This window comes from Anarrhichthys ocellatus, unplaced genomic scaffold (assembly GCF_004355925.1).
Source record: "Anarrhichthys ocellatus isolate YVR2014 unplaced genomic scaffold, GSC_Weel_1.0 scaffold52, whole genome shotgun sequence".
NCBI classification, from domain to species: domain Eukaryota; kingdom Metazoa; phylum Chordata; class Actinopteri; order Perciformes; family Anarhichadidae; genus Anarrhichthys; species Anarrhichthys ocellatus.
In genome coordinates this window covers 1,198,818-1,270,906 of record NW_022280082.1, presented here as the reverse complement: position 1 = coordinate 1,270,906, position 72,089 = coordinate 1,198,818, and the positions used below count along the sequence as shown (strand labels likewise).

General features: G+C 39.8%; 4 protein-coding genes across 4 annotated transcripts in view; 3 read left to right on the top strand and 1 right to left on the bottom strand.

Annotated features, from left to right (window-relative positions):
* Nucleotides 1-2,554, top strand: part of ctsbb (cathepsin Bb) — a 12,557-nt gene extending 10,003 nt beyond the window's left edge. The window contains exon 10 of the mRNA XM_031870461.1: nt 1,728-2,554. Within this exon, the coding sequence (XP_031726321.1) occupies nt 1,728-1,758 (31 nt within the window). The 3' untranslated portion in view covers nt 1,759-2,554. The remainder of the gene's footprint in view (nt 1-1,727) is intronic.
* LOC116396073 (phospholipase ABHD3-like) overlaps nt 1-2,554 on the top strand; it is a 5,843-nt gene extending 3,289 nt beyond the window's left edge. The window contains exons 6-9 of the mRNA XM_031870460.1: nt 1-104; nt 195-243; nt 335-500; nt 782-2,554. The exon at nt 1-104 is cut by the window's left edge and continues 70 nt beyond it. Of these exons, the coding sequence (XP_031726320.1) occupies nt 1-104; nt 195-243; nt 335-500; nt 782-987 (525 nt within the window). The 3' untranslated portion in view covers nt 988-2,554. The remainder of the gene's footprint in view (nt 105-194; nt 244-334; nt 501-781) is intronic.
* Nucleotides 2,555-3,613: 1,059 nt separating this feature from the next.
* prkg3 (protein kinase cGMP-dependent 3) lies at nt 3,614-13,042 on the top strand. Its single transcript, XM_031870409.1, has 22 exons — nt 3,614-3,914; nt 5,766-5,855; nt 6,157-6,219; nt 6,326-6,452; nt 6,659-6,825; nt 7,016-7,129; nt 7,327-7,432; nt 7,591-7,654; nt 8,014-8,091; nt 8,225-8,313; nt 8,999-9,064; nt 9,247-9,294; nt 9,413-9,454; nt 9,582-9,693; nt 9,873-10,009; nt 10,155-10,244; nt 10,655-10,796; nt 10,913-11,076; nt 11,397-11,513; nt 11,804-11,866; nt 12,020-12,095; nt 12,386-13,042. Exons 2-22 carry the CDS (start codon nt 5,768-5,770, stop codon nt 12,470-12,472), a joined length of 2,040 nt encoding a protein of 679 aa, XP_031726269.1. The 5' UTR covers nt 3,614-3,914; nt 5,766-5,767; the 3' UTR covers nt 12,473-13,042.
* A 12,348-nt stretch (nt 13,043-25,390) lies between these two features.
* On the bottom strand, nt 25,391-49,874 carry LOC116396030 (potassium channel subfamily K member 2). Its single transcript, XM_031870379.1, has 7 exons — nt 49,348-49,874; nt 47,450-47,763; nt 40,388-40,505; nt 34,664-34,824; nt 31,140-31,335; nt 29,719-29,861; nt 25,391-26,703 (listed from the first exon to the last, which is right to left on the bottom strand). Coding segments are annotated over exons 1-7 (1,290 nt in total). The 5' UTR covers nt 49,349-49,874; the 3' UTR covers nt 25,391-26,346.
* Nucleotides 49,875-72,089: the final 22,215 nt, after the last annotated feature.

Below are 72,089 nucleotides of genomic sequence, written 5' to 3'. Positions count from 1 at the left end.
ATCCCCTGGAATGCACTGAAGTCTGCCGCCTCAATGGAAGAGCCGCTCAATTGGCTGCTGTTCAATAGATACCTCACCGCCAGCCTGTGTAGTTCTGTCACCAGGTCGGATAAGTTGCATTTTCATGAATTCCTGTGGTTAGTTTAAACATTTGTTGTTGACTCTGTTTACAAAAAAAAACATGTTTCTCACAGGCACAGGAAGGTTCTGGAGAAAGTGGTGGACTTCGAACATGTCTTGAAGGTATGGTCCGTTCTTTACTTTTACATCATCGTTTCCTATTTCCTTTTCCAGTGTGTTTGATGGCCTTTCCTTTTCATCCCCTCTCCTCTAGGCGCAGACTATCCGCGAGTTTGACGAACGCTTCACCTCTTTGCTGTTTGGTTATAAATCTTGCACGGACTATTACTTCGATGCCAGCCCGGACAACAAACTCCATAACACAGTGGTTCCCATCTTGTGTCTCAACGCTGCTGATGACCCCTTCTCTCCCCAGCACGGTGAGTAAGCAACAGGAGAAGATGGATGATGTTTCACTTTTGTTTTTTTGTGATCAGTTCTATGAATTGACTGCCGGATGTTATTGTTAAAATGGCTGAAAATGGGATGCGGTGGTGTGTGTGTGTATATGGGTTTGAATTGATGCGTTTCCACCTAAAACCCTGTGAAGCTGCTCTTTAATCCCTTCTCCTGTGCTGTGGTGAATATGTCAGTCTCCATGCTACATGTTTTAGCAAGTCTAGCTCACTAAATCTTTTCCAATGTGTTTCCTGACGCGCAGCCTTACCGTTGACCACGATCCAGAGCCTGCCTAATGTCGCTCTGCTGTTGACGGCCTGCGGTGGACACATCGCCTTCCTGCAGGGTTTGTTCCCCCGGGGTGAAAGCTACATGGAGCGCCTGTTTGGCCAGTTTGTCCAAGCCGCCTTCGAGCACCCCAAGGACATTAGGAAAGCCTGTGGCGTTAAGGACGAGCAAAGGAGCTGATCACCTCTTCACCCCCATCACTCTTGTTTGTACTCTGAACTATAGGATTGCTGCGAGCTGAGGAGAATATAAAGTCACCGGCATCATCGTCACTAAAACGCATTGCTCAGCTTTGCATGTCGTCGTCATACCACAGAAACGTTGGGTCTCCTCGATGTGTGCACAGAGAATGACCGACTGTATTGTACAATCATACGACCTCACTGCAGCGATGCTATCTACCTCCTCATCTTCTCAGGTTGATTGAAAACAAAAAAAAAAGTGCATAACTAAGTCAATGCCTACTATTGCATCAATGCACACTAAAAAAAAAACAACGAAATTTATGTATTGGTTTAAAAGAAGTCAATAGACTGTAAATCGATTTTAATCATGTTTCTCTCTTGCAGCACTACGCGTGTTGAAACCAAAATGCACAATTATCGATAGAAAACGAGTGCTTTAAGTTTAAATACTATTTGAAAATGTAATTTTAAATAGAAATGAACTGAATGTGAAAATAACACAGCTTGACAGATATGCTGTTTGTTTTGCCTCGTTAGACTTGTGTTCCTTCCGGTGTGTAACATTCCTCAAAGGATTATCTCCCCCCCCACATCTTCGCCGTGTTTCTCCATACATACTGTATTTTGAGGTAATCCTGCTAACGGTTCAGTTGTTAAAACTGTTAGTCTCAACCTCAAAACACCCACACAGCAGGTCAACACATATCTGCCATGAAGGAAACTCTCACGGCATTGTAAGATAGCTTCATCATCTGAGTTCTTTTGATTTTAAATCAAAAAAACTGAAGCGTAAACATGTAAAGGTATTGTGTGCTTGTATATGCTCTTCGCGGTGTGCTTGGTTGCCATGTAAATTATGCAGTACATCAGAGGTGAAAAAGCTGACGCTGTAAAAAGTACTTGAGGTATTATGTACCCGCTGTCAATAATTGAATAGCGTTTTTTGAATTTGCACGTGTTGTTCTCTGCCTTTTGTTTCCCCCCCACTGATGCACATTGTTTGGGAATGGGCAATAGATTTTAAATAAATGTATCTAGTTCGTAGTTCGAGGTGGCCATTTGTTTTGAGTTTAGTCACTGAATTTATCCCGCTTGGTGTGTCAACTGAATGTCTTTTCAAATTAGTCGAGACCATGTAGAGGGTTTTTAATATGCGTGTGTGTAACACCAATAGTGCATTGATGAATTAAATGCATAATTTTATAATGACAATACCAAGGGAACGTATGATTTATGTCACTATTACTAGAAGCTGCAGTTAGAGAAATGTGAAGCTTATAGCGGCAAATGTTGGTAATTGTTGGCATATTGAGTTTATTTGCTCATCAGCTCTTTGCAGATGTTAACCACTTTCACTTTAATTGATGTGTATTTTCAATGGACAAATGCTGTTTTTATTTGTTTCCACTTTCCCTTCTGTATGAGCTGTAACCACAATCACAGAGTGTTTGCAATAACAGTTAAGATTGTTAGCCTTCGTCTGAAAGAACTTTGGGCATTATGAACAATCTATTTGGGTTTTTGTGAAATACACTTGAATTAAAGAATGATAGAAATGAAAATTGAATTCTCAGTTTGTGATTCAACATCTGGAAGTGATTGTAAACGGAAGACGTCCGTAAATCTCGGGTCTCATAAGTCGTAGCGACGCCTAATCCAGCCTGGGTTTGTTTTGATCAACACAAATCACCATATTGGTCCTAATGGAAAAAGGTCACGCAACGTACACAGCCAGTCACTGAGTTCCCGGCTGTTCCACAGCCGGAATCCGAGAACCTTTTATCTCTGATCGGCGGGGTCGATGTAGTTTATTAACCAGACAGAGTATCAATAATTAACTGTGAACAATAAAGGCCCACGCCCTCTGTCACAATGCTAACCCTTCAGCCTCATTTAGGTTAATTTAATGATGCTGCGGCCTGGAAAACATCCAGGCGTTTACTCTGTGGAAAAATCTAATAGGCACTTTCTAACTCTGGCAGATATAATCAGAGTTGTCCTGGTTGCCCTCAGCTTTCATGATTACCCTCAACTCCAGCTGTCACGTATGTGAACGTGACTCTCGGGGGAAAGGCACTCACTGTGATCACATTATAAAGTGATTGTCTTTGAAAAACTGGATTTTTTTCCTCGGTTTACAAAAACATGAAAGTAGAAGAATTCACTTCCCCCTTCTGTCATCTTGACTTTCTCATTATTTACTTATTCCTCCACTCGGGTATTTGTCTTCTTTGTCAGCAGGAAATAATATATCACAGCTAAATGTCGCAGAAATCCCAAATCAGCAGTTATGTTTTCAAGTTAAAAAAAAAAAACAGACTACTTTTGAGAGACAATAAGATGCATTGAAATCGGCAAAAACAAATCTGGTTCAAATGTGCATTTTGGCAGCTGTGCATGATTTTTTCACACCCCAAATTTAGCTTTTTCCAGTCCATCCTCCTCCTCCTCCTCCTCTTCTTCTTGCCTGTGTACCTCTACCTGGTGTGGTGGGAGGAGCCTCAGGTTATCATTAATGATTCAACACCAGACCTGCTGAGATTGACAGATAGACAACTAGGAAAAGATTGAGGGTGAGACAGAGAGAGAGAGAGAGAGAGAGAGAGAGAGAGAGAGAGCCGAGGAGAAGAAAAAATACTAGCAGCTGAAGAGCAGACATGGCAATGCAAGCTGAGAAAGTGTGCGGCGCTAGAAGATGAAGTAATGCTAAACAGAGGTTGCAGACTGCATGTTTTTTATCTGCTCAGGTGTGTCTGGGGGTCAAGCAGGTCTCTGATATTGAACACACAGCGAATACTTCTCCACAGCTGGGAGTGGATCTTGTGAGCGGTTCAGGGTGATTATCTGACTCCTATGATCCATGCGGCCTTTATAGGCTGGACAGACATTCATCTACTCTCCTGATCCACACACAGCCTGCAGGTGAGTGTGTCTACATATCACTTGTGACTTTCAGAGTTGGATCTCATGGTGCCAAAACAGGATGGCTCCATGTGTTTAAAGTGCAAACGTTGTACCTTTGCAGGCTTGTAAACAGCAAAATAAACTGTTTTTCATGTCATGGCTTCCCTCAGAGAGGCAATGCAGTTGTTGCCTATTAAGTAAAAGCATGATGATCTGCACGTGCTAGAAAGCCCTAATATCCAGTAAAAGAGTTCATCTTAAACATATGATCTCTCCTGTTTTCTATCACAGAGCCTCTCATGAGTATTCAGCTGTAATTACACTTGGCCATGAATTACTAATCAGACAGTATGGAGTGTACATTTCCAGTATCAGTAAAATGGTGATGGTCGGGCATCATGTTGCTCCTGTGCAGCTGACAAGCAGACAGAAATACCCTCATTTTTTAAAGTTGTCTCTGCTAATTCCCCATTGCCCGTTCTCTCCTGGAATCAGTTGCTGGATGAATCACGGCTTCATACAATCAGTGTTTAACACGTGTCAAACCTGAGAGACTTTCAGAGAAATATCTCAGTGTTTTCTAGCCACTGCATCACCTAAATAAAAGGTTGTTTCCAGTCGTGCCGGGCTGAAATAGTGAGTGCGTGGTTCTCATTATTTACATGTTGACCAGCAGGCTCTGAAGGTTATCATCATAATCAGTTGTCTTTATTTATAGCTGCAGTTCAAGCTTTCAAATAATGTTTGTCCACAGGACTGTCTCTCTCTCTGTCTCTGTGTGTGTGTCAGGTTAATAAAACTCCCCGAGGCTAAATCTGACTTTCTAGTATGTAGTTTCCGTTTTTTGTTGTTGTTGTTGCTGCCATTGTGTTCCCTGTAACATTTTAAAACCATCAAACATTGCCTTTCCTGCTACACAGCGCCATTGACTCCTGGCGCTGCAGCGGCATTGTGTTATGTACTGGACTGGATTATCACAGTGTTGTTGATAGTGAATCATTGGTGTGATGGCAAATATCACATCCAATCTAGGTGACAGCTGCAAAGAACCCTGTGCTCTTATTCAACTCACCTCAAAGAAACATCAAAGAAACATCTTTAAAAGTATAACAGGAGGCATTTTTTATTTTTTTGATGGGCTATTGCTCAGCGACTTTATGATTTCCTTCAACGTCTAATCTCAGTGCTGTCCAATGTTCAGGGTGAGGCAGCGGGTAACTCGGGAGGGGTCACATGACGAGCACGCTGAGGCAAACAGCTCGTCCACCTACTGAATCCAGTGTGTGTGTGTTTAGGATATTGGCCCTGCAACCTTGTGTTTGTATTGATTGTAAAGGTTCATTCATTTGTTTGCGTGCGCACGTATTTGTTACTAGGTTTGCTCTACTCTCAAACTTAAACACTACATTTTAAAGCAGAGGCTGTTAATGCCACATTATTGCCGAAGCAAACAAACAGGGAGAGCGAAGAAATAGCATACAGTCTGAAATAAGTGAGCTAACAATGAAGGTTGTTGTACTATTTAAACAGGTTCTGTCAACAGATCTTTAGCACAAGCTGGCAGGGTGTGACAGCGTTTAGAAAACACCCTGTTGACTGTCCTTCATTAGTCTGCATTATTCAGCGGGACTCTTGCTGTGTGCAGGCAGGGCAGTAGAGTTCAGTGCCTTGGGAAAAAGGCATCAGTAATCAGTATAGTTACATACAGTTGAAATATGATATAAGGTGTTTGTGTGTGTGTGAGTCTGCACGCAGCATCTTTGGTAGGCTTCGTGTCTGTGTCCGGATACCTGCCTACCATTGAGCGTGCTGCAGTTAATCTTCACACCATTGATTCCATGTCATCTTTATTTCTTTGTATTATTTTAGTCATGGAGAAGCAGCTGGAGGAGCTGAAGCAGCAGCTGGAAAAACAATGTATGATCAACCAGGAGCTGCAGAGGCAAAACAAGGACCTGGGTGAGTACAATTCTAACTACATTAAAGAGTATCTTTACATTAGACTACACCCAACATCACATCTCGACTGTTACAGTAACACTGTCTGCAACAACTAAAAAACATCTTGCAGACCACACACACATATCGGCTGATATTAGCTCATCCTATGTTGTACCGGTTTGTATTGGCACCAGAGAGCACTGACATCCATCTTATAAATGTTTATGTTAAGAAAATGAATGAACTTGCACAACAGCAGCATGTTTCTTGTGATGTTTTGTACATTAAAAGTATTGTTTTTCTGCTTTTATTGTCATAGAACAACGACTGCAGGAGAAGGAAAAACTTTTGCAGGAGCTGAACGGTCAATATGATGATCTGGGTAAGAGGCCATAATAGGCAGCAGGGACATGAAGAAGGTGACCTTTGATACAACATTCAGCTGCAGACATTTACAGTTAATGCGTTCCACTGTTTGTCCGTCTCAGAATTTCCCTCTCAGAGCGGTAATGAGATTGAACCGCAGGTCAGAAAGAGCCGTGCGGCTGTCATCGCCTCTGAACCGCTCCCCGAGACTCTGGAGATTACACGCAAGAGGGTCAAGAAACTGGTCAGGTTGGTAATTAGTACTACTGATGGCAGAATATCCCATTTATGTAAGACTGCACAGGGTTTTTTTCCATTTGCAGTGTTGACAAATCGAATAGGATTTCCTCTCCCGCATGCCAAAGACCTAAAAAAATGCATGATGGGTTTGCATGTTGTGTGGGAGCTCCTCGAGGTTTCAATGACACTTAGCTGAAGATGACTTCTCTTATCAGCGAGACAAATCTGATCGTCAAAGCCATCCAGAAGAATGACTTCCTGAGCCGCCTCGACGATGAGCAAACCGCCATGATGGTGGATCTCTTAGCGGTGTCCAGCTTCAAACCGGGAGATGACGTCATTAAAGAGGGCTCAGAAGGAGACAGCATGTACATAGTAGCAGGTGGGGACACGTCCCGGTGTGTGTGGATGTGTGTTATGGTCGTCCTGCTGTGGCTGAGTGTGATGGAGGATTTATAACGAGTTTGATTTGAAAACCCCTTAATAAAAAAACCCCCAACATTGATACGATATATAACATGTGGTAAATGTAGTCAAAACACATTCCTGTTTCTTTTCCTTCCATCTTTTAGCTGGTGAGCTCCTCGTCACTCAGGCAGGCCGAAACCTCCGCAGCCTGACCACTGGCGATGTGTTCGGGGAACTGGCCATCTTGTACAACTGCAAACGGACAGCAACAGTCAAAGGTCAGTCCCTGTGATGGCGCCTCTTGGAAGGACATGCAGATTATTTTATTTTCATACTGTCGGTAGAAATAGCGTATGTGTTTTTTTTTTGTGTGGTAGCATGGGGTTAGTTGTGTTTTTGTCCATAACAGCCTTTTTTAAATATAGGAAAGCCATACTTAACAGTCTAAACTGCTCATCGCTTTCACTTGTTGCAGCAAAGACAGCAGTGCGTCTGTGGAGCATGGAGCGACAGACCTACAGGACGATCATTACCAACAAGTCCAAGAAGAAGCGAGAGGACCTCATGGGCTTCCTGAAGACGTGAGTTTAAGAACGCTGCAGCGAGTAGAAATTGAATATCCGGTTTGATTTGGTGCTTTCCTGTCATGTCACACTGCCATCACGTGACTGCTTTACTTAATGGACCATGTAACAACTATTTATATCTCTGTTGCTTCATTTTCCGTATGCTGTCACAGGTCTCGTACCCTAAAGGACCTGAATGATGTCCAGCTGTCCAAAATAATTGACTCTATGGAGGAGGTGTGTACTTAGATGTCCCACTGTGAACTTTGTGTGTTACAAGTGATTGTTACTCATGTGAAAACAAAGCAGAAATCCAGTTTTGAATCTGTTTTTGAAGATGAAGTTAAATACAACGATATTTTTTGTTCCTGTTTTAATTCCTTTTAGTTCCTTTTTTTAGTTTTTTTGTTGCTGACATATTTTAAATCTCAGCAGCCTGAAAGAGGGCATTTTCAAGACACTTGGTGTAATATTGGTGGCTTTCTTGTCCTGTAAATCACATACTTTATTTTCACCTAAAAGACTTATCTGATAACGTTTTGTATATATGAAAATGACATGTGTTGTTCTTATGCTACTTGTCTTGTCTTCCTTAGGTGAAGTACCAGGACAAAGATGTTATAGTTCGAGAAGGAGCAGAAGCAAACACCTTCTACATCATCCTCAAAGGAGAGGTACGGTGTTGCATTGTGTGGATGCAAACTCATATTTGAATATTTCAGTGTGTTGCACCGGCCCGTTTAGAACTGGATACATATGCACTCATTATCTCTTCCTCCCTCTCACGTGTGTGTTTCGCCCCCTCAGGTCCTGGTGACCAAGAACGTGAACGGGCATCAGAAGCAGATTCGCAGGATGGGGAAAGGGGAGCATTTCGGGGAACAGGCCCTCATACGGTAACCATGGCAACACATGCCTCAGGGCATTTGTTGGAGAGACCTGTGCAACACCCACTGCTCTGTGCACCGTCTTCTGGCTGCTGTCATCTCTGACATTATGGTTGTGCAACCTGACATTTATCTTCGAAACGTGAAAATCTCAGTGCTGTTGATATGCAAATCAGCCAAGTTGTGGTAAAATGATAGAAAATCCAAAACATTTTGCAAACAGTTAAAATCGTCTGCATCAAACTTTTGGCTGGTTGTTGTAGAAAAACAACAACATAAAACCCAAAGATTGTACATTATATGTAATCTACGGTACAATAAGAGACTCATTGGTTTGATTATATACAGGTGATATTGGCTTTTTAATATAGAAAAATCTAATATCATGCAGCTAGTGTGTTTCGCCTCTAATCAGCATTTAATTGTTCTATTGGGAGGTTGTTTGGATGTAGATGTGTGCAGCATAAAGATCAATGAATTCATAAATATGTAACGTGGGAATGTGCTGTGAAAAGCCTATAAATCAAGAAACCACGTGCCATTGTTTATTCATGTCGAAAATCAGTCCCGTTGCTGCAAAAACAAAAACTTAAACACGATGTCATCGATTTCTGACACACACAACATTGTGTATGAGCAGTAATGACGTGCAGTTTCTCTGAGTTCACGTGTGCGATGTTTTTTCCTCCTGCAGGGAAGTCTTGAGAACAGCCACTTGCAGTGCTGACGGCCCAGTTACCTGCTTCTCCATTGACAAGGAGTGAGTCTGGCTCGACATTAAACGTTCCTGTTCGGTCGGGCTGTCGCTCCCGGGCAGAAAGATCCTTGACAGAAATTCCTCCAGTGTATTTGTTCTCTGTCACTGTTGTTTTCACGGCATGAGCTTTTTGTTGTGTACTTTTTTGGATTGATGCAGTTTCACTAACAACGCCTTTCGTTTAGGGTGTTCGAAGAGACAATTCCCATAGAACACCTAGAGCTGTTTGACGAGTACGTACCGCAGAACACTTTTCGTTTCACAACCATGAATCTTTTGAGCCTTGCTGACAATAGTGTGATGTGTAAATGCTTAATAGACTGTCCTGATTCATTTGGTTTTCACTCCCAGCTCCAAAGTGCTCCAGGAGGCACAAGCTCCAGAAAAGTCGAGGTGAGTGGCTGTAGAAGAAGATAAGACTGGGTGGATGCAGGCCGAAAGATGTAACACGATCATTATAAATAACATAAGTCAGTTTCTTGAAATGAAATAGCATTTGTCAACCGTCTGTCTCGATCAGTCCCGGCTCCACTCTGAGGTTTAAGGACATGGTCCCGGTGCTGTACCAGGAGGGTCGCTATCAAGGAGATCCTGTCACGCTTGGAGTCGGAGGGTTTGGCCGTGTTGAGCTGGTGAGTGTTGTTTGTCTCGTATAAGCACTGTTTCAATATTTGCTGGAATGTAAAATGCACTAGTTCACTTATGCAAAACCATATTGGGATTGTTGTCGTTTCTTTGAGTAGCAAACAAATCTTTTAAACCATGTTTATCCCCACTAATAGTGTAGTGATTGTTTTTGCTCCTTTTAAAGATGACCACTGTGAATCATGGGAAGTATTATGCTATGAAGCGGGTCAGCAAGAAGCACATTGTTGCCAAGAGACAGGAGGAGCACATGTTGTTCGAGAAAAAGATCCTTAAAGCCACCCAGTGCGACTTCATCGTCAGGTATCTACGATCACAGACACACAGTCACCATCATTTAATCACGGCATATAGATTCAGTTTAATGTACAGATAACTTGGAGGCGTGAGTTGGTCTTTAATCCTGCTTTAATCCAGTTTCTCTCTCTCTCTCGCTCTCTCTCTGCAGGCTTCATGCTGCCTTTAAAGACACACGGTACATCTACATGGTCATGGAGTTCTGTGTGGGAGGAGAGATCTGGACCAAACTCAAAGAAGTGTGAGAAAACACAGACAACAACTCATTTCCTCATTTAGATGTTTGTACAAGCAGAATATTGGGGTGCGCTGTTGTGCGAGGCGGAATTATTCCTCAGTGTAAACCAACGGCATATTGTGAAAGAAAGAACGTTTTGTTTGAGCATTGCTTAACACAAAACGGTGGGAAACACAAGTTATTGCTATTATTACATCTTGAGATCAACACAGAGAAGTACAGCTGATGCTGTTACCCACAGCAATCTACAGTGACAACAATGACATACACTTCTGCTCTCCAGAGCTGTTTGGCCCAGACAAATGAAAATATCAGTAACAGAAAGTGACGGAAGGTCCTAAATTAGTTTGAAACCATATCAAAGCGAGCAGAGGAGGAAGTTGTTGGAGAGTCTTCCGTGTCTGTGATTTCAGAGGGCGTTTTGACGAGCCCATCGCTGTGTTCTGCACTGCCTGTGTGGTGGAGGCTTACGCCTACCTTCACAAGAAGAACATCATGTACAGAGACCTAAAGCCTGAAAACCTGATGCTGGACATAAAGGGTTATGTCAAACTGGTGAGTACTCATCTGTGTATGTGTGTCCATCTCTGTACTCTTAAAGCTCACCAGTGTTTTCACATGTAGTATGTGTGTGTGTGTGTGTGTGTGTGTTTGTGTGTTTATCTCTGCAGGTGGACTTTGGCTTTTCCAGGGAGTTGGTGCGTGGAGAGAAAACCTATTCATTTGTGGGTACTCCTGAGTACATGGCCCCAGAGATCATCAAAAACCAGGGACATGACTTTGCAGTGGACTTTTGGTCCCTTGGGATCCTGATTTATGAGCTACTGGTGGGAAGGTAATACTTATACACCGACCCCTATATGGAAGAAAGCATTTTTGCATGTCCTGTAAGGTTTATATCTGACCGGCCCTTATTAATAAATGACCTAAGTTCACAATTTTCAAGCAAAAGAATGATTGTATGTCACGAGAGAGTCACACAAATGTTAACCAGTAGATGGCAGTAGAGAAATGTGACTGACTTCTGCACAATGCGTTATCTGCAGTTGCAGGTGCAGGTTTCCCAGCAGCAACTAGATGGTTTTATTTTTTTTTATATCTCAGACCATTGAGAGATTGAAACAACATCACAATTCTCTCTTTTCAACTTGTCAGCCCTCCCTTTTCAAGTTCAGAGCCTCAGAAGATTTATGCCAAAATTTTGGACGGGGTGCTCAAGTACCCACCGTACATGAGTGAGGCAGCCAAGTCCATTATCAGCAAAATGTGCAGGTGAGACGAATATGTTGATTCAAGCTTTATATACTGATAACGCTCTAGCATGATATATTTAAAATGAACTCAATGTATCGCCTGAATAACTTTCTCATGAAATATGTATGTGAACATTTTAGAGGTTAGAGCAGATGATACAGTTACTCCCAGTGCATGAATTATGCAGCATATCTGTATTTGAATACACTCTATCATAATATGCACTTGCATTTTTTTATGGCCGTTTTGAATGCAAATCTCTTAAAAAGCGGAATGAATAAAATGATGTCTTGTGTTTCTGATTGCAGACCTCGGCCGGGTCAGAGGTTAGGAAACACCAAGAATGGAATCAAAGATGTCCGTCATCACAGGTAACGATGGCAACATGTCATATGTTTGGGTGTTTGATAGTAAAATGTGATACCTCATAAACTGTTTATCTTATCTTCTTGTCTTTACTGCTGACTGGCTTTCTCACTCTCATTATGTTTGGCGTGTAATCGTCCTCCTTCTCTTCCCTTCAGGTGGTTCAGCAGCATAAACTGGCACAAGCTGCGTGTGGGTCAGCTCGACGCCCCCACAGTCCGGCTCATACGCAAGGCAAGTCTGACCTGTAGCTGAGTTCTTTTTATCTTATACCTTTTGTTTGGTTTAAGGAAGACAGAAACAAAGAACACAGGCTCACTTTGTGGAGGACATTTTAAAGACGTACTGGCATTTTAAATCCCTTTAAGGTCAGGTTGATTATTCAGGGCCTTTGACTTTGACCTATTTACATAGACAGGCAGGGAGGGACACGCGATTGTTAAATAGTCACGGTTGGACAGGATTGTGTGTATTAAATGTATAGCCACAAGAGTTCAATGAACTGTGACTTTTTCCTCCTTCAGGGCCCCTGCTACATCAACTTTGATCGTTTCCCTCTTGATCAGACCAAGGCGGACGAGGAGTTCTCTGGCTGGGATCGTGACTTCTGAAGTTAAAGGACCTAAATATGGAGCCAAGTCAGAATACCCTCAGTTCAAGCCAAAACATACTAATTTGATTATTAAATTAAGAGTGGAACTGCAGGGCATCACCTTTTTCAAAATGTTTATTGAAGCTTCTCTGTTGTCATAGAGACACATCATCGAAAGTGGCAACGGGCCAAAAATATATGGATGTGTCGAGAGATGAAACAATTCTGTTTCCAAATTCAGTGCCTGATGAAGAAGTGTTATTGACATCATCCGCACAACACTCTTTACTGATTAGAATGAAACACCCGTCCATGTGCTTGCTAGCTGAGAAAAAATGCTCGAGTCATATCGTACAATCAGTACAGCTCTTACCGAGCCTGACAATAAAATTTATACCGATGTCGTATTTGTATTGTACTCAAATGTGTATTGTTCTTTTGGATCTATGTTCGTTTTAGAGATAAAACATGCTTAACTGCTTTTCACAAAGTTGGTAAATGCTTTAATATTGTTCAAGAAGTTTTATTTTTATTAGTGCTGGGCAAGTTAACGCGTTAATTTCGCGTTAACACATTCATTAATTAACGCCGACAATTATTTTATCGCGCGTTAACGCATTTTTAAATTTATTATGATTTTTTATTTATTTATTTATTTTTTTTAATTGAAAGACAAGAGACAATACATATACATAACAACAAGAGGATGACAATAACAGTGGGATAAAAGCCAGCAAACATCCTATAGTCAGTAATTTTAGTGCACCTATATGCTGAAATTCACGGTAAACGCATTTAAACGGCACAGATCTGGAGCGAGCGAAGGACTTTGAAAGTTAGCGGAAAGATTAACGTGAGACAACATCCGGTTTCTTCAGACGAACATCCGGTTTTCAGAATAAGATGCCAACAAAGTATGAATTATATTCACATTAAGTATAAAACATGCTAACTGCATCTCGTGAACCAAATGTTATTGCCCTTTTGTTCATATAGCAGTACTTTTAAAATAAAAGTGCGCAATACACTACTTTTGAATTCATTATTGAACTTTGCCATAACAATGCGATTAATCGCAATTAATCGCAAAAAATCCATGCGATTAATCGCAATTAAATATTTTAATCGTTGCCCAGCACTAATTTTTATTTGTAAACTGGAGTTTTTCCTTTGTTTTTGGATAATCTGTCCCCTTTATGTATGCAGATTATTTTCAGGCACCTTGATTGTATCTTAAAAAGATCATGCAACATTTCTACTTGACTCTTTAGCAAATAAAAGTGCTCTTTTATGCTGGTTGGCTGTGTTTGTTTCATTATACTTCTCCACCATTGTATTACAATCAAATTCCAAATGTGTGAAACGATGCACTTTTTTTTTGTGCCGTTGTGCCCAAATCCCACACATATGGAATAGAATAAACCATGAAGCAATGAGGATAATCATCTGGAATAGGGTGTAAAGTTTACAGGTTTATTCTCATTGATTGCAGCTGATTGTTTGGCTCTGGAGGGGTACAGCTGTCTGTCACGGCAGCAGGAGGAAGGAGTCGTTTTTCTCCTTCCAATCAATACCTGTGAATTTCCTACTGAGACTCTTTCTCCACAACAGAAAAAAAAACTCACATCAAAGCAATCATATCTTCCAAAGGGGACAGATATTTTACCAGATGTTAAAACACCTTCAAGTCTAAAATTGAATGCATTGTGGCTCAGAGGATATTCAGTATAATACAGAATGATCCCTCCGCAGTAGTGAACTGTGGTTTCCTGCTCTCCTGCATGTGTAGGATCAACATGCGTTTCCTGCAGTGCATTTTACAGTAAATAAAAAAACAAAACAGGATTAAAGGATAAAGCTTGTGTTATTCTATATATTTCTTGCTGTCAACAAATCCCATGTATATCGTATCGCATATGAAAATGTGTATAGAAACGCCAAAATATGAACTTCCACAATTGCAAAAATAATATATTTTCTCTCGCTTGAGGTGTTTTTTGCATTTGATGCGCTAAAAGGAATATGGAAACTTCTTTGCCGGATAAATACTGACATTGCGAACACTTAACTCACATGACTTATCAGCTGTTTCTACTTTCGGTGTCTTCTCGGATAGTCCCATAATGTGTGAATGTTTTTCTACGGACATCATGAAACATGGCCAATACTAGCTGACATAGAAGAACAAATTAGACCAATTTAAACAAATTCCTGAAGATCTCTCTCCATTTTCCTCTCGTAGTTGGGTCAGTTAGCTGAGCCTCTACTTCTTTACTCTGTTTTCTGGCGGATTACGGACATGCAACCCTTAACCGCCAACTTCTGAAGAATGTTGTGGCCGGGTTTATTCGCTCCAAATAGTTGATGGACACAAAGCTAATTTGCATTCCTCTTTTTGTGACATTTCAAAAGTTTTCTAAAAATTAGCTTGAAGAATAAAATGACACGTGTTAATCCTTTTCTAAATACTTTCAGAGTTCTCTGATCAATTTGCCAAATCTGTTTTCATTGCACTTTATCACATTTTGCTTTTATTGTTACACCAACTTTCCCCCTTTAGTTTAAAAGTTTAAAAACTTCTTTGCATATTTTGAGGTGTGTTGTACTTTTTTTATGGTGTTTTATTTTATTTTTTATGTGCAAATTAAAAATAGTAAAACGAGTGAATGGAAACCCACTTGTGTCCTCACAGTTCTGAAACCAAACACCTGCCCTTGGTGACATTAATCAAAATGTATTGCAGTGTGTGTATGTTTCAGTGTGTTGTATCATATCTCACATTACCTGTTATCATTTTTTATCTTCTTTTCTATTTTTACATATAATGTGTGTAAAAGCCTGCTGGTCATTAAACCAACCAACAGTGATCGTGTTGACTAGACAGGATATCAAATGAAACCTTTTCAGAGAACAACAGTTCAATCAAGGGTTGGATGGTGTCTTCTGCTGACTGCCTTGACATCTTCAGGTTTATCTCACTCTCTTATTTCTGCTGAGCCCAGTGTGAGAGGATTGACTTACCCGAGGTTTAGTTTAGACCACCAGGGGAAGCAGATCATATGTGTCACAGTGGGGCGGTTTTCTTTTCCTATTTGTTTTGTCACTAGATGTTCTTTAAGGGTTGCGTTTTCTCTGCTGAGCGGTCTTGAGTTAATTAGACTCAGCGTTAACACCTGTGTTGATTGATCATTGGTGGCACCTGTGTTCAGTCTCTCTGCTGTTTGCTCTCTCTCTCTGCCTCTAATGTTTGAGAGGTCTGAATGGGTTTCTGTGTAATGCAGTCCTTATAAATGATTAGCTAGCCTTAAAAGTCAGCATTTCCTACTCAATACCCAGCTCTGCATCACATTGCTTGTTTGTATCCCCCAAGCGAATTGACATTTTATAACCTGAGACGGGGGGAAGCTGGCACGTTTGTTATGTAAGCTTATGTATCCCAAGCATGCGTGTATCAGCACGTCTTGCAATAATAAAGCCTTTGCGTATGTGTGTGAGGTGCATAAACATGCTAACGCAGCGTTCATTCTAAGCCTATCATATAAATGGGCTTATGCGACCACTTCAATCAACAATCTGAATCTACATTCGCTTTCTGTAGCATTCAAGCATTGAAAAATATATTTTATTCTCTTTACACGGATGATTGTAAGTGTGCAGTGAGGCGCCACCGTGTTAGATAACAAACAACCCAAACAACAAGACTACAAATACATCTTAAAAAGCAATATTTATTATATATATATTGCCACTTTAGGGCAGCAGAACATGACATACTAACACCTCATGAATGCAAAATTCTTAGGAGACAATTACATCCAACAAACACGGAGCAATATAATTATGCTTCTAGTGTTATGTTTCTACCCACCTGGTGAAAAACTGTAATTAAGTCCAATATTCACTCTACTTTTCGCTGTGTTTTTGCCCTCCACCAACTCCTGGGATAATTATCTCTTTTATTATTATCTTTAATTATTGTCTCTTTTGCAGCTAAATGCTTCACTACCTTGAGTCTCTCACTTTTTCTGTCTGCTGTTGAATGATAGCCAAGTTCAGCGGGTTTATCGCTAAATACAGCAGACAGCTGTATCGAATGAAATGAGGTTGATGGTGAAACTGAGAGTCCGGTGACTTTTCAAATTACGTCATTTGATCATTGAGGGAAAACACCATTCCTAAAAAAAAAAGACGCACCGCAACACCAACCCCTCTCTCACAAAATTGCCACTCCTCTCTAAGCGAACACATGTCATCCTATCTGGGAAACATATTGAGATAAAAAAAATAGAACTTGAAGGCTAAATATTGACACGATGCCGTCTGTGGATGCTCTCCCTCGCTGCTCACTTCCCTCCTGTGACAAAGCACTCATTCCGGTTTACAGAGCTGGACTCTCTTCTTGTGTCAATTCATGTGTGAGATTTCCTTTGAGATTTCCTTCTCTCTGTTTGGCCTGATTTTTCCCATCTCTCTCCTGAGTGTTTGAGGTGATGTGGCTGAAAGAAATGGCAACTTTTATATATGAAACCTTTTTCCCCAACTGTTGCAGTGAGCCTGATTATATTGTGACTTTGCTGTGATGTCAGATTTCAAACTATCTGCTTCACATTAGTAGTACAACATCTTCCCAATTGATTATCAGCTAAATACATTTTCATCACTTGTCTTAATGGTGAAACTGAAAGGTTTCCTTCCAAACCAATAGTACTGTAGTATATCTGTTTTGCTGCCTATCATTTACAGCCCTGTCTGCAGCTGCTTGTATATGCACAGTATAATGTACCTGCAGCATAAATATTTTGTATGCAGGGCCTTTGCCCTCATCATTCTTTGCTTTCCTGCCAGTAATAATTGTATTGTGTATCAGCTTTTAAGTTAGGAAGTCTAATGAATTAATTGCAGTCATGAATGAAACCACAGTTTGGTCAATGATTTCGCTCGTGCATCTATTGAATAAATGGCTCATTAAAGCTCTCCAGACACTTGCCAATACTTGTCTGGCTCCTCAGTGTAATTGATGTTACGGCTTCGGACCTTATCTCTGATGAAAGCCCTGCTCATTCATAACAACAACACAAGGGATCACTAAAAGCTTGAGACCTAAGATCTGATGATGTTTTATACGTTGAATTGCGATGTTTCTGAATCAAAAATACATCAGATTCACCTCCCATCTCCAACTGCAATGGAAATGTACTTAAAAATGCGGTGAATTTGTTGAATCTCATTACATTTAAAGCGTTGGGTTTGTTGTGCTGTTGTAACATGCTAGCCTTTTGCTTGTTGCTGTTTCCCAAGAGGCCTACAGCTATTTCAAATTTCCCAACAGGCCAAACCTTTTTGCAAACCAATCAAAGTTACAGGAATTTAGTCGTGCATGAATTTTCTGCATAGGAAGATGGATCTAAAGCTGCTTCCTCATTTGGCCTCATTGATTGGTTTCTCTTGTGCATGAATGCTTTTGAATCCCTCTGGAACAGCTGTACTTATAGAAACATACTTATCTTATTTTTATTCTTCTGCACGCGACAGTATGTCCAAGGTACTTACAACTAACTGAACTTTGAAGGAAGAAAGTGGAAAGAACAGGATACAAGAGCTGTTTTGATTATCCAAGGCTGCATGTCATCAGCAGCTAATCATAGACCTCATGTCATCAAAGCTCAACGATGGCTGTAAGGGCACAGGTATTGGGGCCTGCTGCTGTTGCGGCTTACTTGGGTATCTAAGTGCTTTGCTTTTACAGCTTTCGATCTGGTGGACCATTGTTTTTCTATGCCACATGGGGTTTGCTGGTCTGGAAACAATGATTTTCTTACAGTGTTATTGATTGAAATCAATGCATTTATTGTTTGGCCTTGAATCCTTAAATGTATCTATATGGTCCACAATCAAAAAGGTTTGGTCACCGCTGAGATAAGGACTTGTGCCTCTTGAGTCGGTAAAAAGAGTAGTTTTGAACGATTTATTCAAGACTCGCACGTCACTAAAAGGCTGTGGGTAATGGTTGCCTGGCTCTGTCCAAAGTTTAAATATAGGCCTACGCCTACCAGCATCTCTTTAGCTATAATTAACACACTGTGTGTTTGATGCAATTATTTCTTGGTGAACAGTGGCTGGTTGTAGCAGCCTTTTATCATTTAGCGATACTGTATTCCTATTTCTGTCAATTTTTTACTGTTGTTCATCAAGTTTAGACTAAAGCGGAGCTGGAGCCTTTTCCACCATATTTACGCCTACAGACAATTTTGAACTGTGGTTTTGTAAGAAAGCTGTAACCAAACAGCTGTAAATAGACCTACATGCAGTAGCAGAGAAGGACTCTCTTATTTCATGTATTTCACTCTTTGAGGGGACTTTGGAAACATGCTGCGCAGCTGCTCACAATATAGAAAATCACAGACACAATCCTATCAATAATATTCCAGGTTGTACCAAATGGAGTCAAAAACAGAATCTGCAGGTGCACTCATCCATTAATACTTCACCTTCCAGACAAAGGACTTCTGCTCAACTTGAGGTTGGCTGATGTGGAAGAAGAAATATGAACAGTGAACTGTTCTGAATATGGTGAGTCAGTGACCTTCCCATCAGCTCTGACTCTCTGCTGAGACTGAACAGTATCACAACCTGGCTGTTACACTGGGACATAAAAGAAAGAAAGTAATTAATTAACCATAAAACGTTTAGCCACATAGTATTCACATAGTATTCACGCTCTGTGTGAAAGTAATCATGACTGAAAGACACTAAAGTTAGTGCAGGGTTTATTAAAGCTTTAACTTATTCATGGCTTCAATATGAGATTCTTTTTATTTTTCATGATTAATTACAATCTTTATGTTACATTTTCACCTCAACTGTTTTCTTGTGACTATTATTGATAAATTTTCTGTTTCATGAACTGATATCAAATTAGATGAATTGAACTGATGACCAATATCTAGCATTTCCTACATTTGGGTCCAAGCCAAGCCACCCTGATTTATCTCTATGAACTAATTCGATGACAAAATGTAGGCAGTCCACTCATAAAAGCTGTTAAACATCAAGATGAAGATGCCTCAGGCAAAGACCCCCTGAAGCACATCCTCTCAGAGGAGCTTCTCACTGAATATGTGCAAGATTTTGAGGGGAAATCAATGGGATACTACTTCATATGTTTTAAGCCCTGATACGAGTCTAAAATGATGACAATCTTATCTCTTACATCAAAAATACATTTGGAACCTTTTATGTCTCTTAAAGCATAACTGTTACACACTGAATATGTATTTATAATATTCAATGTAAGTTAAAAGTCAAATCGTTGGGTTGCTCTCATTACTATTTTTCAAGGACACCTTCTCTAACTATATATATATATATATATATATATATATATATTCATACTCCACAGGGAACATTGAAGCAGTAAAGGTCAGGATGTCATTCATCCTCTCGGCGTGAAAGGATATCCTATCTACAACACCCTGGACCCGACAGGAAAATGCTGTTATATTCAGGCAAAGGTTCAAGTTTAAATCCTTCCACATTGGAGTGTAGAGTTGGTCTTTCCCTTTAGGTTGACTTATAGACTTGTTTTCTTTATTATGTGATGGAAAAGGTCAATTATAATAGGGGGCATATTTAATGCATGTTTACTTTGTTTTAGAAGAAGCAGAGCTGAATATCCAACTTCCGACATCAACTGATTTGGATTGTTGCTCCTTCTTTGCAGTGAAAGAAAAATAAGACGAGTTAATCTAATCTCTGAAAACAATTTCACTGGTGCTTTTAAAAGGAAGAGTTCAACATTTTGTGCGATACGCCTCTTTGCTTTCTTGCCGAGAGTGAGAAGATTAATACCACTCTACTGTTTGTGCATTGGGTGTGAAGTTGAAGCCAGAAGGCGATTATCTTAGTTTAGCATAAACATCAGGAGCAGAGCAGTAAACCTGGCTCTGTCTAAAATAACTACCAACACCTCTAAATCTCACTAATTGTATCTTATTTGTTTGATCTATATTTAAACAGTAATCTAAAAACAGCAATGATGAACACTGGGGCTCCGGTCGAATACTTTTTTTGTTGCTTATTCCTAACCGAGTGAAACGACCCGGAAGTACATGTGAATGGCAGACATGATAAGAGCTGGTCAAATTGTCTTAATACTGAGGAAAAGTGCTTCAATGATTCCTTCCTTATGTCCTCATCCTTAATGAAGGAAAATCCCGTCCCACAATTTCCTGTGGCAGCAACATTTAAAGTGAAGTACGTCAGTAATATCCGCTGTCGTAATCATGTAGCCTTGTGTAAGTGCAGTCTGATTGTCTTAGCACCGCGGATGTCTTTTCCTAAGTTTCTCCTTCACATCTTTGACCCCATGACGTTTTCCATTGAGGTCAAAGAAAAGAGGTTGGAAAAAAACATAGGACATAATGTTTTTCACTATTCGACCGAGGCCTGGTTTCTGTGAAGTGCCTTGGCTGGTTGCGTGTAAACCTAAAGGTAAGTACTCCAAGAAGTCAGTGCTCAGCCAAGAAATATGTTACAACACGAAAATCCTTAAAAGACCACAAATTGTGTTTTCCTATCTATAGATTAAACAAACAATATACCACAACTTTTGTACACACAAAAAAATCTCAATGACTATCGGATGGATTAGCATGAAATATTGTCCAGAAATTAATGAATGGACAGCGTTTTCACACATTACAATTTACATATAAAAGACTGAACAAGGCTATCACAGGCGCCTGCTGAGGCCCTAAAACTGACGTTAGGATTTAGCACAAGGAACTGCTAGTGCAGTTTACAGATCCACTTGCATGGCATGGTCTTCCAACTTTGGATGGAGCCAGGCTCACTATTTACCCCTGCTCCCACTGTTTAAGCTAAGATAATTGACAGAAGGGTATCGATCTTCCAATCAAACTGTCTGTGAGAAAGTGCAGAAGTGCATGTTGTAAGATTCCTTGAAAGCTTTATTGTCAAGGAAAGACAGGTATTGGTGAGCATTTCAAAAAGCCCTCCATGCCCTTCCTTTCCATGTTTCTACAGTGAGTAGAGTCCTATTCAGCTGAGGTCATTAATACAGACGCTGGGTTCCACAAGCTAACAAGGCAGTAAATGGGTGCAACAATGGGTCTCTCACAATAGACACAGTATTTCCAAAACCAATACTCTCCAACTCATTCAATGGTGTGTTTTGTGGTCACAGCAGCTCATTGCAGCACTTCACAATATATGCAAAGTAACTAAATCTAAAAAAAAAATGAAAAGACATTATGAGGCCAATTATAAGCTGAATAATACTGTTGAATTAGACAATCTGCAAAGGACCTGTCGCATTGAGCCTTACACACACACGCACACGCACACAATCCACCCATACACAGTTCCAGCTTCCTCTCAATGTGTGAGGTAAACGCCACTCTCACCATGTACCTCTCAAGCCCCAGACGGTAGTGGTTGGTGGCTGAGTCACCGTTTTTCTCTGATGTCACTGCAGACAGAATTGCTAATGAACCAACCAATGACCAACCGGGCTGGTACTGAGGTTGGCTGTCTGCAGGATACAAAATACTCTCTCTTTGCATTACAGCAGTCGTTTGAGTGCTTTGAGTGACTGCATGGCTTCACTAATACAGTTCGAGATAATATAGTCGCTTCCCTGTTCAGATTGCTTGCATCCAATCAAATAAATACATGTATATTTACCATTTACCAAACAAAATGAGTCTATGGATTCTCTATGTTTGAACACTCAGAAATCACTCCTGTGCCAACAAAGAGCTCAAATAAGTTTTTTTTTTCGTGTCTATATAAAGCCAGTCTACAATCAACTCAGCAGTGAATCATGCTGGCTCCCATTTGAAGGGCTCAGAGTCGTGGGTCGTATCCTCTCAGTGTAATGCAGCATCTAAGGGATGTGCTTATGGTCCTGTCTGTCTGTTGACAGGGATGAGGCTGAGAGGTGACGTGCAATGTCACTCTCTATCTTTAGAGTCATCAAGTAACCCGCCAGTTCGCTTTAAGGAAAACCGTCACAGACCTCGATCAGAGTGAGTTTTGTCCTTCTGTTGCAGATTGCATGTTGTATTTCTGTAATTTTTACACAAGAAAATAGAGGACAGACTGTAAGAAAATGATCCCGCTGTACAGACAGTACAAAGAGAAATCCTAAAAACGTATGGTATGAGGTAAAAAATATAAGCGAGGGTGCCAGTGAGCAGCCTTCCCGGTCCACGTTGTGCCTGTTAACCATGAAGAACATTTTGTAACTTGTGACTCAGATCAGTTTGTCAGTCCTGATCCATTAACAAGCAGTGACTGTCATCGTGTTCATGGTCAAAACACCGCTGTGTCTTTTGTTGTTGAGCTGCACAGAACAGGACGGCTGCAGGTTGTTTATCTGTGACAAGTGCTGGATAAATGTGGGAACTCACCATGACAAGTGACTAAAAACACTACAGCGTAGGAGTGCAACTTGCACTCCTAAGAAGGATAAACATAGCAATTTTCTATGGCTAAAAACTCCCCTAAAACACCATAACCTACAATGTATTGATCCTACGAACAAGTATTGCAGTTGTAGTAAATTATTGACAGCAAAATATAAATTGACGCCAGTGTTCAAGAGCTGACAGAAAACAGCAACTTTGGGTGTTTTTGCCTATAAAATATTTTATTCTAAACCTTCTGAAAAGGTCATGATTTGAGGTGACATATAACATATCAACATATTAACATACTGGAAAGAAATGGTTGCCATACTGTTCTCAAAAGCAAAGCCTGCAATCATAGAAACATCTGATCTATAAACACTAGAAGTAATATTTAAAGTGGCATGCAACACTGGTGGAAATCATGTTGATGTCACATGTTTACTAGCACATTTTTACAGATGGGTTTATTGGGAATTTAAACATAGTCTCATTTAAAGATATTTGTCATACCAAAGAAAACAAAATTGATGACCAGTGGCTTCAAGCCAATAGTTGTTTTTACAGCCTACCCAGTGAGCTAATTGAACTCCTTTGCAAACATAAATCACAATGTTCATGAATGTGTTTTCATTTATAATGAGGCTCATCTCTGCCGACATGAATGAATAGTTACATTCAACATGCTTGAACTGGGATATGGATGCAGCCACAGGCTTAATTAAAAAAAGAAAGAAGAGGATGCCCTGCGAAAATGCTGTGGGTGGAAATGAAATTAGTTTTGTCGAATCCCACTGCTGGCGCACATTCACACGTTCATTCATGCACACACATACTTACTGTAAACACAGTCATGCACGGGTATTCCTTACACGTGGCCTAGCATGGGCTGACCTATTACATAATGCTCCATCGACAACACTCCTTGACTTTCTCAGCATTGACTTGTCGCCTCTCAGTTGCTGTCAATCACACGGCCGACTGGGGAGAAAAAGCAATAGGACGACTTCTGGGGGCTTCGCTTTGAGCAGCTGCACTGAGGTTTGGACTGCTTTCCCCCAGGCAACGCAGCATTACTGTACTAGTAGTCTTCCTTTCAGTGTATGCTTTTCAGAAACACAAGAACATAAGGGTTGATGTCATAATGTTTAGAAATCTGACCATGTTTGAAAACGTATTAGTGTGGATGTGTAGCCTTAATAACTGCTAGTTACACACTTGAGTTATGTTGAATCATTTGTATAACGTGTTTTCAAATCTTCAATAGGCAGCCAAGTGTCGGGTCAGATGTGTTGACCATGCATTATTTTAGGTTTTCATCTAATCTAATCGGTTATTTGTTAGCCAGCTAATGTAAGTGTTGTCAGTTAAATCAGTACGTGGGTGTAAATATTTAGTAAAAATCGTGTCTGTTTTGTGTAGCCTGTTTTAATCTAGTGATGTATAAATCTCCATCTAATCATTTAGGTTACAAATAGGCCACGTATTTAAACTTACAAAGAGCTGGTGCAACTGGTTCCTCTAACAGAAAACATACTAATGTCCACAGGATAACCCATACATTATAGACAGTTTGTATAGCAGATAGGCTTGGTTTGCCACATACCTATGTCATACTGTCAGTATGCACACTGTATTGCAAATACATGATAATGCTACAAACTGTAAATAGCACTATCAAATGTGTTGAGAATATTCCAGCATATCCTGCTGGACAAAAGCACTGAATAACACCATAAAACACAATATCCAAAACCATTCAACCTGGAGGGGCCTCTTTAAAACATGAACAAAAATGTATATTCTGTATCAAGAATCAAAGTGAGATATTATGACATTCCTACCATTTTCATAATCTTGAATCAACACCAAATCAGCCAAAGAGAGGCATTGATTTAAAGCAAGGCTTCTATTTCTATGTGATGCAACGCGTATACCTCTAATCTTGATCCTTTAGAAGTATAAAGGATAATGGATCTCATAAAGATAAAGGGATCTCAGCATAATCAGCTAAAGAAATATTCCTGAACTTTGTAGGTAGTGTTGAGAGCTGCAACATAAAAGGCAGTAAGGTAAGGATGCAGTAAGCTTCACAGCCAGAGCTTTCATAGCTACAGTATCATACATGCATTTCCAATTGGAAAAAAAATACAGTGTTGACGCATTTTAAGCGCCATTTTTCAATATCATGAAGAAAAAAAAAACAGATGGTTCAATTCCTAGAAATAACAGAAAGCACTTCTGAAACTTTGATCACACCAAAGACCGGATTCTTCCGTGAGAAAAGCAGGATCTTACTTTGGTATGAGGGAGAAGGAAGTCTGATCAGTGAGCCTGGCACTGTGTGGTTAATGCAACTCTCTCAGCACATTAGGACTGGTAGGAAATGGCTAAATCACAATGGCAGACAAAAGTGGCAATGTCCCAGTTATTAAGAAACAGTTTATCCATGCATACAGTAGAATCCTCTTAAAAAGAGATAAATAAAAATGCCCATGTCCTCTCCATTGATTTGCCTCTTCCTCATACTGCCTTTATTACAACTGTGCTCATATTTAACTAGCATGAGTGGACAGACAGAGCGTAGCTCGGTTCTTCATTTAGTGTGGTTTTCAGAAAGGCACAAGTGGGTTATTCCTTAGGGTGAAGAGCTGAATGTCAGTCATGGAGGAACAAAACAAGTCAACATTCGTCTCGTTAGCGAGGGCAGACTGACAGGCAAATGCAAGGCATATAAATTCATACTGGAAGAAGTGTAAACTGAAAAAAGAAAAAGCCACATTCCTTTCTGTTAGCACAGGACTGCTGCTTCATCAAGAAGAAGAAGAAGTGTTCATTGTTGATTTGGAGTGTTTTTTAGCAATATTGATCCTCTTTATCTGATGCAGATACCAGGTTAATTCAACAAGAGATGAGCACGGATGCATCTATTGCTTTCTAAGTTTGATGAAAGTGTTTATTTATATGTGTTTACAGACTTGCTGTGGGTTATTTGAAGAAGATGTCCGATGCGTGGCTACCTCAATGTGGGCTTTCATTTCCTTCCTGGTCATGAGATAAGTATTTTTAAATTCATGCCTCTGATACAATCATTTGTTTTCCGGTTTTGAGCATGCTTCTGATTTGGCTCAATCACTTTCACAGCTGTCGATCACGTTGGCACGTACACATTGAAAGGAAGTCGTCCTCCCCCATTGAATGAATGGAACCGGTGAGCGAGCACATCCTTAGATTTTGTCTGAGTTTTAATCACGCACATTAAAGTACGCAGCTTGACGACTGTTCTGTGTTTAAGTCCGATTTTCAATCAATGATTGGAGCACAATCCACCTAATGAATGCACGTGGCTACCTTATCACAGATGCCCAATCAATAAGCACAAAAGTGTGTATGAGTTTTAAAGCTCTGTCCGCTACCAGATGTAGTTCACTCAGTTCCCTGAATCCCATTTTTATGCTGCTCCTCATTTGAAATTTTCGATGATGGCAATCTCCCGCCGGTCAGCGTAGTCTGGGCTGAGGCCGTTCAGGTAGAGGCTGCCATTCCTGGCCAGGCCCCCCCTGATAGGACTGAGGGAGAGAGTCAAGTTGGGGTAGGCCTCTCTGTCCTCACACAGGCTGGTGGACAGCGCCCTCTTGCCAGGGGTCAATTCCTGGTTAAGGGACGTGTTAATGCCCAGCTCGGATGACAGCTTGCGCTTGATGGATGCAGCGCGTTGGAACTTGTCATAGATGTCAACGCTGAGTCGCCGCCGGGTCTCTTTGAATTCTGCCGACACGTTTGCTGTCCACTCTGCTGCGTGAGCTCGAAACTCCCCAACCTGCAGAGAGAGAGACTGAATATTAATGTCTGCAGGTGATCAATTAATTCCAATCATGTTGATTTCTTTTGGCTGGATGATTATGAAAATTTGAGCTGTGCTTCAGGAAAGGAACCTTTTTTGTCGCAGATTTTATTTGCCAGGCCTGGGAGTATGAAGGTATATTTGTGTCTTTATTACGCAAACATAAAAAAAGGTTTTAAAAGCAAATTTCTCGCACTGCAATCAAAAATCAAGTTTGTAAGTGAAAATATATAAACTGAGAATAATTTATTTGTTAGTTTTGCTTATGAAACTAGAATTTTTGGTTAAAAAAAAACAACCTTTGGTTAAAAAAAAAAAAAAATCTTTGGTTTCAAAATGAAAAGCTGAGTTGAGTTTGGATGTAGTGGGCGGGGCATACGCTGCTGAATGAACCAGTAGTTCATTGTGTATAATGTGTTTCGACAGGAATCTCCAATTTGAATTAATGGACTTCACTCTTGTGAACATGCCATGTCAACTGTTTCTACTGCTTTTGAACAACTCTTGTTGTTAAAGTCTTGGCTGCTCTCCAGTAAGCAATGCCCATGAAAACACTCTTTAACCTTGCACTATTATTAAATGCTCATCTATCAGAGTGTATATCAGCAGATGTGGAAATTCATAAAAATAAAGTGAAATACCAGATTTGTTTTGGGACAGATGTGATGAGGTTCAGATAGTTATCGGTTACCATTCAGCATCTGATTAAGAGTGAATTAGGAATGATTCTTTAAAGCCATTATTAGACATTTTGGGAAATATGCTTATTCACTTTCTTGCTGAGAGTTGGATGAAAAGATTGATACCACTATCTGGATAATGGACCATTTGTGTTTTTAGGTGCGGACATGTTCGCACCTCACTCACCCATCACCTCACAGATGGAATATTCTAAAATTGACTGCAGGAGCCTCAAGCAGTAAAAACTAAATTTCCATAGTGACCTAATGGACCAGGTTTCTGGAGACGGTGTACTGTGTCTGTTTGGCACATTCTGTTTGTTTATGGTCCTTGAGCAACAGAAAGGAGAGGAACAGCGAGCACATCATTGATCTCGCTTTCATGATGCATTAGGCCTCTTTTTCCAGGCTGTTTCATTATCCATGAGGCTCTGAGGTGTTCTTGTTTAAAGAGACTTGTGAGCACTTCAGTTAAAACTTATGGGATGTGTCTGTATGTGTGCGCAAATTAGGTACCATCAAGTACGTGCTTTCTTTTCCTTCTCTCTTTCTCTGCCCGATTGTTCTCACCCCCTCCCCCATCCCCTTCCCCCAACCGCCAGACCCTTCTCTCTCAATAAGAGTTCACAGCCTCCGCAGCTGAACTCCTAATTATGCCTGTGCAGGGACTCCCACTGCAGATTGCCATATAGGCCCCGTTTTATCTTCTTATGTTTTGTAGAATAAAGAAATAAGATGTGCATGTGGCTGGTGTATGCAAGCGATTGCGTTGGTGCATGGATGTGTGGTTCCCTCCATCCTTTTTACATGTAAATAATGAACCTGCCAGAACGGCAAGCAAATTATTACTCAACAGCAGCCACTGGAAGCACACCAAATATTTAATCCAACGAGATGGCATTTTCCCCACAGGGTGCAGCCAGGATGGAAATGTATCACTCCAGATTGAGGAGTGAACTGTAAAAGGCTTTGGGGTATTAGGCTACATTAACAGAAATCAGAAAAACGCCAGTCCTCCTAATCATTTGAATGTGGGTAGTATATTTGGGCTGTGGCGGTGGCGACCCCAGGGGACGCCAGATGAGGCGTGAGGCGGGCTGGTGAAATCAATTTTAATGTAGCCAGGTCAGATTTGTCAAGCTTTGGGAAAGTTATACGTCCAAAGGTAGTTTTGTGCCCGTAGGCTTGTTAAGTTTAAGCAGAAAGTCTCTGGTGTACTCGATCTTGTTGGATTTAAAGTCAACGTGCCAACAACCAGCCAGGTGAGACCACAGCACCACCGGTACAAACACAGCAGTGTACTCCATGTTACTGAACATTAACATCATTTAACAGCGGTGCGGGTCGATCAACGCCAATAAAACAATGCCAAAAAAGAAACGCATCTTAACGAACGCCATGTAAACTAAACAAACAAAGGATGCCACGCAACTGCACTGCAAAGACAAAAATGTAAATTTCTTCATGACTTTGCACTACTTAATACTTAAGTAAAATATCAACAGAAGAGGTTTCTGCATTATCAGCATTCTTAATCTTGTCACTGTATCTTGTAAAGGGCCAGAGTCTGGTTTTAACACATACATTTGCTGTGTTTTAGTTTTTATTGTACTAACTTGGAGGTTATTCCTTAAAAGTTGTGTGGGGTTATTATTGCCCCGGTGGCACATAAAAATAAATCCAGCATGTTTCAATAGAGATTGTTGATTTAATTAATTTCTCTCATGTTTCATTTTGGTTTCATAATGATTTGATCACTTAACATTTGAGCATCACAAAAAAACACATGTTATGCTAATATTTGAGAAAAAGCTTTTTCTTTTTATATTTTCTTTCTTATATCTTTAGAATAATTGCAGTTTGGGCAGTGCCAACAACAAGCTTAGTTCATCTGTGTGAGACTTTATGAGTCCCTTTAAAGTCACTTTCTTTATCTTTTTATTCAATTACGGTGACACGTTTAGTGACTCATGGGGCTGTTTCCTGAGAAGTAGTTTGATCACTAAGCAATCAAACTCTTGCAAGTTTGTGAGCCACATGAGGAGACACAGCTCTGTGCTTGTCAGGTTGGTTGAAACAGTGATTTTGGACTAAAATATTTTTGGTCTTTGGGAAAAAATGTAGTTTATCTGGACAACTGGATTCTTGATTAATTAAAAAAATGTAGCAGGCAACCCTCGTCTACCATAATCCTCTCCACTTTTCTGTGAAAATCCTCTGAAGTGAAATTCAATGTTTCCTCCTTTACAGGAGAGATCTCCCACTTGTATCCCCTCTGGTGTTGCATAACTCACAGCACATTTGCACATACCTCCTCTTTAGTTTTCTTGGAGATGACCCGGAACCAGTCTCCAATCATACTGAGCACAGCGGCAAAGTACGCCAGGCCCACCAGGATCCAGAACAAAACCACAGGCTTGTAGTAGTTCAGAAACTCTGGATTCTCTGACCCACCTGCAGAACCAAAGATACAACAAGTGGGTTATACGAGTCTGTTACACAACCCTTGGTTACATGTGGTACTTAAATGAATCATTCTGCGAGGAAGAAGAAAAACAAGCAGGTTTGGCTGAAGTGTAAGTAAGCCTGATGCAGTGAGGTGAGTAAAATGAGTATTTAACTTTCACCCTTGTATCATTTAATGAGCCTCGGTTGTAGAGAGTAGCCATTTCTCTCTGCTGTAGTGTTGCCTTTAATTGCCCTGGGCTTTGACTCAACCCTGAGTGGACCATTATATAAGAACATATAGAATATAAAGAGGGAGGCGATTGAGACTGATAAGTAAGGATAAAATGGCATAAATTAAGTAAAACATTCAGAGACTGTTATCTTTTCCAATAAATCCATTTGTGTGATCTTAGTGCTCTAATAAGATATATTAGAAGCTATTTATATATATTTTAAGCTATAATAGATATTGTTCATTGAGCAACATTAAACAAAACAGTAAAATATGAACTTGGATACAAATACAGTGGTACAGTAGTAATACAGATATTTGTAACACGGCTGATACGGCTCTTGAGGTCCTACTGGATGCTTGTTATATCAGCTGCATGGACTTACTGTGCCTTACCGTAATAACATATGTCCTATCCACATGTAAACACTACCTTCAGTTGTAGATAACCAGCCGTTACAGCATCTGCTTCCCAAACAGGCTTACTTTATGCCACCTGTGCCAACTCCAGTAGCCACAGTAGTCTAATCTATAATCATTAGGACCGCTCAGTTAAGTTTAATCGAGCAGCTAATTGTTTGGGATTTTTCCCATCCCTGCCGTGTTGTTTGTCGGGCCGGTCAAATTAAGCAAATACCACCTGCCGAACTATTGTTTAAATTGTTTGGCACCTGTTTGGCAGGGGATGGCTCAGATAAAAAAGGAAGAATTTATAGTATTCATTTAAGAGTTATTTGCCTAAGATCATTATTATTGTTGTTAGCATGTTGATTTAAAGTGCTATTATGAGAGTGAGTAAAACATATGTTTGAGGTATTTCTTTGGCAGTAGTGAGTATATACATTTCTGGTTCAACAGATGGGAGAACTAAACATATTGCAGGGATTTAGGTGCATTTAAAAAAACTGTCACAGAACACATGTATCACAATGTGAAGAGAATATAGCAGGCCAAGGGTTGTTGAGCCAGACTGGCTGAGGAATAACTCAATTATAAATGCATTGATTCTAAACTAGCTGAAAGAAGGCCTATAAATCCAAAAGAAAATCAACCTTTTTCACCGGCTACAAAGTCCCCAAAACCGATCGTGGTGAGGGTAATGACGACAAAGTAGATGGACTCGAGCGTGCTCCAGCCCTCTATGTGCTTGAAGATGACGACTGGCAGAGCCACGAAGATGAGGCACCCGAACAGGATGAAGATCAGCGTGGAGATGACGCGGATCTTCGTCTGGCTGACTTTCCACTTCTGGTGAGAGATAAAAGATTTGTTGGTAAAGAGAATGGATGATTACCACATACAGAAACATGACATGCTCAGCAGGAGACCTGAAGAGTGCAGGTTGGTGGTTTCGTCTGTCCATGCAATGTAATTAGTGGTGTAATATAGTTTGTTATAGTTTTAGTCTACAGGTATAAGCTATTTGGACATGCGGCCCACTTCCCAGTCCCTCATATCCTACAGGCTTTTGCTTTTATTTCTTTTGCTTGCTCCACATTGTGATAAGTCACTTCCTTCGACCTCCTTCTAGGGGATACATTTTACTGTTTTCTAACATCTTAAACGTCTGCTAAGCTCATGTGACGTAACTTTTGCTGTCAGATGGCACGCCCACCCGAGTGGCGGAGAGGTGGCAAGTGACTTGACATGCCTCGCATGTGCTGTAATATTGATAGATCTCATCAAATATTTCACATGCCGTCACAGTAGCAGTTACTGTAACGGATTCATTGCAGTTACAGCCTGTGCTATCACTATGAGAATTTAAATTCCACAGCCCCTCTTTTGCATCACAGTTAGAACGTCAGGTTCTATTCGGCATGTTGCTGTTGTCTCTGCTTCCATTTTACTAGAGGTGACTGCTTTCAGCTGGTTCCCTGTGCACCGTGCCCTTTTCCCTTCCAGTTATGTAAGCTCACAGCACAGTGCCTCTGGGGGGGGGGGGGAAGCATGGAGAGCAGGCAGACCTCAGATCGCTCAGTCTGTGATGTCTAATGTCCTCGCTGCTCAAAGCAAAGTGCAGTACAGTGGTATACAGTTTGAAGAGACCTACAGTGAGCCTTACAGGAGCAAATTAGCTGAAGACAAAGTATTAATAAGAATCACCTTTATTGGTGAAGTTTGTGTGCAAACACAAGGAATTTAACATCTAGGGTCAAGGCCAACAAAGATGAAAAAATAAAGGTAACGAATAGACCTTTTGTATACACAAGTAGTTAAGATAGTGCAAAGGGATTTGTGAAGCTGAGGTGATTTCTCAGCCAGCATCTTTAATGCACAGCAGCTGCAGGCACTGCTTTCAGTCTCTCTATTTCCAGTGTTTCCAGCAAGCTGCCAACCTGTTTTCTTCTCCCCAAAGACGGTAGACACGGAGCCAGCGATGAATCAATAGTCACAATCAACCTGTTGCTATCAAGTATCCCGTGTTTTGAAAAAATGCTTGGTTTGTGCTTTTATACAAAAAAAGGGAAATCAGAGATTGCTTTTAGTGGCCATTAATTAGCATTTGATCCAACTTTCATCACAGCAGTGCTGGTGTTGCAGCCCTGCATCCATCAATATGTGTGCGAACTGCAGACACGACTGCATGCGGATACAAAAGAGCATTCTGTGAAAATGAGCTCTGGTAGAAATATTAAATGGTTTGGGGATTCTCCATTCTTTCATTCTATTCTTCATTTTCTCCTGCCCACATCTGCATAACACTGTTTCCTAGAAATGATGTTTATAATAGCTATAACAGCAAAAAGGGAAACAAAATGCCACCCAGGTATTTATCAACGTAATTAGGAAGCACTATTAATTACCATATCTGGCATGTCACACAATGTTGATACTGATCAGTGAAATGATCACCGATAAAGCACCTAAAATATCTGCTCTTGCAAAACAATATCAGCTCACAGCAACAAAAGCATTATTGAAACGGTTTTGTTTCGGCACTCGTAGCACTCGATTAACGTTAGGAGAGTCGTGGGTTTGGTTAAATATTGAAAAAGTTAGAGACTTGTTCACTTTATTACCATTATATCCAAAACATACATTTCAAAATGCAACACAAGTGGCTTTGTTGGCTAAACATCAGTCTCTCTATCCGATCTGATCACAGCATGGCATTGGGGGACTGCGTCATCAGGGACGTAAAGACAGCTGATTGAGACCACAACAACCCCCGCTGGCAGCCTGAACTGTTTCATATCACAGAGAGTCTGCTTTGGAAAAAGAGTTTCACTCTCGAGGTCCACCGTCCCATTAGGTAATGCTATTAGCTGGTTGCTATGACTCCCCAGTCAACATACTGCATATGGGTGAGCGAGTGCATCGACATTAACAGCTACTCACCACCCAATTAACTCTTCACAACCATGTAAAGAAAATGATGTGTAACTGCAAGCTTCTGTGCTGTTTTTCTTCATCAAAAAGCTCATTTGGTATATTTTCTCTTTGCTCACTTCAGGAGAAAACCCTATAACTGTATAACACAATTACATCATACGCCCCCACACACATCTTCCCCATTGTAACGATGTGCATTCATACACCTTTGAAAAAAACACATTTTCCTTCATTGAACTTGGGATCTTATATTTCATCTATTTATCTAACACCTGCAACATGGTTTAATAATGTCATTTTTAATTATACTTGTTTCTATATTTGCATTTAAAGTATTTTTCTTTGTCTCCTTTACTTTGTATTACATTCATCTTCTCCTATTACTGACTCTGACTCTTATTATTCAATATTATATTTCCAGTGATCATTAAGCTGCACAGTCCTTTTGTTAAATGATGTAGTTCATAAAAAGAACACGTGGTTCTGGTACAGGGACGAGTAAAAAATAAATGACAGATTTCAATTTTTACTTTGAACAGATAAAATAAACTGCTCAGTTTTTCAAACCCTTCATTTTCCAGGAGAAACATAGTGAGCAGCCATCAGCCAGACAGTCCAGCAGAGTCCATTATTTTCTCTGCGTCACACACTTGACTAATCGTGCGGTCTAACTGCTGGCAGAACTGTTACCAGCGTTTGTTTGCGTGCATGCGCACACTGTGTGCTTGACAGAATCAATAGTCAATGTGTCAATACCATCAATATTTAAAAAGTGATCGATTTGTTTGCTGCTAGTTTTATTCTGCCATGAGCAAGAAATAAGATAGAAACTTTTGAAATATTGCTCTAAAGAAACCTGCTATTTACTGTTCTGGGATTTCAGCACTAAAACAAACTGCCTGCATTTTATATTGGCTTCAAAGAAAGTCTGTTGACATGGCAACCCAAAAACTGCATTCACTTTTTCCACAGTGTTGAGCACTGACTGCTGGTGTCTGAGAGGAAAAAAAGTCAAATTCTGCACTGTTGACTGTGAGCTTTCAGCTGTATTGTTTAGGGGTGTTTATGTTGCACCGTTAACACTTAGATATTGCACCTCTTTATAGGAGCTGCTCAGGCAACATCAATTTACAGCTTTGGTAATTACGTCATCAAACGTTGGCTCACTGCACACGTGTAAACATACAGAGTGCAAATGATTCAGAGACAAAGACAAGCTCGTACAGACGACGGCGCTCACCACAATCATCTTCTCTACTTTGGCGATGCCCTTGCCAAAAATGGTCCCCAACTGGTCCCCGACACCAGCCAATAAGAATCCGAATAGGGGAATCCCAAGCAGAGCGTAGATTATACAGAAGATCCGCCCGCCTTCCGTGTGAGGAGAAATGTTCCCAAATCCTGACAGAGAGGAGACACGGATAGTTCATTAGCTCATCAGGCAGCATTTCATTCAAAATGTCAGTTTAAATTAGCTCTAACATAGCAAGGTAGTGTGTGTGTTGTTGCCCTTTGAACAGGACATTGTATACTCTGGTAATACTTATTTCAAAGTTTGTATGACACTTCTGGGGCTGTCATATTTCCTAATTGTTAAGTGTTGATACTATTTTATGGAAGTAAATACGTTTTAATGTAGGATTTGTACACTTTTCTATAAAAAAAGATGCTCTGTGTGCTTGTTTTATTTCAGAACTGTATGTGTTGCACCTCTCTGCTTAGAAGGTATTCTGTATCTTATAAGTGTACATATTTCATCAAAACTGTCAGAAGAAGAAAAATGAGTTTAAAGTAAACTGTCTGGACAGCAAAGCTTTCCACAAAGCCTGACTGTGCTGTAACATCACTGCAGACAGTTGCAGCACAACAGCTTTGAGACATGTCGGTAGTAAGAGACGGAAGTCGTGCTGAAGCACCGACTCGGACTACAGTTTATAATTCACAACCTCAGTCCTCGAGCAACTCTGACGAAAATGAAATGAACAGTAGAAATAAAGATACATAGTACGCTGTACGTAGGCCTTCGTATGTACACACACAGACTCACAGACACACACACACTAATGTGAGTCCATCACTGGTTCACTGCCTTTCATCTTCTCTCCAAACTCATCATCATGTGCAGCTAGAAAAGCAGATGGTGCTTTGAGAAGTTGATATCTGACCAACACCTTTAAGCCCTGTGCCTTATTTTAAGCTGACCTCACTCATTCAACAATGTGACTTTCATTATTTGAAGTTTCATAATGGTTCTGCATAATGAACTACATCCACTTTTCCTTTATTAATACAGTCATCTGTGTCAGGATACGAGCTGCAGGGTACCCTCTAATGACTTTCTACTCTCACAATGGAGTAGGGTTGTCAATCAAGTCTCACCAATTTCATGATTAGTTCAATGGGAGACAGGATGCCCTGTTAGTATTTAAAACCTCTGGGTGTCCCTGCATAACAAACGAGACACAGCGGCTCCCTAATTTGAAGCTGAACTCACTTCCTCTTTCTTTTTTACCTGAATTAAACAGACTTATTCTTGTCTTTATTCTCACCTTATATTTGAATGCTATCACAATATTTACGCAAGCTCAAAGATTTGAGAGTCAAGCACTAGAATAAAAAAATGATGGCTTTCAGAGAAAATACACTGTCCTTGTATTCAAATGGGATAAAAATACCAACAACAAAAACATAGATTTCAGCACTAAAACATTGGTGAAATGTTATAAATTGAGAAGAAGGTGCATTTCTATATGTAACATGAATTCAAAAAAATTGATTTCAGCATTTAGATGATATATATTTAACTAAAATTGATGTTAAAACTAACACTTTCTGATCATGTTTCTAATACACGACCTAAATTACAGGCTAATTCAGTTAAATACCAATAAGTCGTTTAATTAATTTCACAATTGGACTTCATTGCCTGCTTGAATAATTCATTAAACTTAAGATTTCCACTCTATAATGAGCTAAAGCCTGGAAATGGACCAACCTATTTGTCATTATGGGCCCTAAACCACTGCATTCGTGACACCACTGACTCGGTTATGTAATGATCACATGCAGCAAAGCGTCACGCTCCGTCTCCTACAGGAACGAATGCAATTGCAATGAAAGCTCAATGACTTCCTTCCAAGTGATGCTAGGAGAGAAAACGGCAGCACAACATTTCACTGACTTTATTAGCTTCTGACAACAACACTGTTGCTTTTGTGGATCATTTAATTACGAAAAAAGACATGAAACCCTGTCGAGGGGTTTGGTTGGTATTAAAGTGAGCTTATTGGGGAAACACTGTCTCGTTGTTGTCACTATAACTATACTCATATTTCCCATTTCCCTTTCAGAATCAAAAAGAAAGAGTAACAAATAGATCAAGGATTAATCTCACTTATTCCGAAACCTAAAAAGGAAGTACTGCTTATTGATAGTTGGTTTCCTTTTTGTATGCTGAATAACGATTACAAGGCGTTGGCAGTTGCTTCTGGCAAACGGCTGAAATTAGTTTTGGATCCTATCGATGACGAATCACAATCTGGATTCATGAGAAATAGGCACATATTTGATCGACAATACAACGCAATGATCCTCTTTTTGGATTCGTACAAAGCTTGTGACGCGGTTGAACAATTTATTTTCAATTCACTAGAAACATATTCAACATTATTTTAGCAAAGCAATTCGAACTTGGTATGCCACTAGCAATAGCTCTATTAAAGTAAACCCTGGCACAACTCCATGATTTGATATTAAACTGGGGATCAGACAGGGTTGCCTGACTTCTCCCTACCTGTTCCTCCTCATCACGCAGCCTTTAACCAATCATATCTACACAAGAAATTGTCATTAGCCAGCTATGAGATGACACCACTCTCTCTTTCCAAAAGATTCTGCTCGGGTATCTTGAGCTTTAGATATAATACATGTATTCTGTAAGGCTTCTTATATATATATATATATATATATATGTGTGTGTGTGAATTATTGGCAGTGAAAGACTGGCAATCGCTCAATTTGCAAACATTCTTGTCAAAGATAGAATGACATGGTAAGTACTTTAAATTCAACCATAGAAAAAGCACAAAGGAAATATAATGAGTGGCTTCTAAGGGATCTGTCTTTAAAAGGTAGAACTGTAATAATAAAAGCAGAGGGCATGTCTAGGTTTACCTATGCTGCTTTACTATTTGATAATAAAACAATTAAAGACATAAAACACATTACATTAAAAAAACCCATCATGAATACATAGGAGAATGGGGGCCTCAACTTCTTTGGATAAAGCAGTTCTTTAAAAAAAAGACAAGTTCAATTGTTTTTCAAATCATATTTTCTGAAGTTGTCTAAATTCCACAAACATTGCTGCTTGTATGGTCCATGAGTTCTACATTCATCAATGTAAAGTGAAACCTAATTGTTTGTCTTTAAAAAAGAAACAGAGCTAAATATTACAATGACTTCGGCAAAAAATAAAACAAAAAAGCAAATAAAACTGCTCCCAATGTAATGTTTTATTCAAATTACTATTTATTTATTTGTTTTTTATGTTGAACCCTGGCATGTTTCAAGTTTATTTTATTTTATATGTTTTTACTCTCTTCTTTGTGCCGTTCTCTCCTCCCTTGTGTTTCTTGTTGGTTCTGTGGTTTCTCTCTCTCTCTCTCTCCGTCTGAGTTTGTTTGTCTGGGCGTGGCTCTCCATCACACTCCTGCTGTCAATCAAACTACACACCTGCAATCCATCCACTCATCACCACCTCACCAGTCAGTCAGATTCTTGCTCATCCACCTCCAGCTGAGGGCAAAGCCAGAAGAACAGAAGAAACTGTCTCTTCTCCTTTCGGGACTTTTCGTACAACATCAAAGGCTGATCACTGACAAAGGCATTTCACAGTGGCTTTAGGAATAGCATCTCTGTGCAGCAGCAGTTACATTTTGTACTAATCAGGCAAAATGATGATGATTTCCAACCGCCAGCACAGCAATTATGTGTTTACACCACACATCAAAGGTGATACATGCAAAACACCACCGGGGAGTGAGGTTTCTGCAGCAAAATCAAAGCTTTGGAAACTAGAGCACTCTGCCAAGCACCTTCACCTTACCGCAAGCTTTTCTAGATATTTGAGTTTTTTAAAAAGCAAACAAATCTAAGCCCTCAAAAATAAACTGACTGAAGGCAAAGAGTAATCCTTTTTCCCTGCTTTAGCGATCAAACTACCGCGCCTCCTTTCATGAGAAAACACCACTACATCTTTAAGTCAGACGTCAGCAAATTTGACTTACTCGATGAAGTCCCGGCAGCACCGGAGTGAAAAATAGAAAGTCAACATAGTCAGTCTAAGGTGAGCAAAGGGAAGACCCACAGTGCAACTTTTACTCTTCACACTGTTACCTTTAATGTGATACAAAAGCACAAATACTCTTCAACCAGAGGGCAGAAAGTTATTGTAAGGTTTGAAACATTTTCTGAGTGAGGAACGAACAAGATCCTGGAGAAGTGAAATAAAGCTCAACAGCTGGTCGAACAGACGCGCTTATATGTTGTTGAGGTCTGCTTGAACAAGCTAGATAATACTAGTTGTGTGTGTGTGAGTGTGTGTGTGTGTGTGGGCTGTTGCTGTGGCCAATACAATTTTGCAACTTTGTCGAGCAAGGTTACGAGCACAAGTCAGTACAGCAAAATGTGGAAAAGGAGCTGGAGCCGTGTACAATTCCATGCCAAAATATGCATCGGGATTGCAAACTGCCTACACATTAAGCATGTGTAATCTGAAAAACAAGCAAAATCAATTTATTCAAACTAAAGGCATTAGGTATTGGAGAATGAGCTCTGACAAGATGCTAGAGAAGTGAAATGGAGCCAAACAGCCTACTGAAGGGATGCAGTGATCTGTCTGGGTCCTCTTAGAAGAACCAGAAGGTGTGTGTGTGTGTGTGTGTGTGTGTGTGTGTGTGTGTGTGTGTGCGCGCGCTGTTTTGCTTAACTGATTCGTTTGTTCTTTACAGCTGGAGGTGACAGAGAAAGTGTTACAGGCTGATACAGTTGACATCTCTTAGATTAAATAGTAAGTATATTAGCAGTCTTTGTAAATAAGAGCAAATGACCACAGGCAGCTTATTCTTCTGTATCGTCAGATCAGTTTAAACTCTTTAGGCTACTCTTCCTGTTCAGTTAACCGTTTTTTAGAAAAAAGAGTCCCCATTGAGGAGTTATCTCAGGGAGCTTAAAGTTTACTTGCTGTTGGCTATTGTTTGTCATTTCTAGTAAATATCACACAATAAAACATGCGTTTTGTGTTCAAAATGTAGGCTACAAAAAAAAAGTATCACCTATCTTTTAAGTGGTTAAAGTTACGTCTCCAGTCTGGTCTCGAAGTGCATATTTAACAGATTCAGTGTGGACCGAGAGTGTCCTATGTGATTATAAGTAAATTAATGTTTGTTTATTATTCTGTCAATAAGAAAACACAACATGTACAATATTAAGGAGATCTCATTTTTGTTGTTTTGTATTGCTAAGATAAAAAACATTTGTGCTTTGTTGCTGATGTATAGAGTTTAGTTGTTTGACACTGTGTAAACTTCGGGTGCATGCCAGTGTGTTCAATCTGTTTTGCAATTTTGGTGACTAGTAGACTGAAAGGAATGGCGCAATAAAGTACAATCTAAAAAAAGCAGCTGAAGCAGATTTGGTGTCAGAAAGTGTAATTTTGGTATGCAAGTGCAATTTCCTGCTAAAATTAACACCAAAATTGCACCGTGCCTCTGACAGCTTTGGGATAAATAGACAGTGCTTATAAAGCCAAACACGTTTCCACATATAAAAAGTAAATGTTTTTACATCTGTTTAGTATTTTCAAAGCATTGCACGCAAGTAGAGTGAAGTATAATCGGAGGTTTCTACAAAGAGAAAATAATGAGGACTGAGATGTGTAAGAGTGAGAAACTACGTCTCTTACCGATAGTGGTGATAACGGTCCCCGCGAAGAAAAAGGAGGAACTGATGTCCCAGAGGCTCGTCTGATTGGATGCTTTTCCTGAAGGGTTCACACCTGCTCGCACTGCTGATACCACTTGCTGGAGTGGAAAGAAAAAGAAAAATTTTGCACATAATGCAGAGTCTCCCAGTGGGAGTGTGGTACGAGGTGAGCTGAGGAACAGAAGGAAATTAGCGGTGTGCATAAATTTTCTTGGGGAATAGATGACAGCCTGATACACATTACACCAAAACCCAATTAAGAGTTGAGACAAACAATAAGAGGCATCTGTCACCTTCATAAATGCAGGTTTACATTTTAAACACCTGCTCTCTTTATAAAAGTGCAAAGTCTGTCACAGTTATAGCTAAAATAAGTTGTTTTTTTTAGGGATTGGAGCTTATAAAAGAATAATTTGTGCATATTCTTATACAAACATTTACCAACACATGATTTACACATTCTCAAAATATTTCTACAATTACTACAGTTACACATCACAGTTACATCTACATATTAATCGTTTTTTTCATTCTCTAAAATCCCTTAATTATACATGCGTTGCTGAACTTTATTTTACAAGCTCAAAATCTAGACCCTAATTTTGGCCTGTATATAATGATATATCATAAATCCTATATATATGATTTTGAGTTTGATTTTGATTAACCCCGCGACTGTGGCTATGATGTGACACCAGCTGGGTCAGTGTTATGGCTGTTAATCTTTCCCAGGTGATTGGTTGACTATGTGTACATGTGGGAGAGCACTGGTGTGACACGAATCCCCGCTGACTGTGACAGGCTTTTAGACAGCCGCCGGTTGTAAAGGAAAAGGAACTGTTTTCTCACTCACTGCTGTACTTGCATGACAGGAGACAAGACGGGAGCAGCCACCAGCTGGAGGGAAAACACACCACCGCACACCTTTTCACACCCACCATCACAAAAATAGACGTACGTGAGGAGCAGTGAAGTGAAGAGCCACACACTGACTGATGTGCATCCACACTACAGGTATAGTGGGTTTGTACCATAAACTGTAAATGGATAAAATGAAGTGTGTTCATATGCGTAAAGCTAATAAGTCTGGCTAACTAGCTTACTACCTAGAGTTGTAACTACTGAGCATTACTGCCAAAGCCAAGAGTACATCATGGACAACTAAAGTACATGAATTTGTGGGGTCACAGGTGTAAAAACAACAACAACAACAGCCCTTTATACAACCAGCACATCCACTGTGTATTAGGCTAAATTTAGCAGCTCTGACATGGTCTTTATTGGTTTGGATATGTTGAAACTGGTTACAAGCCTTTTCCCTTGTAATATTAAACGTGAAAACATGGCTTTTGTCTGGGACATTCAGCTTCATCCTCAGTCTCTTCTTGTATTTATACTGCCCAGAACTTCATACACATCAACCGTGCATCATTGATATCGGTGACAAGAGGTGCCTGCGAACGATATTATTAAAACCCCAGCCACAGCCTGTTCAACCTGCTGAGATACAGAAGTAGCGGCTGCTGTACCACCAGACTTCAGAGCAGCTCATTCCTCCTCCAACCTCCAAAATATATTGTTTTTTTTTCTTATGTCGCAAAATGGGACTACAAACTACATTTTGATGCACAATCCTATTGTCCAATGACATAAATAACATTATAACCTTGTTTGTAACCCTTTTGCAAGGTTCTCGTTTGAAAACGGGTCAGTTGGAATCCTTAAGTGTGCCAGATATGTTCAGCTTCATTAGCTATCGAGCTACAGTTGATGAAATGTGTCTGCAACAGTTGTCATCACTAATTGAATTGAACTCTGAAGGCTGTATAAAACCTATCTCACTAGGCTTTTTAAAACAAAATCAGTTCACTGCAGTAAGACAAAATATTCCTTGGCCCAAGTGGCTTCTCAAGATATAGAATAATTACTCGGACAAAAGTAAGAGAAAAGCTTTGAGGTCTTCTGGGAGTAGCAGACACTGCCACAGAGCCGATGATAATAAATCACAGAAGAATACTTTATGGACTAAACCTTTAATTCCACTGTGTATATGTGGGATTTTTGCCAATCGAGAGCAATAAAAATGATTTAATAATTCCTGTGTGGCACAAGGCGACTTGTACTGGGGGGGGGGGGGAGTAGCTCTTTTTGATGATCTCCATTATTTGTATTTAACATCAATACACCTTCAGGAACAGAGCAGTAATGCTACAATAATCTTGTGCAGCATATAACACTGCCCACAGTCCTACTGAAGCAGCACAGTCAGCTATTTCTGTACATGCACACACAGTTTAGGGTCACTGCAATGTCAGGCTGTTGCGATTCATCTTTCCTTAGTGAAACTGAGAGAGCTTTCGTTAACCTTCGACTGTTGACTGTGATGAGGCAGAGCGTGTGAGAGCTGAAATGAATGAATAATGGATAGGAAAGTGAGGGAACAATGTAACGACACGAGTTAACATGTCATGATGTGTCAGAGGGTGGAGAGATATAGGCTGCAGTTGACAAACGCAGCTTAAATGGTTGGTTCACTCAAATTACAAAAGAGCATATTCATATTGGATGATTTTGAACCTTACTTTTGGCCAACGTCAAGTGCCAATGCAGGAAATATTGTGCGATTATTATCAATTGCGAGGTGAAAAGTAAGAGTGCGGAGTTTGCATCCAAGCACAGATCTGAAACTATATCCTTCCTCTTTTTATTAACTAAAACTACGATCTTTCTCTAACCTTGACCATACCATGCACGGATATTGTAAAATGTTTTGCAGGTTCGTCTAACATCAACGTTCTTGTTTGACGATAGGTTTGAAATAACACTAGAGATATCTAGCCATGTAGAGTTTTATTTGTCTAGTTTTTGAAATACCCTCCACAGCAATACAATATAAATGAAAGCACATTTTGTTTATGGTGCTTGAAAATATCAATATAATCTCTTCGCCAATAGTTTTCATAGGGATAGAAAAAAATAAAAAAATACTTTCCATCTTTGGTGAAAACCAAAACTATCGGTATGGATGAATGCCAATGAAAAAAATGATTTCATTTTAAAAACAGATCAAAGGATTATGTGTCACCTAAAGCACGAATTATGCTTCTGTGTTAATACAGGTAGAGTCTTTGCGTAACAGTAGGTCTCAACAGCACATAAATAGATAGTAGTGGTTTGTTTACGTTGTCCCTGCAGTGAAATTGATTTCCATATCTGGATTTTCTTTCGTTTTCGAACAGCTGGGTGAAGCTTAATTCCAGCTTCATGTAAAAGGTAACTTGTAGTGAGGAACTTACAGAGAATAATCATCTGACTCTGCAGGTTCCCTTAGAACTTAAGAGCATTTTAGCTTCGTTCAGCTCATTGTTTGGGTTGTTCAGCCAGCAACTCTTTTGGTTCCCTCTCACCGCTCTCATTGCAGCAGACAAAAATTTAATTTCAGTCAAATCCTTTGATGATCGCACTGCAAACAACCTGCCACGACAGACAGTCAAAATTAGTAAACTATAGTGAAGATTGTAGAGCATTTAGCGGCTAAAGAGCCTGCTATTTCCCTCAGCAGTTGGTTCAACTGTATCACGCAAAAGGCACTTGTAATATATTAAAATTGTGTTAACAGTTTGTTTCTTTGCTCCTTAGTGGAGACTAAAACCCAAACAAAAATAAAGAAACAAAAAACAAAACAATGGATGCATTTTTTAATCGCAGAATGACAAAACCAAAAGGCAAATTGTAATCAACTCATGCATTGACAAATGTATTCACAGACACAATAAACAACATAATGTATAAAGGTGAATTCATCAACAGTTCAGTGTTTTTACCTCTTGTATCTCTATATCATTTCTAAATGCAACAAAAGAGATGGTTCAAAGATACAATTCTGAAACCCTACGTCCACTGTGCTTCTAAAAACACAATTTAACAAATCAAACAATCAGATTGGCTTGGCTCACTCAGCCCCTTTGTTTCCCAGCCAAAGCGGGCACATTAATTCACTGTCTTAGCAAACCAACAATGGCCATGGGAAATGATAAGACAGGATAATGTGAAACCACACTGGTTGTCTCCCAGCTGAGGCAAACAGACAGGAGAGATTGAATCATCTGAGCTTTTTGACATCACTCACTTTTTTAATTACTCCCTCTGAGAGCACATCTCTCCTCAATTCTCTTCTGACTGGCTTTTGATCAGTGGGAGCCTATAATGGTGTGTGTGTGTGTGTGTGTTTGTGAGCGTGTGTGTGTGTGTGTGTGTGTGTGTGTTGCGTACATAATTCAGTAAAAATGAGTGGGGGACACCTGCTTTTATCAATGAATAATCAAAAGAGAGAGTTGTTTGCAAGGCTGCTGAACTCATCAGGGTACTGACTGATGGGCAAATCTGTTTAGTCGGACGGTACAAAGTAGGACTGGTGTTATGTATATACTGCGGTAACAGTATAGAATAATTAGCCTTAAAGCATTAGGAAAACACTAAAGTGATATTAAATGCATCCAACAGGCAAATTTCCCAGCCAATAATTAATTCAGTTCATTTTGTAATTTGTTTCTGAGGTCCAAGACGAAGTAATTTGTTTTTGGAATCTGCAATGAGCCCAGACTGATTCAGTGGAAAGATCAGGGACAGAGGGAGTCATACTTTGCCTAAAAACAAACTGTCATTTGGCTGAAAAGACATTTTTGGGACAGAGGACAGTTTCCCCTCAATTGACTTTTGGTTTTTCTGAAACGGAAGCCTGGAAGGGATTTTGAATGTGAACGAGTAAAGTAGACATGGTTGTTAGCAAAGTTAAATTACAACTTTAGGCTAATACTAAAGGGCATACACTATTGTACATGGGCAGACATGTAATATAATCTTAAAAAGTATGTTTTCCTTAGCGTACAGTATAATCCCCTGTAAATAAGAATCGTTACTGAAGATTGAGTCATTTATAACTGCATACGTTTCTACAATAGCTGAAAACAGACAAATCAAATACTGGCTCTAGAGCGGGCCATTCACGTCAGCCAGCGTACTTCTACAAGCTCGGCAAATGGAAGAAGTTTCAGTTGGTTGCAATCTGCAACCTCAGCGCAAGATGCCACGTATTCCTACACTCTTGACCTTTTAAAAAAAGTCTGATTGGATATCATAGAGAGATAGCGACTCCACTTCAGCACAGCTGGGCTTTGAGCTAAATGCTAGCATGCTAACATGCTCACAATGACAGTAGAATGATGAGCAGCAATAATCATGACACCATATACTTGAAGTATCATTTGCTTTGAAGTATCTACTTCATTTTTTGTATCACTGTACGTGTATGTTTAAGCTAACATAAAATACAAGATCACTATAACAGTCAAACAGACAGATGATAATCTCAGGACAGAAAGCATCATCATCATCTCTGAATATTAACTCAGCTTCTTCAAGTCAAATTAACGCCATCTGTTACCAGCCCTTCTTAATCGAAAACAGTGTCATTTACATACAAGTAGGTGGTAACCATTACTCAAAAATAAATCCTGTCAGCTCTAGTCAGTTTTAATATGTAAGAGACTTGTAGTGATACTGAAGCCAACACAGTGGACAACAACTGCTGAAACTGTTTGAAGGAAACCCAGAAGATGGAAACATTGATACATAATTTAGAGATAACACATTATTTTCCGGATAACGGTGAATATCCATGAACTGCATTTGTCCTGCTCTCCAGTATGTCGTTCATACTGGAGCTCAGAAATGAGAGGACAAAATATTCACATAGTCTCTACCTGGAAAGTCTTTTTATAATTACCAGAAAGCATATGTCACTAAAACAAGAACACTTGCTTGTTACAGTCATGGCTTTCCTTATCCATATCAGTAACTACACAGCTCTGCCGTGAGAAAAACATCTTGAAAGTCAATGTGATTAAAGTGGCTTTACTGTAGTCTGAGATGGCAAAATCCCACACACAGACTCGCTTATTGATTAAAATCCCATCCAATGTTAACAACAGCATTATCATGGTGTGCATTTAGTCCGAAAGGGAAATGTTTTCAGGGAAGTGCTCGTTCTGTTTATTTCATGGGTTTATTCAAAGGCTAAATGTACTAAATGTGCTCTTAAACTTGAGGTTTTCTCATTATTATGAAAATATTTTTGTTTTCAAGAGATCTTTCTCACCTTCTTAGGTCAGGCCTACATTACAAGTAAAACAATGCAAATTCATCTGACATTTGAGTAGCATCGCTTTAAGAAACTACAGGATTCCTTCGATAGTTTCCTTTAATATCCCACACAGTGCACTACAGTACTTTTGAATATTTGTGGAGGGAAATGTAAGTATAGAGAGTAAAACTTTGGAATAAACAAATTCTCCGAATTAAACGTTAGAATACATTGTTTGTAACTGACCTTTAGAATAACATCTGATCATTTTGCTGTGCCTTCAAAAACAAAACAAATCTCTGTTGAAAAATAAATACATTTTAAGATGTGACAACGATATGGTCAAAGGTTTGGTTAGGTTTAGGCACAAAAACAACTACGTTAAGGTTAGGCTTAAAAAATGTCAAGGTTAGCGCACAGAACAAGTTAAGCTAAAGGGCTTTCTGCCAGAAACGGTTTATTTTACCCTAAACATGATCTTTTCCTACCAAGAAGGTTTGTTGCCTAAAGAGATTCCTGGCAGAAAGAAAAACATGTTCCATGTTCTTAAGGTTAGAGGACGTTCATCATCATGATGATGAAAAATACTAAACACGTGCACCGGTTAGGAAAGGATCACGGTCTTGCTGAACAGTTAATCAACAGTGATGTCTCGTGTTCAAAGAGTCCATTCCTCTCTTAAATATCCTCAGGTGAAAGCTCTGGTAGTTTTTACTCAAAATCATTGTGCCATTTCCACAATTCTCAAACAAACATAGTAAAGCTGCCAAATACCAGTAGTAACCTCTGCAGGTATTTAAAAAATATATATGAGAAAAATTTGATTATTGTCGGTCATCGCCAGGTCCTGCAGAAGAGAAAAGATTTTAAATATAAATAGATGTTGATGCTTCCACCTACCTTCACCAAATCCTCCAGCTCAGAGGAGTTCACGCAGGTGTGATTGGCCAAGAATTCCAGTTTTTGTGTTAGAATAGCCAGCTTCTGGGAGCTCTCGTGAGGCTGCTCCAGTGCTTTGAATACCGTCGCCCCAATAATGAGGTAAAGCACCACCAAGAAGAAGATGGCTGACACAGTTTTCCACCTCATGACCATAGTCCGGGTGTCACACTCGTCCTCTGGAGTGTTCAGCACCACTGGATTGACTGAGAATGACAGGCGAGGTTTGGAGTTGTGGGCGGCAGACTTCGGGTCAAGAAGGTCAGGTGCGGCCACTGTGAGGATGGAAGTGATGAATGTGGATCAATTTCTTTCCATTACAAGAGTCTCCCCTTGGACATACTCGTCTTAGTCTAATTCGTCCCATCACTCTGTTTTTATTTCTATCCACCTACATACCTCTCTATCTGTTAGATAAAGACATAAATAACCATCTGGTTCTTACAATGTAAGCGTATGACTGCTAGAAACAATAATTTGCATCCTACACTATCTTTGGTGGTTATTTTCTCGATAAATCGATTAAAGGTTTGGCGGGTTAAAAATGTGAAAGCGACAAACAAACTGTGAAAAATAACCATAGAAATTTCCAGAGCACAAGGTGAAGTGTTGAAATATCTCATTTTGTCTAAACAACTGTCCAAAAAATGTGTTTGCATTAAAAAGAAAGCCGCACATTCTCACATCGAAGAAGCTGGAACCAGATACAGTTTGACCTTTCAGCTTTAAAAGGTGTTAATTAAACACTAAATTGATTATCAAAATTGTTGTTATTTCAATAAGCCTTCAGTCATCTGACTAATCCGCTTATTGTTTCAGCTCTATATAAAACCATCAAAGCAAATAAATTACGAGGCAATAACCCTCTGGAGAAAATAGAGCATACTTTAAACTCTATCATTGATGGTTATTACAATATATTCACTACTGTCAACAAGGATATAAACTCATAAACTCATACAAAGTGTTCCAGGACTGATCTAACACATGAACACTATTGTAAAATATTCTTTTTTTAGTAACCTTTATCATTTCCACCAGTCTAGAAGACAACTGAACTGTATTTCCAGGTAGTAGAATGAGCTGCATGCAAGTGGAGCACTTTTCGTTCAATGCACGTTCTGCGTACCACCTGTAGTTCTCCAGCAGCAACATTTACAATTATATCTGTACTTATTAAATGCATGAATTTTCACATCTTAGCTTTCTCTTCTGAGCCAGATCTATTGAGGGGAATCCTGGATTCAACTAATTAAGGCTTCTTATGGAACAGGTAACACATATGTCTCCCTACGGGAAATAAAATGATGGTTTTCCTTGCTCTTGTGCAATACAATACAAATGAATACAACGACTAAATGGAAGCTCATTAAAAATTAAACACTCTTTGTCACAATCTCGTTTCCCCCAACAGCTTGCTGAAGTAGATGCAATTACATAACCACCCCATGAGGTCTCAATAGCCAGTATTTTACAGTAAACAACTTATGGCGACGATCATTCACTAAACTAAGCTGAAACCATGTAAAATAAACTCATAAATAAAGATTATTTTCCCTTTTTACGATATTTGTTTTACATAACTACATGAGCATTTTCTTCATCACTGTCGTTTTGAATTTTGCACATACCACAATATTGTACATTTATAGAAAAAGCTACAGTTAAAATATCACAAAGAGATAAGATCAAATATAAATGGTAATGTGAGGCAGAAGAAACGATGCCACGATTAATTTAACCACACTAGAAACTCACAATTAAACAATTCACATAACAACATAAATTGTTCCTTTGAGTTCATATCACTATCATAAGGTGCACAGTTATGTAGAATATTAATAATCTGTAACACTTACTTCTCTACCATCTCGTCTCTCGTTGTTTCCTCATCGACGGATCGTTTTTTTTTCTCCACGAAAGCGCAAACGATGATGTCCTGTTATTGTCGCTTTACGCCTCCGGTGCTCGCACCAAGGGACGTGGCCGCTCTCCACATGGCTTCTTCGGCTTCCATCTACTTTACAATCTCCGCAGAAAATACATGCAGGACATCGGGTTCCCACCAGAAGAAGCGCTAGGACGGAGCGTAAAAGGAACGATGGGAACGAATCGCTTCCATGAAATCCGTGCGTGTGTTTGGAGACATCGTTGCGCTGTGAGGCGCCTCAACGGGAGGACGCAGAGCTTTGGATCGTACCGGTTCGAGGGAGTATTCACCAGTGTGACACGCTGGATGCGCTGTGCTGCACTGGGAAGTGTGGAAGCAGAGAGAGGAGCTCTTCAGAGGCTTTCCATGCTGCAAAATGTCACACAACAAGGGAAGAAGAACATCTTACAGTTGAGATTGAGCAAAGCATGAACCTGTCTCACATCTGTAGCTACAGAGTGGTTATGCATTATGGAGGACAACTCCTGTTCTTTCTAGCATCATCCAAGAAGCTGCCTGCGCACTGCCCCTCTGAGCAGCCATTAAGGTCTACAGTTTTGCTCAATCGCTTTGGCTCATTTTTTAAAATAGTTTTAACATTCTCGAAACTGTAAATGCAATCGTCACACACGGGACACCACAACTCTACTGCATGTTTATAAAAAGGTAGCAACTCACCCAAGATATTTCGTTCATACTTCAAAAACCTTGTTATTGTGTCAGTAAATTGGCCAACGTCCCCTGATGCCTGGCTCAAGAGCAAACTGACAAATGCTGCTAAGAAGAGATAAGCTAAAAATACATTTGAATGTCATCAATTTGACTCAACAGAACCCTGCTTTTAGTCTCGAGGTAAACGTACAACTACCCTTGTTTTTTCCCCTGTTTCCTCAGGGGCATTTTCATCCCGTTTAGGGGAGAGAAGAGAGAGCTTTTTCTTGTTTTGTCATTTAAACTGTTCACATCCCACATCCAGGCAACAGCCTATCAGGCAGACTTCAGGTTGCACGTGAAGTCAGTGTCAGTGCAGTAATTCAATTTATCTGAATTAGTGAAGGAGTCTGTGCGGTTTATGTAGCTGATGTAAGTTATTATTCATCATGGCATGCAGTTATCAACAATACGTTCATTTAAAAAACCAAGGCTGACAGGGGTTTTCAGTCATTTGATTATCAGATGAGGTTCCGCCCTTTTCTTGTCCTTGTGAAGGTGTGTGTTTAAAAGAAAGGGTCTTTGTGTGTGTGCACGTGTGTCCACACTATTGATTTATGTGAGCTCCTGCTGCTAATTGTATTGAGAGACTTGCACAGCTGTGCTGTTTGGTGCTTTGATACACACACACACACACACACACACACACACACACACACAAACACACGCTGAAAGATGTGTCAATGAAGCTATAAAACAAATCTTTACTGTAAGTGCACGATGAGACGTAATGGTGAGAACAACCCACAATCTCCACTTTTGCTGACATTTCAGTCTTCCAGTAGCTGCAGTTTGCTGAGGAAAGAATGCCTCTTCTGCAAAAGACAGAAGTAATACATTGTAGTCTGCAGTATGACAGTAGTACATCCATAAAACAATTCCACACACGCTTGCGCTACACTTCTTAAAAGGCTTTCAATGGATTGTCTCCAGATTTCAAGAAACCGCATGGTCCAGCATAAATCAGCTGTAATTGTTTTCTACTTTGCCCTTTCCTACTTCCTTTCACTCTTTTCCTTTTCTGCCCATGTCTTCCTCTCTCCTTCTTCAAATTACTTTGAATCAGAAGAATCCAATTTGCACTAACATGCTCAACGACTGGCAGATTCATTTTGATGGTGGGGCGTGACTGGTTTTCTCAGATGTCTCCGTCCCTCAAGAGGTGGACAACCTATTCCCCCTTCAAATATTCTAACGTTTGGGGCTTTTTGATGCAATAGTTACATAACAATGCTGAATTATTTCTGTGATCAATTTAAGTATTTGCTTGTTCTCGTTATTCTTTTTATAGTCGCACATTATTAATACAAAGGGCTCTGATGCGCTACACAACGTTGTTGAATCTCCCCATTCCAGCCTCAGTCACATCCAGTCATGTCACTGCGTGCTCAAGAAGTCAAGTAAATACTTTTCATTTGTCCAATATTAACTTTAATGTCATCCACAGAGCCTATATGAACCTCAAATGAATGATCGGTTGGAGTGCTGAATTTGCTCATGTTGCTATGGTTACGGGTCTGCTGTAACTGCGGCATTGGATGCTGTAGTTACATATTCACAGCAAGAATTTATTTTTATTGTTTGCAGTCCTGCTGTTGCAGCCACAGCTCTTGGTCGATGCCCCTTTAGCGTCTGATATCAACGCACTGAGCTCACGCTCTCTCCCTAACCCCCAACTAAGTGGCTTTGTTGCCCAAACCCAACTTCTCGACGGAAGCTTTTATTTTGAAAATACACTATGCATTTAACAAGCGTATATTGACACATTACCAAGAGACAGACGAATCATTTTATACACATGAGCTCTAATAATCCCCCTGAGAGGTTGGATTTTCTTTCTGCTTGATGTCCTCGGACAGGTCAGAGGTCAGGTCAGCCAGGGAAGAGCAGAATTCATTAGCACTGAGGCAAGATGTCTAGATCGGAACATACTTAGGCTACATCCACAGTACTATGTTTCCATTTTAAAACGCATATCCTTTGCTAGGTTTACACTGAGTGCCCACACTACTCCGGAGTTTTAGAGCAGCTGAAAACGAAGGAGTTTAGAAACGCTACCGAGAGCTACGAGTGTGACAACCGACAACAACGAAACCGAGGGGAACCGAGTGAGATACGCGCGTTGATCAAATTTATTGACCTATGATCTAGTACACTTTTATCTGAAAGTGTTTAAAGTAAATTCGATGTGTGTGTGAGAGAGAGATCAAGACCTGCAGCCTTCCACGGAATTTGTCTGTTTGAGTACATAGAGGACGATTTTAGAGGAAGATCTTAAGTATCAAATTAGTAAAGACTACTGAAATACTCATGTTTCTGTTTACACCGGTACCCGCATACCGAGTGTACTTGAATAGTCATGTGATATTCCTTTTCAGGCTTGCTAGTATGGACGGAAATCATTTCGCAAACGATGCTAAATCTAGTAGTGTGGTTGTGGCCTTAAAAATAGCTTCCTAATGCTGTCATGTTTGACCAGCAGAACTACAAGACATCTGCAGTGCCCACGCTGTGGGAATATGCCAGTCAGTGTTTTGCTTCAGGGCTGCTGTGTAACTTTTGCACACATTCACATACTAGATATCAAGTGTTTTTAAACCATTTGAACCTATACAGATGCTGGAAAGTCATAAATATGAAATGTTCTCTCCGTAATCTTTTTTCCTGTAACTTCATGGCCTGTTTCTTCATCTTTTTGCTCTTCTAATTATTTCCATAATTTAGAGTTGGACAACACAATTCCATTTCTCATCGAGGTCAAAGTAGGAAGAAATCAATTGAACGGCCTCTACTTCCATTAAAGAAGCTATTACAGCCTGTGCCATATACGGCATGTAATGAAACACGAGGCTTATCTCTAAATAGTTTGCTATCTCTTATAATACTGTGTGTCGAAGTCACACACAATGGAGCGGAGTGTAATTTGCATCCATAGTTATACGACTTTGAAAGCGTCTTATCTATGAATATGATGTATCTGTGCAGAATTAAATTAGAGTTAACTCAACCTGACTGCTGTAAAGGAATGAGAGATTGAGTGAGGCTAAACTTTGTTAACCATTCAGATGACACTGTTACATTGATGTGTCTTCAACTTTATGTGTTTCATTGAGGTGTTTTTGGACAGAAAACAGTGTAACGAATGTATTTGTCTCCTTGTCATCTCATTAATAGTCTCCTCAGGAGCTATAACCTCATGCTTCTGCTTCTCTTGTCCTAATTTGCGTTCGCGTTTCTCACAAACAGGACATCACCTGCAGCAGCAACATATGGCTTTTGTTACATGACGGTAATCTCATTATTGGTGACATTGTTTTGTTAATGGATTCTATTACCATAGTAATGTCCCTTAATGTCACAGCAGAATGCCAGACACATCGTATAGTAAGCCAGTTTACAGTTCCCCTGTGACCTGTTTGACATCAAGGTGCTTACAAAGTGGTTTCTTCCAGAAATCTGATGTTAATTTTGAATTTCTTTTCTAGGCTTTGTGGTTTTAACTTAATCTATGAATATATTATTTTGTATTTATTGTATCTCATGATCAGAGTATTGGAGAACATTTTCTAAATGCTTTTATTCTCAATCTATTGCCTTACTTGTTTATAGATGCAAAGCCACACAAACAGGGATATTCCTGCTCAAACTTTGCTTGAAAGATATCTGCGACATCAGCAAACAGAAATGCTGAAAGTTGAATGTGATTAATATGATTAACATGTATATTTTATACAGTTGCCTGCAAGCTTGCAATGTAGAGACTCAGATGTCATTATATGAATTGCATCTCGACACCAAATCCTGCTGAATCTACCTGAATCATTTCTACTGAAGTTGCAGATTCTTCCTCCAGTCAGAGAATTATCAGCAGTATTTTCAGCATGCACCAAAGAGGGGCCTTTGTTGAATATAAAATTATTACTTTTAGATTGATCTATCATCTGTAATCAATACTGACATACTGTATGTGACTGTGATGTACAAGCCTAATACATCAAATATCATAAAAAAGCAGACATGTCTTGTTTGCAAGATTTAAAGAAAGGTTATACTGACACTCATGGTGCAACTTCACTAAAAGTGAAGTTCTTTTCTCAGAATAAGTGTTGAAAGGATGGCTGTAAAGATAACTGATGCTGGTCTTAAGCTTCTCCCTCATTAAGCATGTGTTCAACAATGCGTTGCACGTTCAGTGTCAGCTGTGGTTGTTCCACTTGCTGCTTCTCAATAGATGGCAGAGCTCAAAAAGAATAATTGTGGTTTCACAGTAGACAAGTCCTTCATCTCCTGCTTATTCGACTGAGCCCTGCAGAAATCAATCATTATGAACAACTGAGCGAAATGAACTCGTGCGATATGTGTGTACATAGAGCACCTGCAAACACACATACCATGCATGCATGGTCATTAAAATGTGAACCTGCTCTTGTTCCTGCGGTTATTTGAAGTACAAAAGTCTGGAGAACAGGGAAGGAAAATCAGCACTTTGTGCTGCAACAATAGCTACTTAAATGTATTACCTCAGTAAACATTGTAAACATGAGATTATGGTTTCAATCTCTATAGTTTAAAGGACCATAAAGCAGGGTATGCTTTAGGGCGGGGCTACCTTGTGCCATGACACACTCAAGGCTTTAAAACAGTCCACAAACCAATGAGTACGTCACGGTGACTTCTTATATACAGTCTCTGGTCTCTTTTTATTTCAGTGTCCAAACTGTTTCTTTGTCTGGTCACTGCTACAGTATAACATTTTTAAAAACACAATATAATCTCCTGCATAACTTACGTTGTTGCCTCTATCTAAGTTATAGAAAATGTTTTTTCCTAAAATGTGCTTCTTAGGTGCGAAATACTATGAAAACACTTTACAAAGTGCTAGACATTGAAAGTGTCTCAATAAAACTAATTAGATGTAGAGAACCTGCAATGAGAAATAATATAAGTAAGATTTTTTTTGTCATTTCCTTTAACAATGGAAGGATGGCAGTGAAGAGGCTAAACTAAACTTCAGGCAGAGAATGTCCCAGTTCCACTGACACTGGGAATTGAAAAAATGGAAAAATGACTCTGGTCTTAAGGAAAAAAGGCTACCTAACGAGTGCCAGAGACGATAACTGTACGGATGTTGTAGTTAGTTCTCTATACTAGAAATATACCATCACCCTGTACAGAAGCTTTCTATTGTCTTGAACAGGTTTGAAGTCTTTCTTGGCAGTGGATCTCCAATTTACTCTCCCCTCCTTTTGTTACATCACACTCTGATGTCCACCTGATCTGTACCACCCACTGAGATGTCAGTGTCACCTATCCCACCGGTACACCTCGGTAAGGGGGGGGTAAATGAAGATTAATGTGGGGGCTGACAAGGGTATTGCTGACCAAGCAGACACACACGCACACATCACACACTTAACAATGCAAGCTGGTGAGAGGAGATAAGATGGGCTATAAGTGCTGAAGGCATATGTATCCCTGAGAGTGTAATTTAAGCTGAAATGCAGATGTTCTCAAGTGTTGCGGATTAGATCGTTCATTTAATCGCAAACCACAGAGGGTCCATAAACCACAGATTTGAGCTCAGTATTGTGTCTGTGCAGCTTGTCTACACATCATCCTTATTGCTGAAAGGTCTGTTGAAACGACTTTGTTTTTTTCTTCAGTGGTATGATGTCATAGCACGACTGTGCAATAACTCCATGTAATAATGCCAGCGATTCACAAGCTGCGACGGACACGACAAGTTTATACTCTTGGCTTATCAAACTAGCAAAGCATTGGAAACGTGAGGAGATTTCTCTCCAGAGAATCATCATGATTTTTGCTGTTAATTACAGTGAAGGAATACCGGTACAACTGTTTGGTTTCTTTCATATTTATTTCTATGTTCTGTTTACCGTTTGCACTCTCAGATTTGTATCTAATGTCTTTCTGTTGATCTCTGTAGTTTTACTTGGTTATCTCACACACACACACACACACACACACACACACACACACACACGCACACACACACGGCATATTACCAGGCTATTGTTGTATGTATTTAGAGTTAGAGTATTGCTCCAGTTTTAAATTATAGTGCAGTTTCTAATTAACGTTTAAGTAATTTATTTTCTAATCTTTGTGTGATTTGGCTGTTGTTACACCCATAATAAGTCACAGAATTCAGTTTTTTTCAGAGAAAACGGCACAAATAGCAGCTCACTACTAATAATACTTACGACATTATTAATTTGCTGGTCTATTCATGATGATAATAGACAATTTAGGCTCTTTCTTTGTAACCAATGACTGCTCTTTTCAGCCTTTTCCAAGATTATTTTCTTGTCACCAAAAAAATATGAAACCTTACCTTGGGGTTTGCTTGTTTGACAGACACACACACACACAATGTCGGCGGCAGCAACAAACAACACAAGGGGTGAGCTGTTGAAATAATAGCATTCTGTGTGGTGAAACTATGGGTACTATTCACAACACTGACAGAATGACATCTTTATTTAATGGTTTGCATTTCATTCCTGACAGAGGATTGATTCCTTAATTAAAAAGGTGTCTTTGGAACAGAAAAAAATAGGTTCAATAATTGTTTGATTTTCTCCACATCCTGTTGCTATTCCCCTGCTGTCTGTCACTGTTTTAGACACACACACACACACACACACACACCCCTATACACAAGAGAATCTTCACATTGCTTTTAGCTCACTCGTTTGAGCGCTTGCTAATGACTTCTTATGTCGGTGACAAACAGAGGTCAGAGACAATGAGGGACTACTCAATATCCACCAAAAAGCTTATTTGGGCACTCATATTTAACTCCCTTCACGTCCTACACGTCCTACCCTACAGACACAATCACTAAACAACAAACCACAGAAGCTTGCTTTTGTGGTTTCGTTTGATCTTTAACGAAGAGGATGATGCTGGAGAGACAAATAGCAAATGTCTATGGAGACATACTCATGTTTTAAGACGTGCGAGTGTGCTGTAGCATGTAGGTTTTGTCCCATGCATGAGAAGCTCTCCCCCAAAGACATTATTATGGTGGGTGGTGGGCTTTGATAAGAAAGCTCCTCCTCTCCTCTTATCCAATGACTCTATGGTTACCCTTTCTTTTGGAGCTTTCAACCCACAGCATCCCAACGGCTCATTATCTGTTGGATGACACACTCATCTTGGTGTTACATACCATACAAGGTGGCATTTGTATGCATGTGTGTGGTTCATCTCCAGGTGTTTCTACTATCTCGCCAGAAAGCAGGTGCCATCTGTCTGGAAATTAAACTGGCAGGGCACGGATATGGGCTAACCTAGATGTTAATCCACTGCCTTCTGTTTACCTGCAAGAGGCAACATGCGATTAGCAATATCTCTCCTTTGACGCGGTTGCTACAGTAAAACTGTCTCATCAAAGAAATGACAGGGTAGGTGTGGTCATTTGTGATATAGTTAGTGTCACAAATAAGTAGTATCAATATCCCCATCTATATTTTTCCCAATTGATTATTCTCTGTGCATTTATTGCAATCTGTTATGCCCCTGTAGGGCTATGTGTTTTCCCCGCTCGCAGCGTCTCACAATAATCTCTCTCATGCTGTTGAACCTGAAATCGTAGGTCCGGACAGCCCAAAGAGACAAACTACTGAGTTTTTGTTGGGTTTCTTACAGTGAGTCATCATAGTCAAGTGATTGAACAGCCCAAAGAAAAGGTCCTGGTTGTTTGACACTCAAGCTCAGTCAGAAGAGAGAGGAAATAAAATAAAAAGAGCTCTGTTGCTAAACTTACTGAAAGTGCACTTCATTTTTTGGATTGCGGTGTACAGTAGGATTCCCGTAATAGCAAAAAGAAGGCAAATTAATTGCAAACCCTCATATTGCTTCAACACTACACACACACACACACACACACACACACACGCAATGCACCTGCACTTTTCAAAAGCTATTTCTTCCTCTGGCTCGTGGTATTATCTACCTACACAATAAGAGGAAAGCTAAGTGGAAGTGTGAAGCTGTCATACGGTGACAAGACAAAAGGCTTTTCACATTTTGATAAGAACACTTAGAAAGAAGCAACTAGTGATGCACAAAACACAGAGACTCAATATTGAGTGAATGAAATTGGTACGATCTTCTCTGTGATGATGGGCATTTCAAATTTACCTCAAAAGAAAAAACGTTTCACATATTCTGTGATGAGCAGAACAGCCTAGAGACCAGTCTTTCATCCAAAGCTACTTTGTTTCTTTCTCATTGCTGCGGTTCAAAGAACAAAAGTTTTTCTCAACAAGTATTGCATCGAGGATGTACAGCTCCCTCCCACAATCTCGTTACACCGCTGTGAAACATAAGTGCTCTCGGCTGTTCATTCTTTGTAAGTGTGTAGCTGTCCATCTGAGGAGCAATAGGACCAGATGGCTGCAGCAACAGATATTTCAGGGCAAGAAGAACTTAGTAATTCTCAGAAGGGCTCCTTCTTCATGCCTCGAGTGTTGCTTGATTAGGTGTTAGACAAGACATTTTCTCGCAGCCAGACTTAGATGATATTTACAGCTCTGCAGCTAATGAAGCTGTCTCGCCATTTGCCAAAGTCAATTTCCGGGAGAGAACATGGTTTTGACTGTAATTGCAAATGTTTGTTCCCCAGACACAGGTATATCAAGCTCCATTAGCTGAGCAAGAGCACGAAGAAAACGAAGGGGCAGTAAGGGAACCGCGAGACTCCTGGCTCGCTGGTAAATGAGACTATTATTTTAATTTGTGTTTACACTTGTGGTTAACCAACAGCAGTCATTTGATACAGGTTAGCGCAATGCATTCTGCTTGAATGAGTTTGTCATTATCTTCCAGTTTTTATTTTTTATTACGCTGTGGTTTAGGAGGTAGAGCAGTTACGTTGTCCACTAATCGGAAGATGATATGTGCATCGGTATGTGTGTATGAGCATTTAGATTAGATACTGATGGGCAGGTTGGCGACTTGCATGGCAGACTCTGCCATCATTGTACAAATGTGTTTGTGAATGGGTAAAGGTTGACATGTAGTGTAAGACTAGACTAGAAAGACTAGAAAAGGCCCTTCATAGAAAAGCAGAGCTCGTTCTTATTCCCACAGCGTCAAAGTCAGACGCTTTGTCACACATCTCGGCTACAATGCAAAGCCATCCAGGTTCATTATTGAGACATAGATATAGAGTGATCAGAGAAAATGCTCCGGGAGCATGAATGGGTCAAACAAGCACAGGACTTTCAACCAGTAAGTCCCAAAGTGATGTTGAGTTATGTGTTTTCCGTACCCATGTTATATTGTTTACGTTTTATTTATTTTACGTACTTATTTTTGAGGACAAACGTGATGATTTTTTCCAAATCCAGCTAATTGGTTTTGTTGCCTCAACCAAAGTATGCACAAAATAATTTAGTATGTTATCCACGTAATCATTCAGACCCTTGAGATGGAGAGGCCTTTTATCCGAGCACCTGGAGGGTGTCAGTAATTTTGTCGGTAATTTTAACACTAATACAGTTTGTGCGGTACAAAGAGAATCCAATGATGCTGAAGACACTTGGATGTCTTGCTGCCACCTGCCTCCAGTCACCACTGCACCGAATCAAAACAAGACCGGCGGCCAGGCAAGCCGAGGTGAGCTGGAACACTAGACACGGTTCATCACGTTCACGATTAAAATGACTCAGACAATCAACTTTCAATAAAAACAAAGATCAGTCCAAATTAGCACAGGCAGCATTCCACTCGGTGCTGTCTGCTGCTGCTGGCCCATGACACGGCCGAGGACCATTTGGTCCAACTGATGCTGACATTAAAATTTGAAAAGTAAAAACTTTGGCCAGTGGGCATACAGGCTACAGCACAAGTTTGTTTACTTTGTCTCTCATTCCTTAAGCCAGGGTCACACCACACAGTCGGCGACAGGGGGTCACACATCACAAGAGGAATCCCGGATGAGTATGTCTGGTCTCCAAACTACGTTTTGACACGAAAACACACTTGAGAAGACATTAAAGTTCCTGTTGTTACAGCCGAACCCTCTACCAGGTTTCCCCTCAACCCTTGTCTTGCCATCGCATTTGCTGTAGATCGATAATAAGCCTGCTAGATATCTGGGATGCGTCTGCGATGCATCGGTGAGTCTCTTGGCTCATGTCTTTTACACACAGCGCTCAGTTTGTCTTTGATCTGAGACTTTAGTTGGAGAGCTCCAAAAACTGCCGGCAAGTAGATAATCAGGGCTAAAGTCGTGTAGTGTGAACAAGGCATTACAAGTGGTTAATTAGGTTTTTTTTTACTCTATTAAAATCATCTGATCTTTTTATCACAACATGGATTGTAGTACACATGCACGCCATAAAAACATGCAGAGGCAGCCCTTAAACATGCAACATTTCACTTTGTGTGTTTGTTTCATAACCTTCTCCCCATACACACACTGTTCTTTCTACAGCCACTACAAAGTAGAAGAGAGAAAGTATGTCACTCTCACTGTAAAAACAAAGATCTTGATATTAAAAAACAATCCTTCATTAAAATCAGATTGAGAATGCTTGTAATTCTTTTATCTGTTATCTTATCGTCTATCATGCTGACAAACACATGACAGGAGGCTTGAATCTGCAGAGACAAGAGAGACTTGCCCTCCATTTGTTACCATGAATTACCCCTGAATTTTGGGAAATAAAATTACCCTTCTCTTCTATCTGAAATATATTCCTTTATTTAATTTAAGAAGGCAATTTTCACTTACTTTGTCTATTGCCTGTAAGCGGTGGCACAGGTCTCTCAGACATGGAGGGAGACTCTCAGGCTCAAAGAATGTGGGGAAGGTGAAATGAGCACCAATTCAGAAATTGACTGACAACACAAATGATGTGAATCCATGTCTCCTCAGTGACCTTTGATCTCTCTCGTTCTGCCCTCAGGCTAGTCATCCGATACTGCTGCTGTTGAGGAAGGTTACATTTTTCCTACCTTACTGTTAAATTGTTCCACATTGTGACAATAGAGTGCTGCAGGGATTTAGGCCAACCTCGTAAGTTAGCATGGCACATGGTTCCCTCGACAAATAGCCAACGGGATTTTTCCATTGGATTTTGGATTATTGCAGAAAATAAGCTCCGGGGCAAACACAAGTTGATGATACACGTTTTGTTCAGCAAGAGAATCTTCACAATGAACGCCAATTTTATGACTTTTCAAGCATGAATGCAATCAGCAGAAGTAAAAGGGTGACGTTAGGCTATAAATGATCTACACCATGGTCGCATGAACATAAGTATACACGAGGCTGTGAAGGAGACTAGTTGGCATGATGATGATGTTGTTGTCTCATTTAGCCACTTCTTAGCAACCACCTTTTTTAAGACACATAAAAGGTTCAAAAATTCACAAGAGGGGTATTTACCGACATATTTCATACAGTAGAAAATAACTTTAAAATCTCTTAAACTTGTATTAACCACATACATTATTCCAGGCGTCTAAACAAAAAACGATTAAAAAAAAATATTGACTTTGAGACGAGGGAAAATTACGCTGGTTTGTGCCGACCCCTCTTGTGAATGGAGCTGTTAACAGCCACTTCATCAAGTGGCCTAATCGTTCCCTCTTGCTGCACGAATACTAATTATGGGTCTGTATCTGCATCTCTCTTTTCAGATATATATAAACAGCTATTGTGAAATAACTTTGATTTGAATTTTGATTCATTTTGCGGTAAATTTATCCAAATCCAAAAGTTAGAAAGGCTATTCTTTGTTAGCCATTAGCTCTAACGTTCCAATGTTGTTGAACAGCTGATTGAGTAGGGGGTTATTCACATTGTGTGAAAAATGGTAAATTATTTGACTTAATTCATAATAATTCTGTCAGCCTCTGTTTTATTTGTTTAATGCATTTGTATGCATGTTTGGAGAAACATAATGAATGCAGGCACTTCTATTCAGGGAACGAGGGGTCACTGAACTGTTTGATGAGGGAAAACAAGGAGAATCACATGCTCTTCACTAAATGGATCTTCATCAACCGGGTTTAGGGGAATTATGTGAGAATGACCAGAGACTTGTATGAATAATCTTGATGGTGTTTTTTCCTTTGCTCAGTCACCTATCTATACAGCGTGTACATGTATGTACTAATGCCTTATGAGTTAATTTTATTGTATCTCAGTAGTTTAAGTAAGTAACTGTGCTCGGAGAGGAAAGCTTTCCTTTACACATCCCTTCATGTATTTTTTTCTTGCTGCACTTAAAATATACCCATCGCTCACCTTTCAATGCTTCCATTCAAAGAGTCGCATGTTCCTCAAGCTCAATAAGCTCCCTTAACAAGGCATTAGCTTTGTTCCAGTCGGGCACTCAGCCAAAGGACAGGATGTTAACGTTGATGAATATACATGAACATTGTGTCGACTCAGCAGAAAACCTGTTACCTCCATATAGACCGGGCTCTGGCTTTAGACATGTGGGAACAGTTGAGAGCAATTTGACTGTCAGAATTAATGTGCAAATTTAAATTCATGAATTCAAGAGAACTTTTTGCTCTCAACTCACTTCAAAAATTGTAGGTGTGGATTAACAGAGTCTGTGTTTAGGCTATGTAAGACATTACATCTGATCAAAGCTGAGCATTCATGTATGTGTGTGTGACAACTACCAAAACAGGACAATATCTCTGAAAAGTATTAACAATTGACAGGTTTTTATCCGCACTAGCAACACATCTGTAGAGACAGCAATATCAGTCTGGCGGTATAGGTCAGTCGGTCTGCCACTTTGACCAGAATATCTCTCACTATTGAATGGACAGCCATGACATATGGTGCATAGTATGCATAAGTTCCAGAGGATGAAAAATAAAGATTTTTTTTCTATATTAGATGGATTGCAATACCTGGTTAGGACATTCCTGCACCCCTCAGGTTGAATTTTAGCAATCATTTCCAGGCAGGCTTTCACAATAAAAGCATCACAGCATGTTTCTCCTTATTTGACTACTGAAAATAATTTTTCAAGCAAGATTTCAATCCCTGATTATTTGTTGTACGGGTTATAAATGTATTCAAATAACTACATTGAGGATGATCTCAGAATCACATTTGACTTCAAAGATTGCATTTTACATTGGTCATGTAAGGAAGTCATTTATATACCCAGCTTTAAAGCAGTAATTAGTGTCTTGCTGCTAGGAATGGTGATACCCAGTGGAAACTGCTTAATAGTCCAAATAGTAATTACATTGCCAGGCTGCTTGAATGGCCAAACACATGCACACGCTCACACAAACACACATTCATCTTGTCAATATCATTCTGTGAAGACAAGTGAAAAAGAAAGCATGCCACTTTGATTAGCACACAAAGTGGGCGGAGAGAGCAATCAATTAAAAGGTTAGAGTGGGAGGATGGAGCTGTGTTTTGAAGTGCAGTCTGAGGGATTATTGACTTCCATCGCTTACTGTCAGTCGTGAAGAGCATGAGCAGATCCTGGTTTTCGATGCATCAACTGTGTACCTGATGCAAATATCCATTCTCTGTTTATCACTCCGTCATTTGCTTTTTCACCTTCATCTGAGCAGGAAGGAGACTTTTCCCTCTCCACAAATGGCCGTGCGTTGTTGCCATGGCTACCCGGTCACTGCCAGTAGCTACAGGCAACATGTTATTCGTGGACGAGTGTTCATGAACTCACAGCATATGTTTATGTGCAACTGAAACATATGTCAGTTTTCAGACATCACTTTTTTTGTTGTTTGCTTCGTCGTCTTATTGTCTTTTTGCACCAGGTCACATTGTGGGCCTTGGCTTTATATTTTTCAACAATGACGAACTGAACTGACCAGAACTACACTGAATTGGACTGCTACACTGGCTCATCATATGATATAGCCTTCAGCCAAAAGAGAGAAGCCGACACAGATCTTTATCTAAGTCCTGGAAGTGCTGCATTAGAAAGACATAAGCAGAGTTATATTAGTTGCTTGTCTGTTATTTTGCATACGTTGTACGTGTATAAGTTACACAAGTCACAACTTTTATGAAAGTTTTATGACATTCACTGTATATGTTCTCCATCAGCTGACTGCCCCCCATCTACACACTCGTTCCCACTTCCCTCATCTGCTCTGCAGTTGCCTGACCCGCCCCGCCCACCTGCTCACCTGTTTCCACTTTGCCTCGTCAGCCATGCAGTACTTAAACAGCCTATTTCCACTCCTTCCTTGCCAATTTGCCAAAGCTGGAACTCTCATGGCTTACATTGTGTGTCTGCCAATAAGCCTCTGTTCCCTTAATATGAACCTGTATCTGCCTAAGCCCATAGAGTACCTTAATTGTGGCAATATGGCTGTATTGTCTATCGGTTTGGTTCCAAAACCTGCATTTTTTAAAGTCGTGACAACATGTGTTTGTGACCAACACAGTGAAAGAATAAGAAGGAAATCCATATTAGGTCTTGATTCATTTTAAAGTCTGTGTAGGCAAACCAGTTCTGTGTGGGAGACATGAGGTTTTCACCTTCCTACAATGTCAAGCTAATTAGCAGGATGTACAATGCAGTGCTTGGAGCCTGCAAATAATCTACCATGCTAATACAGCTGCTCTAATTCAGTGCGAGAAACACTGAAGTGTGATTAAGCACATTTGCTGTGTGATGAAGTGTGTCTGATTCAGCATTTACATTCACAGCACAAACAATTGTTTGACACTTGATTACATTAAACTCTTCAAGTGTGAGTCATTATCACGCCTCTGTCTGGCTCAAGAACATAACAAGAAGTGGACAAAGAAACACCAAGTGTGGTTGAGTGATTTCACTCAAATAACCAAACAGGAGCTCCTGTGAGGTCAGTGTGACACCAGGAAAGAGTGAGTAACAGAGCACACAGATTGACGAGAAGTTTGACTCAATACTGATGACAAATGCGTGTTTCGTAATCCACAAAAAAAAACAAGTTTCAAAAAAACGTGTTGTTCACAAATACGTTTTCCAATCCACAAGCATATACCAACAAAAAACTAGTATTCTACATATATATTTCCGAGTTTATTATATTTTTATTTAAAAATCTTCCTGTGCATATAAATGTCTAGAAATTGTTATGATTTACTACTTTAATATCGTGAAATACTATTGTCCCCAACTAAGAATGTACACGCTTGTTTTCGTGGTTGTAAATATAATATAATATATAAACATATATATATATATATATATATATATATATATATATATATATAAACATTTACACTGTTTCTGCAGAATTGTTCTTAAATCAAAACATATTTAACACTCTGATAGTTTTATATGTACTGATTTATAAATGTATTCTTTGATCTTCAAACAGTCACCTTATGTTGTTGTTATTTAGCCTCTCTCAGTCTCACCAAGATGCTGCTCCAATCGTCCCGCAAAATTTGACCGCAACTGAATCCATCATGGTGATTTATTTACACTAAGGGGATTGATTGAAAGCACCTGACTTATTTTGAAATTTGTATTGGGTAAAAACCCAAGACATTCAGCACCCCCCAAATAGCCCAAACCGTCATTTTCCAACACACAGCACACGGTTGCAGTAAACACGTGGTTATCATTGTGAATTTAAACAACAACACAGTACATAAACTTTAGGTTAAAGGGAAAACATTGGGGTTTGGTTTAAATGAACTACTTAAAATAAGTAAAGCGTAAAGAACGTAACATAATTACAGAAATGCATCACAAACATCGCATAACTTAAGTCCTGTGGTTGTTAGAGTCATCCGCCTCCCCTCCCACCAACTGTGTGTGGATCTTTTGGTCTTTATACCACGTCATTACACTCCCAGAACATTTTCTCTGAACGTCTAATAATGACATAGATGGGTTTACATTATAGTTACTTGAAAGCCCAGAACGTCTCACATCAGCCGGCGGGGGGCGTGACAAAGCATCTGTATTTGACAGGGTGTCAAATAAATGAGAACAGGCTGCTACGTGGTCTTTATTTAAAGCTGTAAAATATAATACAACAGTTACTTTTAGTCTTTTTATTTAGTTTTTGTTGTGATCGAGGCAGCCATATATTTTCTCAACAATCAGGAGAAGCAGTGAAAGCGACAGTATGGATGATGCAATCGACAGAAAGACACATCCCTGTTTACGCCATCAGCACAAAGAGGCTCCACATTCATAAAACATTCATTCAGCACTCCATCCTGCTGGAGAGTTCCCACGTTGTAAAAACAGTGAGGATGTCCAATACACTAAATGTTACCGTGTGATGGTTGGAACATTTTTTGGGTTAGGCTTAGAAATGTTTCATGCTTAGCAAAATACTTTCAGTTTAGTTGAGTTCAAGCCCATGACACTATGCCGTAACATGATTTTACAACAACAGGTCACTAATTTGTTGTGACTCACCAGTTAAACAGCTGCAGTTAAAACCTTGAGGAGCCTGAGGTCTAACTTAACCTTTACACTCATCAAATCAATGGTATGATCTGTCTTTGTGATCATACAAAGTGAATGTAAACTGTTTTTGAGTCCATTGGAGGCAGAAAATGTGTGCATTGAGTGTCCCCATGCTACAGCTGGCCAGAGGGTATGTGGACACATAGGGGCTTCAAGTAGAGACAAAAATCTTTTCATTCAATCAGTCTTCATCTTCATTTTAGATTAGAGTTCAAAAATAGCCGGAGTAAAAAAAAAAAAGAACATTTCTAAGAATCGGGAAGCCAAGACTTGTTTGCTCAGGACCCATTGGTGGTTTTTGTTTTTTTTGCTACACTAGCCGCGTGGCTATAGGGTGGTCCATGGCTGTCTGTCAGTTGGTCTGTCCACCGCTTTGGTCCAGACTGAAATCTCAATGACTGAAGCGATTGCGATGATATTTTGTGTAGAGATTTAAAGTCCCCAGAGGATGAAACCTATTGAATCTACTACATCTAATCTTTTTCCGCAGCGCCATCATGAGATTGGCTTTTCTGGTTTTGAGTGAAATATCTCTACAACAATAGAGAGTGCTGCAGGGATGACATATTTTTGTAGGCAACTCCGGAAGTTAGCATCACACTGGTTCCCTTAACAAAAAGCCAATGGGATTTCTTCCATTGGCTTTTGGATTATTGCAGAAAATAAGATCAAGTTTTGTTCATCAGGATAATCTTCACAAATGAACACCACTTTGGTGATTTTGGTGAAATCTGTGTATGTTGACGTTATACCTGCTAAACATCAGCATGTCAACATTACCACAGTGAACATATTAGTTTGTGAACGGTACCATTTGGCTCAAAGCACAGTGACTCACAGAGTTGCTAGTACCTAGACACTCTTTTGCTTCTGGTATCTGCTGCTTTCTATCTACGTGTTAAATTGTCTTTCTTCTCCTGTTGCTTTTGATTTGCACTTCTTCCAGAGAACTCCCCAGAAAGAACAACTTATTGAGGCTGTTTTTTGTAACAGATGCAAGATGCTGAACTAAGCTATGTGTCAGCTTCAAAATTTAGTTTTGTTATGCTTTGTTGCGTGTAAGAACAAATTGCAAGGCTGAACCAAAACAATTTCATGATGAACATCTAGAATATGGATAAAAAAACAGCTGAGGTACCGCTTTATGTTATCTCATCAGAACCCAAGCTTTGGTCTTCACTGAGCACATTAGGGTAGAATCTGTTTTGCTGATTACATTTATTACAGTTTTGTGATGACAATATGGACAACAGTTTTATTGTTTTGGCACCACAGCCTTTCTGTTTGTAATAAATGTCTATCTTGGTGCAGACCTCGATTTCAAATATTCTCTTATTTGTATTTTTGAGAAGTGATGGGGAAAACACATCAACATCCCTAAATCACTTTGTAACAATAATCAATCAAAGGGAGCTTTTATTCTGAAAGCAGACACTTTTTCAGTAATTAGACATAATAATTCCTTCTTGGAAATCTATTTATTCCATCAGAGGTAAATGAAATAGTGCAGACCTCTTTGATGATCTTTATCTATTATTCAGTCATTTTTCATTTCTTTCTTCTCTGAGAGAGATTTCAGGAGTGCTTTTCAAAAGAATATTGATTTTAATGTGAACAATAACAATCAATTAAACTTGAGGACCTGTCTCTTACTCCAGGGATTGTGTTCCATCCTCCTGTTATACATTGAGTGGTTTGACTTGGACTGATATCCCTCTCTTGTAAAAAGATTCTGTCCGTTCACTATTCATTCATGCAGGGATTATGCCTGCACTGAATATCAAAGGTGTTCTTCTCTACTTAATCACTCTGTGGGTTGAAAATAAGCCGTATTCTATAATAATATTGTTAGGGTGAGTGTACTGTTTGTACTGTGAGTGTGTTGATGACATGAAGCCAGCATTGCTTGTCCAACTAAGATACAGTTTGTCAAACCTCTCACACACACACACACACACACACACACACACACACACACACACACACACACTCCCAGTGGTCTGACGGTTCGGGATGAGCACCACTGTATGTGTGAAATGCTGTTTCTCTCCTGTGAAGCGGAGGTCAAGGCAGCTGTGTCCTCTGGAGACACAAACAGCACAGCTAAAGGAGATGAGGGGAAGGAGGGATGCAGCCAGAGGAAGCTCTGCTGGGATTATGATACATCTGTCAGTTTGATATGAAACACAACAGACCAGCTTTACCCCCAAGACGTCCGGTTGACACACAGTTATGATTTTAGCTCTTTAAAGGCAAGTTAGTTTTATGTATGATTTTTGTTTTCCGTAAATCAAAAGGTTGCTCATAGTGACAAACCCACAAAGAATTATCACCCAACTTTGCAATTTCCTTATTGAGCGTCTTTTGAATCATTGTTTTTGTTTTCCAGTCCAGAACTTTACTGTTTCGATTCACTCTCACTGCTCTCATTAAATCAAATCATGTCTATTGATCACACATACCATCATGTACAGTTCAACGTGTAGTGAAATTTGTTTGTGATGAGCTCCAGAAAGCAATGTATCAGTGCGTTTTCAAGAACAAAACAGCGAAACAATGAAACAAAATGAGTTTCAGAAAATGTAAACAATTAGCGTCATTTCCAGTGTTCCAGCTAAAAACCTATAAACGCTGCAAGAGTGAATATTGGACCACTTGGCTAAAGTCAGGACTCAGAATGTATAATGTTGCTCCGTATGCGCTGGATGCGTAAATAGGCATCTGTTTGCTAACCAGCTGGCCAGATCAACTTATTAAGGTGTGTCAGTGTTGTCTTTCCAGCTTGTTTCCACAGCCCCCGACTGGCCATAAAATAAATGAGTGCAGTTAAATTTGCAGTCAACTCAAAACTTTTAACAAGAATGGTTGACATAGTCGTTAAGCATGTGAGCAACAATATGAATTGGTGATTGATCCTTTGGTCATGTAGTAATCCAGGTTTTCTGTTTGCCATCATTTATTTTGATTGTTCACTTAGAAGATGTTGAACATTTTTTGATCTTGATATTTTAAAGAGTTTTGTAGATAGCTGAACTGATTCTTGCTAGCTATGAGTACAATGCATAGAGCAGCCTGTATAAATGAAAGAACATTAGTCAACATACCCCTCCACGCTGCAATGAATCTTCTCTCAGGCAAGGCAGTGAGACAGGCAGCCGCGTGCTTGATGAACCTGCCAACACGCCACTGACATGGTAAATGAGGGCCGGTGATGTTTCTGAAGTGGACTGTAATTAGTTCTTGCTGCAGAGGAAGGTGAAGCCTCAGGTTTTTCTTATAAATCATTCAGAGAGACATTGGAGGAGGATACAGTGTTGAAAAAGGATGCCTCTAGTATCTCTGCTGCCAGGAGTAAGGTACAGCACAGACTGACTCCTCCGTTTGACCTATGTGACCCCCTTCAGTTTCAGATGATGATATCCGAAGTTGTTATCATCAAAGACAGTACCCGTCCGTGTTTGTCTGAGCCCCCTCATAGCTGTTTCTGCCTTTTAGTTTAGGTTTAGTGTCCTTGTGGTGCACTCAGGTAATAAGGTTCGCTTGATACATGATACCAAGGGGAGTATAGTGATGAATAGAACGGATTAAGTCTGGTGTCTCTTCAGATTTACTAAAGCCGGAAAGCTTTAAGATAGACCTTGACATCTATGGATGTTTGTGTGTGTGTGTGTGTGTGTGTGTGTGTGTGTGTGTGTGTGTGTGTACACAGGATAAGGGATACTGAAATCTGATGGAAATGGTTGCATCATGACCAGTAACTGCCCGGTGGAAAGGTATGTGCTCCAGATAAATATCCCTCCAGAGAATGGTGCAGACAGGCGATGCCTACTGACAGATATTGACTGATCGATTGAGACGGATACTCAGAGCCTCTCGCATCACAAATAGATGACATGAGTTATGATCTGTATTGAAGGGGAGCTCTAGCAAAACAATTTCATTGGAAAGGATTAAGTGTGCATGTCACAGTGCCGGCTCTTGGAAACCATGAATCCATCTGTAATCATTAATCTGGTTTTCTTCATAATTAAGTGGATATAAAGCATTTGATCAGAGGCTACAGGTGAATCTGTTACATGTATTTATGTTGCTGTACTTTTAAATCACACAAGCATCTAATAGGCAAAAACACCTTTTCTCTCTGAGTATGTTTCCTTCAAGAATGTCATGTTGTGACACTTAGTTTATTTTAGTGTCTCTGAACGCTCACTCCGTGATGTAAAGTGAACCAGCAGTTTATTTCTGTAACTGCCCTGAAGAAGCATGGATCATTTATTGTTTAAAAAGAGAGAGTTCACTCTTGTGCTAAAAAATATGTCGATACATGCTGGCTTATCTCAGGTTTTAATAATTCGATTATTGATTTAGGTGCAGGGGTCATAGTTTGATTAGCTGTTGATTTTACACACACTGTATGCAAAATTGTGTGAAGGTTTTCTCTGAAATTGTCTAAATGGAAAGTTTCCTGGAAAGAACATTGTAATGTTTTACCAATTATAGGAACAATACAGACAATGGTCAAAGTGCACACTTCCAATTAATTGATTCCAATAAACTGTTGAATGAACAGTGTAACCTAGAAAGTCTTTTAATTGGTGCACAGCAGAAAATGTGAGATTTGTTTTCTGGCGCTATTTACTTTACTCGGTACCAAATTACATGTTCTTTCCAGGAAATCATTTGGAAATTATAATTTTGGACTTGTGGACATTATTCTTTTGTTCAAGCAACATAAACCATCGATTGGAAGAGGCTGTTTAAAACCGGCTGCAAATAAAGATATTCTTTAAAAACAGTCATCGAGATATAGGGTGACAAATTGAAGGGGAAACCAAACATAAAGGTGTCGAGCCACCACAAAAGGCAATAACAGCTTTACTTAACAGCTCCCTGGTGGAGATTAATCCAAGTTTATGGAATGCTACTGTGTGGATGAAACACAATTCTTCCTCAAAGAAATTCCTTTATTTGGTTTGTAGATGAGCAAGTCTATGACGTCGGTCTAAAATTCAAAGGGATTGAGATCTGGTGATTGCGGAGGCCATAGCATCATTGTGATTCACATCTTTTTTACACTAATCAAATCATCAAGTGCCCTGAGTCCTGTATGGAAGCATCTGCATTCATTACGGCTCATTTAATTATCTTTTTAATGTCTCCCATGTGACTATATGTGACTGAGAAATTACAGCAATTCTATCGAGCATGAAAAAGCTTGTGTCTCTGTTTCCACAGAGATAATATTCCAGCCACGATAGATATTGGAGCTCTAGCTGTTTGTCATGGTGAGAGGGATTTGTGTTACAGCTCAGAAAATGTAGAGCAAGCTGTGTCAGATCAAAGGAGTAACATGCCGTGTGTGAGTTTAGACAGTTCACTGGCTTTGTATTATAATTCTCTCTCTCTCAACTTCACAAACACACACACACACACGTATATCAATTAAATTTAGTTTTAAAGGAAGCAGTCGTATTTCTCTAAACCTCCA

What these genes read in the sequence shown, in the direction of transcription:
- prkg3 (XM_031870409.1), top strand. Translation starts at nt 5,768, where the DNA reads ATGGAGAAGCAGCTGGAGGAGCTGAAGCAGCAGCTGGAAAAACAATGT. An exon ending in CTCATGGGCTTCCTGAAGAC is followed by an intron (nt 7,433 to 7,590) that starts GTGAGTTTAAGA and finishes ATGCTGTCACAG; the next exon opens with GTCTCGTACCCTAAAGGACC. An exon ending in ATTATCAGCAAAATGTGCAG is followed by an intron (nt 11,514 to 11,803) that starts GTGAGACGAATA and finishes TTCTGATTGCAG; the next exon opens with ACCTCGGCCGGGTCAGAGGT.
- LOC116396030 (XM_031870379.1), bottom strand. An exon ending in AAGTAGAGAAGATGATTGTG is followed by an intron (nt 31,336 to 34,663) that starts GTGAGCGCCGTC and finishes ATCTCTCACCAG; the next exon opens with AAGTGGAAAGTCAGCCAGAC. An exon ending in CTTTGTAGCCGGTGAAAAAG is followed by an intron (nt 29,862 to 31,139) that starts GTTGATTTTCTT and finishes TTGGTTCTGCAG; the next exon opens with GTGGGTCAGAGAATCCAGAG.